A 69,818-nucleotide genomic window follows, 5' to 3' on the forward strand; every position below is an offset into this window, starting at 1 on the left:
AAAAGTACACAAAGTACACACTCAAATCTCTGCAGCTTCATTTTGCTATCAGATGCAGAAGAAAAACTGCAGCTTAATCGCATATATAATAGTAGTATAGCATAAATTACTTCATGCTGTGAATTTTTCTATATATATCTAATTTATCAATCTAAGTTTTACGTTGCCATGGTAACAATCCAAGGCATATAAAACAAGTTTTTCCAGCTCTGCCTCGTTGATGTACCCATCGCCGTTTTCGTCAGCCATATGAAACGCACGTTGAGTTCTATAAGCCGGAAAACGAGATTGAAGCCTTCGGAAACCTGCCTTCACCTCTTCCCAGCTAAGCTTTCCATCGTTGTTGACGTCACAACGCTTGAATAGGCTCATTATCTCCTCATATTCAGCTTTCAAAGAGTCTGCAGCTGGCACTTTTTTTTCATTTGATACTATTCTTTTACGGAAGAAAAAGACCATTTCTCTTGCAGCAGATAAATGGGAAAGATCAGAGATGTGAAAAAGTTACTCTCTGGATTTATGTTTAAATTGGCTCTCTGGATTTATGTTTAAATGGGCTAATACATTTGTTTATATAGAAAACCCACTCTGCAATCTTTATCAGATCTTTTATTTGTTTATTAATTCATGAGCTAGCATAGGAATTTTTCGTGGGTCCATCAATCTAGAAGTTCATTATGCTGTGTGTGAGTTAATCTTCATGAAGGAATCAGCTCCTACCTCTTTAATTTTGGTGGGATGACACATCATCTTTTTAACGTAAGAGAATAATTTTTTTTGCTGTCAGCAAATTACCTCAAGCTTTTAGCTCCTCATAGGCTGTGATAAATTGGGCATGGAGTACAATTTATCACTTGAAAGTGATAGCTAGCTGCCAAATTGATGAAAAGAAGGGATAATATTGTTCTGAATGACTAGAAATTTCTTTACTTTTGAATAAAACAATCTCTTCATAAATACAATTTCATCCCATATAAAATATTTCCTGGCTCTACCTTTGTTTGAGTAACTTTACTACATGAATGAACAAATTACAATAAAGATTAGTGAAAACTAAAAAGTGCAAAGAATAAAACAAATTCCACTTCCTTACTTTAAAAGAAAAACCGATGTTATTCAATTTCCTGTTCTGGATAATCTTTGCAAAAAGGAAGTCGCTCTAAGTCCAGAGTGTTGAATTTGTAAAGAGCATGTGGAGACAATAGATCAGAGCATCTGTTTCCATTGTGCCCTGAGACCGAACCTGTTTCATTTCGGGGGTTGTTTTCGGATAACCAGAGAGAGCTTCAAGATTTTCTGAATGGTGGTTGGAGAATTCTGAGGGAAAAAGAAAAACAAGGCTACAGGAGAATAATCGGATAGTTATTCTTCATCTCATAAATTCCACACACTCTCAGAAAAGATGTTCAAAGCTGAAATTAAGTTCCATACATAAACATTACTACAAAATTTTCCTAATAAGAAGAAGGAATCATTTTAGAAAAGTTGTTTCCCATTTCTGGTTTCTAAAGAGAAACATGGAAGGATATTTAACTTTACAGCACAGAGACTTTTTCTACTAAAAACAAGTCCTAAACTCCTGATATACTTTGTATATATTATACACCATGAAATACTCAAAGTACAAGCTCAAAGCTCCGCAGCTGCCTTTCGCAAATGCAAACTGCAGCTATTATACATATATAATGCTGCATGATTACCGAAATTACTTCACAGAAGATAGTAAAGAAAGTTGGATTTTTCTATAAATATATATATATATATAATTTGAGCATCTAGTAAGAAATTCAAGATATTTCTCTTAAGTTTTTTTTTATAATTTATAGGTGGATTGAATTAATCCTAAACAACTCTCTTTCCCATTGTCTTTCTATATTGAATATAATTCAAAGTTGCAATCTTGTGTGAATTATGGACTCGAGAGAATCCACCCACAATACTCCAATTTGAACTGCTACTACTACTTGAGAAAAAAACAAGTACTAATATACTTTCTACTATACCCTATGTAGTACACAAACTACATACTTAAATCTCTGCAGCTTCTTTTCGCTATCAGATGCAAAGGGAAAACTGCAGCTTAATTGCATATATAATAGTAGTATAGTATAAATTACTTCATGCAGTGGATTTATCTATATATATCTAATTTATCAGTCTAAGTTTTACGTTGCCCTGGTAACAATCCAAGACATATAAAACAAGCTTTTCCAGCTCTGCCTCGTTGATGTAACCATCGCCGTTTTCGTCAGCCATCTGAAACGCACGTTGAGTTCTATAAGTCGGAAAACGAGATTGAAGCCTTCGGAAACCTGCCTTCACCTCTTCCCAGCTAAGCTTTCCATCGTTGTTAACGTCGCAACGTTTGAATAAGCTCATTATCTCATCATAGTCATCCTTCAAAGAGTCTGGCATCTTTTTTTCATTTTTACGGAAGAAAAAGACCATTTCACTTGCAACAGATAAATGGGAATATCAGAGATGTGAAAAAGTTACTCCCTGGATTTATGTTTAAATTGGCTAATACATCTGTTTATATAGAAAACCCATTCTGCAACCTTTATCAGATCTTTTATTTGTTTATTATTTTATGAGCTAGTATAGGAATTTTTCATGGGTCCATCAATCTAGATGTTCATTATGCTGTGTGTGAGTTAATCTGCACTGAAGGAATCAGCTCCTACTTTCTTAATTTTGGTGGGGTAACACACCATGCTTTTAACGTAAGAGAATAATTTTGTTTGGCTGTCAGCAAATTAAAGATTATGATAGGATAGAATAAAATAATATTATGAATAAATTAGATTAAATAATATCATTTTATTTTGTGTTTGATGTATATAAAAATTATGATAAGATAAAATAAGATAATATTATGAATAAAATTAAATTAAATAATATCATCTTATTTTGTGTTCAATGTATACAAAAATTATGATAGAATAATTTATTTATTTGTTAAAATTATCATTTTTTAAAATTTATATAATTTAAATTATTGATGTAATTTTTAAGAATATAAATTCAAAATAACCTTTTTCACTTGGTGGGAATTGAACAATCCTACACCAAGAGTATATTAATCCTCTTTACAATTGCTATTTTTCTTTTTAGATACAAATTAAATATGATATAAAATAATTAATATTATATCTTATTAATAATTTTATACATCAAACATGAGCTTAGGTCCTTATAACCTCAAATTTTGTGATAAATTGGGCACAAAGTACAATTTATCATTTGAAAGTGATAGCTAACTGCCAAATTGATAAAAGAGAAGGGATAATATTGTTCTGAATGATTAAAAATTTCGTTACTTTTGATTACAACAATCTCTTCATATATACAATTTCATCCCATATAAAATATTTCCTGGCTCTTTGAGTAACTCTACTTCATGAATGAACAAATTACAATAAAGATTAGTGAAAACTGAAAAGTGCAAAGAATAAAACAAATTCCACTTCCTTATTTTAAAAGAAAAACCAATGTTATTTAATTTCCTCTTCCGGATAATCTTTGCAAAAGGGAAGTTGCTCTAAGTCCAGAGTGTTGAATTTGTAAAGAGCATGTGGAGACAATAGATAGGAGCATCTGTTTCCATAGTGCCCTGAGACCGAACCTGTTTCGTTTCGGGGGTCGTTTTCGGATGCTTATATGGACAAAACCAGAGAGAGTTTCAAGATTTTCTGAATGGTGATTGGAGAATTCTGATGGAAAAAGAAAAACGAGGCTACAGGAGAATACATAGATAGTTATTCTTCATCTTATAAATTCCTCACACTCTCAGAAGTGATGTTCAAAGCTGAAATTAGGTTCCATACATAAACATTACTACAAAATTTTCCTAATAAGAAGAAGAAATCATTTTAGTAAAGTTTTTCCCATTTCTGGTTTGTTTACAGGCAGGGAAACTTTTTCTAAAGAGAAACATGAGGAGATATTTAACTATAACACAGAAACTTTTTCTACTAAAAACAAGTCCTAAACTCCTAATATGCTTTGTATTATATTATACACCATGAAATACTCAAAAGTACTAGCTCAAAACGCTGCAGCTGCCTTTTGCTATCGGATGCAGAGGCAAACTGCACCTATTATACATATATAATGCTGCATGACTACCTAAAGTACTTCACAAATAACAGTACAGCACGTTGGATATTTCTATATCTATATCTATATATATATCTAACTTATCAATCTAAGCTTAACGGTGCCTTCGTAACACTCCAAGGCATAATTTACAAGCTCATCCAGCTCTGCCTTATCGATGTACCCATCGCCGTTTTCGTCAGCCATCTGGAACGCACGTTGAGTTCTATAAGCCGGAAAACGAGATTGAAGCTTTCGGAAACCAGCCTTCACCTCTTCCCAGCTAAGTTTTCCATCGTTGTTGACGTCGCAACGGTTGAATAGGTTCATTATATCAGCACGTTGAGCTAGCAAAGATGTTGGTACATTTTTATTATCTTTACTACGGAAGAAAAAAACCATTTCTCTTGCCGCAATCAAAAGGAAGAAATGTAAAACGCTATTTTTTCTTGGTGTAAGTTTAAAATGGCTATAGCATCTGTTTATATAGAAAATAATTATGCAACTTTTAGCATATTTAATGTCCTGTGTGAGCTAGTAAGAACTTTTCTTGGGTACATCTCAATCTAGATATATTCATGTCCTGTGTGAATTTATTTTTAATTATTAAAAGTTTAGTCATAAAAAGCATCCTGCAAGACTAGAAAAATTCTCTAATCGTATTCTCGAATTTTCTCTGAACATTTTGTTGAAGGAATCACTAACTATTTTCCATTAAAATGAGGGTAGTCATCATTCTATCGTAAGAGAATAATTTTGTTTTGAAGTCAGCAAATTAACCATCTGGTTTTAGGCATCACAAATCTCAAATTCTGTGATACATTAAAGAGGATAATGTTAGGAAGGTACTTACATAAAAATTTTACCTTCCAAATATAAAAAAAGTGTTCATATAGGGAATTCAGATTGAAGATTTCCCCTGCATCTTTACGCAATTTCAGCTTATTTAGAATCAGTCATAAAACACATCTTCAATGCATTTGAAGCGATCCAATCGGTTTATAAACAGTGCTTGAGACATCGAAATCCACTGTTTTAGATAAGGATCCAAAAGTTAAAAGTGGGTTGAAAGGAACAGGAAAAGAAAATAAAGAACTGGTATTTTTGTAGTGTGCCACATTTTAGATTGAGCATTTTTGGGAACAGGGAATTTATTCTTTACAATCAAATTTCCAACATGTATTTGAACAGTATCCTCAATAGATGCATGACAGTAAACGTAGACTTCGAAAACTCAATGAAGGATGTCTCAAAAATAAGATACACCAAAGACATAACTGAGTTTTGTTTTTTTTTACAGGAAATTATAACTACAGTACTCTTCTAAATTCCAATGATCAAACGCTGATGCCTCCTCAACGAAAGGTGTTGATGTCTAAATTTGTCGCGATTGTTCACAGAAGGATCATAAAAATGAAATCCAATTTTCAATCTTTACGCTTGGTATTCTTGGAACAAATAATATATGGTTTATAGCAGATATTTTGGATGGAAACGAGGCTTAACGGTGAATAAAGGCATCAAAGCGCGGTCAAAAGATGCGGTCCAAAGATTTGGGAATTCACTTTAATTACGGTGTGATTTTCACTAGGATATATATATGGAATAAAGTTTTTTTCTTTTTTTTTCGGATAAGCATATCCCGTCGATGGGATTTGATTAATGAAAAATGAAAAGCATATATCTTAATTTATCTTAACGGATGCGTTTGGAAAGAATAACTTTTTGATTGATTTTCAGTTAAAAAAGCAGAAGCTAGCCTCGCATCCGAATCTTACGTAACACATGTTGGCCGGCCACGTGAAAATGAAAAGAACGTACAAACCTGCTCAACTTGGCCCAAATCAATACGGACTTGGATGATTATTTCATTCTGAATTAAGCTTATCTAAATGATGTGGGTAAGGTGGGACTGGTCGGGGGCTATACTTGTACTAGGGCAACCCCCCAAAAGCCAAGGGAAAGGACGTTTATGCTTATCAGTGGGGCACCAAAGACAAAAGACATAGAGCTTTGCTTTTACCGTTCTAAATTAGTTAGGGGAACCAAAAACTATTGATATGTGGAATAAGGGAAGGTGAAGATATAAACCACCATTGCCTTGACAGAATATCCATCATAATTACAGCTACTTGCTTTTACTACTAACAATGCGAGTGAATTTATTCGATACAATTGGAGTTCCAAGTCAGTCAGTCCAACATTTTATTTTTGTCAAATTCATATGAATAAAAAAAAAAAATGACTCTTGAAAATTTTATGTAACAATCTTTTATTTATATTTTCTTTATAAACATCCTAATGATTAAATTTAAAGGTGTTCAATTAAGTTCAAATTTTAAAATAAGATATTTTAAGATACCCAACCTCAATGAATTTTCACATTCAAAAAAAAAAAACCCAAATTATTGCCTTTCAAGTACCTTTTTCTTTGAAAAATTCAAAGGTTAAGATAAATATTACTCTTACTTATAAAATTAAAGATATGTTTGGCATATAAAATTATAATAGGATAAGAAAATATGATATTATAAATAAGATTAAATTAAATAATATCATTTTATCTTATATTTGATGTATACAATATTTAAAATAAAAAAAATTTATTTATTGATTAAAATTATCTTTCTTCAAAATTTATATAATTTAAATTATTGATATAATAAGACATGTAAGTTTAACCTCATAAATTTAAAATAATTTTTTTTACTTTGAAAAAATTGAATCATTTTTTATCAAAAGAATGATTAATATTCTATTTAATTTTATCTCTTTCTTTAAATACAAACTGAATATAATATAAAATAATTATCATCTTATTATATTTATTATCTTATACACTAAATATAATTTTATAAAATTTAATATTTTCTCAAATCATTTATTTAATTTTTTTTATATTTTAAATTATAAAAAATTTAATTCTAATTATTAAAATTAAAATTACAATGTTTTATTAATAAATCACACGAATATCATATATATATATATATATATGTATATATTATTCATTAGATTTCAACGGGCTTTGGATAACATTTTCATAAAGCATCAAATTGGGCTAAAACTAGGCTAAAGCTCATAATAACTGCCAAAAAAATCCATGAAATTGCAACCAATTGGACCGTTAACAAAAATAATAATAATAACATTTCAAGCTCTTTATTGCATTATTATTAATTTTTTATTTTCTCAGAAAAATGGAATTCCCAAAACCTCCTCCTCTTCCCTCAAACCCTCTCTTATCCCTCTCCGCCTTCATCCACCGTCTCGGCGCTTTGCTCTACCCCCGCCTTCACCACACTAACCGTCTTTCCAGTACCTTCACCTTCGGTTTCTCCCAGCCTTCCTCAATTGTCCGCTCTTCGCGTTGGTTTCTCAGCCGAAAGCTGGGACAGCTGCCCCTTGAGTCGCGAACAAGTTGCCAAAACACTAGCCGGAACCGCTGTGTATACAGTTAGCAACTCCAACAATGAGTTCGTGCTTATCTCTGATCCCAATGGAACCAAGTCTATTGGCTTCCTTTGCTTTCGCCAAGAAGACGCCGAGGCATTTCTCGCTCAGGTTACTTAAATTTTTTAAATTTATATCAAAATCCAAAGCTTTTTGTGTTGATTTGGTTTCATTTTATAATAGGTTTGATTACGGAGAAGGGAGCTGAGAAATAATGCTAAAGTAGTGCCGATTACACTTGATCAGGTGACTTAATGTCAACTGAAATTGGATTGCAGATAACAATGTTCATTTTTATGGTTACTGGTTTATCAATTATGCTGTAGGTATATTCACTGAACGTTGAAGGAATTGCATTTCATTTTCTAGCGGAGCCTATTCAAATAAAGAATGCGTTAGAGGTTAGTGTTTCATAAATGTTGTTTTTGAAAGAGTAGAATGGTCTTCCAAATCTCAGTGGTTGTAGGCATTGGACATTGCATTATCCCAAAAAATAGCTTAAAATTGATACTCAATGCTGCTGACTTATTTAATCTAGATTGTGTTTATTGTCATTTTCTTATAAGTAAAGTTTAAGGCAATGAAGAAAAAGGAGTTTTAATTCATGAATAAGAGAGAGATTATTGGGTGTCATTTTCTATGTGGATGTTGGGTACTTAGACAAGATAACTATGCTTAGAAGGGAGTTGCATCAATGATTCATTCATACTTAAGTGAAGATGTTATCTTTCGTCGTTGGACAGTTTTACACCATTACTTACAGTAGTTTTTCGTGTTTATCATCTGTAAGCTGGTGATGCCAAAAGTGGCTTTGATGGAGTTCCTGTTTTCCAGGTACGCTATTTATTTATTAAACATATAATGCCCTTGAGAGTGGAAATATGACTAGAAAACATTTTCATCTTGGATGATCCTTTCATTTTGCATTGCATACAAAGCATCACATGAATGGCTTCCAAAAGCTTATTTATTCATGTCTATGGTTACTCATTGTGGCCATGTTGTATTTTGTCCCTTGAAGCATTAGCAATTTTTGTTGTATTAGCAATAGCATAAAGGTGTAGAGATTCTCTGATTGTTATTAAATAGGGGAACCACGCCCAACATATATTTTGATTTGTTGAATCATAACATTTGCTTTCTCTACAATTTCTGAAAGATATTGCCACTTTTGATATGCTATTTTTATATCAGGAGTCCATGAAGGAGCTGCACTGTGATAATAATTTCTATGTTACCACAAAACAATGTTTGATCTCAGTTTTTCTATTTAATGTTTGTGTCTACAGTCTGACCTTGTTATGAGGAAGAAAAATAAGCGCTTCTGCCCAATATATTTCAATAAGGTCTGCTTGATCTATCAAGCTGTTATATAGACAAAACCAGAGAGAGGTTCAAGATTTTCTGAATGGTGATTGGAGATTTCTGATGGAAAAAGAAAACCAAGGCTACAGGAGAATAGATAGATAGTTATTCTTCATCTCATAAATTCCACACTCTCTCAGAAGTGATGTTCAAAGCTGAAATTAAGTTCCATACACAAACATTACTACAAAATTTTCCTAATAAGAAGAAGAAATCATTTTAGAAAAGTTTTTCCCATTTCTGGTTTGTTTACAGGCAGGGAAACTCGATAACTTTTTCTAAAGAGAAACAAGGGGAGATATTTAACTATAGCATAGAGACTTTTTCTACTAAAAACAAGTCCTAAACTCCTAATAAGCTTTGTATCATGTTATACACCAAGAAATACTCAAATTACAAGCTCAAAACTCTGCAGCTGCCATTCGCTAACGGATGTAAAAGCAAACTGCACCTATTATAAATATATAATGCTGCATGACAACCTAAAGTACTTCACAGATAACAGTACAACAAGTTGGATTTTTCCATATATATATATATATGTATGTATATATATCTAACTTATCAGTCTAAGCTTTACGGTTCCTTCGTAACACTCCAAGGCATAATTTACAAGCTCGTCCAGCTCTGCCTTATCGATGTACCTATCGCCGTTATCGTCAGCCATCTGGAACGCACGTTCAGTTCTACAAGCCGGAAAACGAGATTGAAGCTTTCGGAAACCTGCCTTCACCTCTTCCCAGCTACGTTTTCCCTCGTTGTTGACGTCGCAACGGTTGAATAGGTTCATTATATCAGCACATTGAGCTAGTAAAGATGTAGCTACATTTTTATTATCTTACTAAGGAAGAAAAAAACCATTTCTCTTGCCGCAATCAAAAGGACGAAATGTAAAACGCTATTTTTTGTTGGTGTAAATTTAAAACCGCTATAGCATCTGTTTATATAGAAAATAATTATGCAACTTTTAGCATATTTAATGTCCTGTGTGAGCTAGTAAGAATTTTTCTTGGGTACGTTTCAATCTAGATATATTCATGTCCTGCGTGAATTTATTTTTAATTATTAAAAGTTGAGTCATGAAAAGCATCCTTCAAAACTACAAAAATTCTCCAATCGGATTCTGGAATTTTCTCTTAACATTTTGTTGAAGGAATCACTAACTAATTTCCATTAAAATGAGGGTTGTCATCATTTTATAGTAAGAGAATAATTTTGTTTTGTAGTCAGCAAATTCAGGCATCACAAATCACAAATCTCAAATCTCAAATTATGTGATACATTAAAAAGAATATGTTAGGAAGTTACTTATTGAAAAATTTTACCTTCCAAATATAAAAAAGTGTTTATATCGGGAATTCAGAATGAAGATTTCCCCTGCATCTTTACGCAATTTCAGCTTATTCCATCTTCAATGCATTGGAAGCGATCCAATCGGCTTATAAACAGAGCTTGGGACATTGAAATCCACTGTCTTAGATAAGGATCCAAAAGGTAAAAGTGGGTTGAAAGGAACAGGAAAAGAAAATAAAGAACTGGTATTTTTGTAGTGTGCCACATTTTAGATTGAGCATTTTGGGGAACAGGGAATTTATTCTTTAAAATCAATATTCCAACATGTATTTGAACAGTATCCTCAATAGATGCATGATCCTAAACGTAGACTTGGAAAACTCAATGAAGTGTGTCTCAAAAATAAGATACACCAAAGACATAACTGATTTTTTTTTTTTTTTACAGGAAATTAAAATTACAGTACTCTTCTAAATTCCAATGATCAAACGCTGACACCTCCTCAATGAAAGGTGTTGATGTCTAAATTTATCCCGATTTTTCACAGGAGGATCATAAAAATGAAATCCAATTTTCAATCTTTATGCTTGGAATTCTTGAAACAAATAGTATATGGCTTATAGCAGATATTTTGGTTGGAAACGAGGAGGCTTTATGGTGAATAAAGAGACCAAAGAGCGGTCAAAAGATGCGGTCAAAAGATTTGGGAATTTACTTTAATTACAGTATGATTTTCACTAGGATATACATATATATATATATACACATATATATACATATAGAATAAAGTTTTTTTTTTTTGGGGGGATAAGCATATCCCATCGATGGGATTTGATTAATGAAAAATGAAAAGCATATATCTTAATTTATCTTAAAGGATGCGTTTGCAAGAATAACTTTTTGATTGATTTTCAATCAAAAAAGCAGAAGCTAACCTCGTATCTGAATCTTACAACACATTGGGCGGCCACTTGAAAATGAAAAGAACATATAAACCTGCTCAACTTGGCCTAAATCAATACGGATTTGGATGATTATTTAATTCTGAATTAAGCTTATCTAAATGAGTGTGTAGGGTGGGACTGGTCGGGGGCTATACTTGTACTAGGGCAACCCCCCAATGTCAGGGGAAAGGATGTTTATGCTAATCAGTGGGGCACTAAAGACAAAAGGCATAGAGCTTTGCTTTTGCCGTTTTAAATTAGATAAGGGAACCAAAAACTATAGATATGTGGAATAAGGGAAGGTGAAGATATAAACCACCATTGCCTTGACAGAATATCCATCATAATTACAGCTACTTGCTTTTACTACTAATAATGCAAGTGAATTTATTCGATACAATTGGAGTTCCAAGTCAGTCCAACATTTTATTTTTGTTAAATTCATATGAATAAAAAAAAAAAAAGATGACTCTTGAAAACTCTATGTAACAATCTTTTATTTATATTTTCTTTATAAACATCCTAATGAGTAAATTTAAAAGTGTTCAATTAATTTCAAATTTTAAAATAAGATAATTTAAGATACCCTACCTCAATGAATTTTCACGTTAAAAAAAATCTAACTTGTTGCCTTTTTCAAGTACATTTTTCCTTGAAAAAACAAAAGTTAAGGTAAACATTACTCCTTCCTAAAGAACTTATGGAATAAAATATTTTAACACATTATTTATTAATTTATTTAATATTTAAGATTATAAAAAAAATTTAATTTTAATTATTAAAATTAAGAGTTTCTACATAAATAGTAAATATACATTATTCATTAGATTTCAATGCATAGGAAATACACATTCATTAGATTTCAATGGGTTTGTGGGCTTTGGATAGCATTTTCAGATCCAGTTAAGGCATGACAGAAAATCAAATTGGGCTAAAACTAGGCAATAGCCCATAAAATTGCAAAGCAATCCGTGAAATTGAAACCCATTGGACCGTTAACCAAAAAAATACATTTCAAGCTCTGTATTGCATTATTATTATTATTTTTTTATTTTCTCACAAAAATGGAATTCCCAAAACCTCCTCCTCTTCCCTCATACCCTCTCTTATCCCTCCCTCTACGCCTTCATCCACCGTCTCGGAGCCGAGCTCGCCACCCGCCTCCACCACACTAACCGTCTATCAGTATCTTTGCCTTCGGTCTCTCCCTGCAGGCAACTATCCTCCATCGTCCTCTCTTTGCATCGGTTTCTCAGCCGAAAGCTGCGGCAGCTGCCACCTTGAGTCTTGAACATGTTGCCAAAACACTAGCCGGAACCGCCGTGTATACAGTTAGCAACTCCAACAATGAGTTCGTGCTTATCTATGATCCCAATGGAACCAAGTCTATTGGCTTCCTTTGCTTTCGCCAAGAAGACGCCGAGGCATTTCTCGCTCAGGTTACTTAAATTTTTTTAATTTATATCAAAATTCGAAGCTCTTTGTGTTAATGTCGTTTCATTTTGTAATAGGTTCGGTTACGGAGAAGAGAGCTGAGAAGTAATGCTAAAGTAGTGCCGATCACACTTGATCAGGTGACTTTGTTTTTAACTTTAATTACTGGTTTATCATATATGATGTAGGAAAAGATGTCAACTGAAATTGGATTGCAGATAACAATGTTCATTTTTATGGTTACTGTTTTATCAATTATGCTATAGGTATATTCGCTGTAAAGGTTGAAAAAATTGGATTTCGTTTTCCACCGAATCCTATTCAAATAAAGAATGCATTAGAGGTTAGTGTTTCATAAATGCTGTTCTTGAAAGAGTAGAATGGTTTTCCAAATCTCTGTGGTTGTAGGCATTGGACATGGCATTATCCCAAAAATAGCTTAAAATTGATACTCAATGCTGCTGTCTTATTTCATCTAGATTGTGTTTATTGTCATTTTCTTATAAAGAAACTTTGAGGCACTGAAAAAAAGGATGTTTAATTTAGGAATAAGAGAGAGATTATTGTGTTTCATTTTCTATGTGGGTGTTGGGTACTTAGACAAGATAACTATGCTTAGAAGGGAGTTGTATCAATGATTCATTCATACTTAAGTGAAGATGTTATCTTTCATCATTGGACAGTTTTACACCATTACTCACAATAGTTTTTTGTGTTTAATGATGTTATCTTTGATGGAGTCCATGAAGGAGCCGAACTGTGATATAATTTCTATGTTACCTCAAAACAATGTTAGATCTCACTTTTTGTATTTAATGTTTGTGTCTACAGTCTGACCTTCTTGTTATGAGGAAGAAAAACAAGCGCTTCTGCCCAATATATTTCAATAAGGTCTGCTTGATCTATCAAGCTGTTGTAGATGCTGTTTTCTTGTTCAGTATGCATTTAAAGATAGTTGTTAAACATAACCTAGTTTCTTTTGTTTGCTTGTTATTGTACTGGAAGATATAGAAAAAGAACTTTCAAAGGTTTCGAGGGCATCAAGAGGAACCAGTGCTTCTCAACATATCATGGTGTCATATGTATAAATCTGTTTTGGGCATTCAACTTGTATATGCACACATTGATAAGTGATTGCATGCAAAGTGCATGGAGATTGCCTCTGCTCTTCTATTCCATTAGTACCTACATCAAACCCTCCCCCCTGCCTCTTTTCTTCTATTCTACTAGTACCTACATCAAACCCTCTCCCCTGTCCTTAACACTTTCAATGGTTCCGTCTTTCACACGTGCTTCATTAATGGAATGGTTTTCCTTTTTGATGTTGCACTTCATTGTATTCATTGGATCTGATCTGTTTGAGCAGGTAGGAAGCTTGGAAGATGTTCTGAAGAAAATGGAGGTATAGGATGTAATTGCTGAGTAGTTTCGTGTAATATGTATTAATATGCAATCTTGTTGTTCCTCTTTATTTTGATTCAGATGAGTGAGAAAAACTGGGGCTGGGATGATGTAATATTCATTCCACCTGGTAAAAGCTATTCTCAACACATCCAAGATGTGATGAAAGTATGAAGCTGTATGCATGTTACTTCCGACTGTCCATTTGATAGCATCAAAAGTGCAATTACTTCAACTCGAAGCCCTTGAATTCGAATTTGGGATGGGAGATATAGGATTTTTACGTCATAGAAGCAGGCTACCCTCCATTTGTGTAGTCCAAGATCCAGTGGGTTCTCCAAATGTTAACTAAAAAGAAAAGAGAAAAGGTAAACAGAAACTCTAGTAGCTGTGGTCATTGATATGCATCTATACTTTTGAACGAGTTAATAGCCAAGAGTGAGGAAACGTGGAAACGATTTTGGTTGATATACCGCAACTACTAGTTAGAATTGATTGTCTCTCGACTTTTAGTTATAAATATTGCATTTCTTCATCATCAAGAAAGAATGTTAAGAAAAAGCAACGGAGAATTTATTTGCATATTGTTTTCATAAAATGACTCTTAATTCCCACATAAATCAACTACAAGTAACCCATATATGATGCAAAGAAAGAAAGACCCCACTGTTTCTAATTCCTTTCATGCCTTTTCCCCTTCTATCCCTTTTGATTTGTTGGTCTAAAGTACTCATGCTTCAGGATCAGGGACGGCTTGGTCTCGAAAAGAAAATAGTACACACGTCTAATATATCAAGAATAGACAACAGCTTATTGGTCTACTTTTTGGATTTCCAATCCGTTAAATATTTGATTCAATACCTGTTCAAAGGATAAAGTCTGAATTTCATTTTTATTTAAATCAAGAAAATATTCGGGCCTCAAACGCCAGTTTGTAATTATCAACAAACTGACATTCGGGGCAAAATCTTGATAGTTTACCTTTCATTTGGCTTTGGTCGTGTACTAAGCTGCCTTTAAAATCATTTCGGATGAGTTGTGATAACACCGATGGCCGACCTACATCCTGATTAAATCATCATAGATCATTTAATTATTGATTTATTGAATAAACAAGATATTGGTGGAACCTGGCATATATTTCAATAACGGCTAAACGAGACATTTCCAATTGCATGTAGGAAGTTGACAGGGCAACCAAATAGTTGTTAGAAGGTCTGCTTAACTACCCATAAAAAGAATTCCTGTTGTCATTATTCACCTAAATTTCTCACGACTTTTTTTTTTCTTTTACCCCTTATCTCGGCTTTATTTCCTCTCATATGCTCAAATTAAACAGTAGCTAAAACAATTGACAAGATAATTATACACTTTTAGAGTAAAGTTGAGCAAACCGGTTGCCACCTTTCATTGGTGTAATTTGAAAGTGAGAATTTTCTTGGATTTCAACTTTCCAAATACCATATTGAAAAAGAATTGGTACAAATTTATTGTACAAGTTTGTACTTAAAAGTGTCTCGAGAAAGGGTCTGTTTGGAAGTTTGGGAAAATTGTCTAGAAAATATGTGAGAACCAACAGCATGGGACTTTATTTGCTCCGACCTTCTTGTCTCAAAGGGAAGGAAACTCAAGACAAAGGAAACGACAGATGGAGCTTTTTAAGTGGTCCGACTTCTTGTGAGTTTTACTCTACATTTCACTCTCTTATTATGCTCTCTAACCACTAACTAAACCCCAAAATTCCTTTAATTTTCTTATCATCATTTATAATTCATTGATGTGCTTTATTTTAAACTATAAAAAAGTAGTCATGGTTATAATTATACCAACCTACATCTATATATGTTGAGCTTGGATTGAGGTAGGACAACTTTGCTTAAGAATGGGTGAAGGACTTGGCCTTCAAAAAATCATCCAAGCAACTCCTTCAAAGTCTTTGGTCATTAGAATCAACCTGGTTTTTCTTGCCTTATTTCTGGTTATCTATGCATCTCTTCTTTTGCGCCAATCTTCTTCAGTCTATTTTGAGAATGCAGCATCGCTTGTTAGATGCACCCTTCGTGAGTGCCATCACAAGGTAAGGTGAGCTGACTCAATTCAATATTGTTTCTTAATTTGAATGCAATGGATGTTTCCATGTATATAAGATTTGTGTTGATTTGTTCTCTGATATTTCATATTTGGTGAATGTGATTTCCATAGATGGAGGCAATATTGGAAAATACTGAAGCCCTTAAGCCAAAGCCTAAGAGAAATTTGACCATGTTAGAGGTGCCAACCTTCATTGATGAGTTTGGAGGAGGATTGAAGATTGGGATGGTGAACTTCGAAGATGAGGATTACAGTGAATGGGAAAAACATGGGGAAACAATTCCAGTCCTTTTCGAGCGAGTCTCGGAGCTATTCGAATGGAAACATCTGTTTCCTGAATGGATTGATGAAGAGGAAGAAATTGATGGGCCAAGTTGCCCTGAGATGCCAATGCCAGACTTCAATAAGTACGACAACATGGATTTGATAGTGGCAAAACTACCATGTAAGTACCCGGTAGACGGATGGGCTAGGGAGGTGTTCAGGCTTCAAGTTCATCTGATAGCAGCAAATCTGGCAGTTAAAAATGGGAAAAGGGATTGGAATTGGAGGACAAAAGTGGTGTTCCTGAGCAAGTGCAGGCCAATGTTAGAGGTGTTTCGATGCAATGATTTGGTGAAACAGGAAGGTGAGTGGTGGTACTATGAGCCGGAAGTAGCAAGATTAGAACAAAAAGTTTCTTTGCCTATTGGTTCCTGCAGGCTGGCTTTGCCATTGTGGGGACGAGGTATGATCCTAATTCCTAGTTCTGTTTCTACTTTTTGCATATAAAAGTACTGAACGCGCCAGGTAGGGGTCGAACCTACGACTTTCTGCTTAGGAAACAGACGCTCTATCCACTGAGCTACAGGCGCTGAACGGTTAATCGTGTTTATTTAACTAATTTCTTTATCCAGCCTAAAGTTTTACTAAGCCCCCTTTTTCTTTCAAAATTTCTTCACAATTTCTGTTAAAACTTTTTAAAATTAGAGCAACCGAGCCTTTTCTGCAAGTAGTTGAAGAAGAAAAGTTGGCAGACGAAAACGAAAGAACAAAAAAAAAATGTAATTAAGTGTAGGAATTATTATAAAGAGTAGCTGGCTTACTGATGTTGATATGATTAGCTACTTCCAATTAAAACTTGACTTTGCTTGCAGACAAAGTCTAAGACTTAGTCGTAGTTAGGCTTTTGTTGTCTTCGGCAAATGGCAAATGCTCGGGCATCTAATGTGAAGCAGCATATGCGCCACTGCTGGTTCCAAAAACAATAAAGAATCACATGTTTCTACTTATTGGTTTCATTAGTTAGGAATCAAATCAATAATCAACTATATATAAGCCGATGGGGGACCTCTCCCAACAGATTTTTATGAGCTTTTTGTAACTTCGATTCCACCTACCACCGAGACCAGCTTCCATTTTCCATCATCATGAATATAATAATTTTCTTAGCATGCATTAACTCTCTTCAGCAATAAATGCCAATAATCATGTGGTTTATTGATGAAATACTGAATTTTTAGTTTCAGATATCAAATTCTAGTTAATAACAAGAAGAAAATGAAAAAAATTTCAGGAAACGATGAAGTGTTTGATGTCTCCAAGATCGAACGGGCAACAAGGAATGCCAAGCGTGAAGCCTATGCAACAATGCTGCATTCCTCTGAATCATACGTCTGCGGTGCCATAGCCCTTGCCCAAAGTCTCCTAAAAACCGGCACCAACCGTGACCTGATCCTTCTCCTTGACGGGTCCATCTCCGAAGCACAGCGCGATGCACTCAAGGCAGCCGGGTGGCAGCTCCGCTTCATCAAAAGAATCCGAAACCCTCGAGCTGAAAAAGGCTCCTACAATGAATACAACTACAGCAAGTTCAGGCTCTGGCAGCTAACGGATTATGACAAGGTCATATTCATTGATGCAGACATCATTGTTCTACGAAACCTTGATCCGCTTTTCCATTTCCCTCAAATGACAGCTACGGGCAACGATATTTGGATTTTTAATTCGGGTATTATGGTGATCGAGCCTTCAAATTGCACGTTTAAACTTTTAATGAACAAACGTAAAGAAATCTTCTCGTACAATGGAGGGGACCAAGGTTTTCTCAATGAAGTGTTCGTTTGGTGGCATCGTTTACCAAGGAGAGTGAATTTCCTCAAGAATTTTTGGTCCAACAGCACCGTTGAAATTGGCTTAAAGAGCCAGCTTTTTGCAGCTGACCCACCAAAACTTTATGCGATTCATTACTTGGGTTTGAAGCCTTGGCGTTGTTACAGGGATTATGATTGTAACTGGAACATTGGGGATCAACGTGTTTACGCCAGCGATGCGGCCCATCAGAGATGGTGGAAGTTTCACGACAACATGGATGAGAAATTGCAGAAATTTTGTGGGTTAACAAAGAAAAGAAAGAATGATTTGGATTGGGATAGAAAAAAGGCTAGAGAGGCAGGGTTCAAAGATGAGCATTGGAGGATCCATATTACAGATCCAAGACGAAAAAATTTAATGAAATAAAATTGGACAAAACTCAGATGAAATTTGTACCTGACATTCCCAACAGGCATAAGGTTACGCTGTACAATATTTGCAGCAGAGTAATGAAAAATGATCGTTATTCAATCTCAAAAATCTCAATCAACTTCAAATTTCAGAACGTGACCCAAATTTCAAAAGGCCTAATAATTGACATGATCTCTTGTCAACAAAATGATGATGAATTTATTCCCATGCACAGTTGATAATATATTATATGGAATAATATAGAATGGACAATTCTGTATGTATGAGGATATATTACGTAAAGACATCAATGAGAACAACATGATTAAATGGCAAAATCCAATAATCTGCTGCAAAAATTAAGTATAATTAGGTCCTTTTCACAAACGAACTGCTCTGCTTTAATTTATTCTCTTTGATTGCTTAGTCTCAACCACCTGAGAAGTTGTCCTAGAAGAAGCAGCATTGTCTCAAGAAATTTTATTATTTGGGTTCAAGGCAAAAATTAGAGATAATGTTGATATATCAAAGTTTGGTGTAGCAGATTTACGTAGGTTACACCTAACGAAGCCATTTATATGGAATTTTAGGACCCATGGAAACCGATGTCAGGGGTTTTCATTTTCAAAATGGGACTTTATCAATAATCAAGTCCACAAATGGATTCCACCCAACTGCTGATGTTGGGCTTGTTGGGGCAAAGTTGCAACTTGAAAAAGCATAAGCAGCCAAAAAAAAATTCTAATCTTTTTTGCGAGATTTTGGCGCGAGGTGCGCTACATACAACGTCAAATTTTATTTATATAACTTCAATTTTTTTTTTGAAAAAATACTCATATATTAAATATCAATTTTAATTTTTAATAAATGATAAAAATACTTTTGAATAGTTTATACGTTCAAAAACCACCTCATATTTTTCGAAAATAAATTTTTGAGTGTTATATTATGCTCTCAAAAATCTATTTTTGAAAAAATAACATAATTTTCGAAAATAAATTACTGAAAAAAATACATCTCTCAAAAATTCATTTCTGAAACTTGTATTGCTTTCTTAGAAATGGATATTTTAGAAAACAATGTATGTCTCAAAAATCTAATTCTAATAATACATTAAAATTTTTTAAATTATATTTAATTATATATTATTGATAAGAAAATTTAAGATTTCTAAGGCTTTGTTTGTTTTGTAAAAAATAATTTCTAGAAAATGTTTACATTTTTTGAATTGAATTGAAAGAGGTTTTTTGTTATTTAGATAAATTAATGAAAAATATTTTTCATTATTTGTTTTTTTTTTTATTTTTTCCAAATAATATTAATATAACTATTAAAATATATTAAAATTATTTATTATTAAAATTAGTAATATTAAAAAATAATTATATTTTAATAATAATATTTAATATTAATATATTATGTTAAAAAATAATTATATTATTTATTAATAATATTTATTAATATATTATATTAATAGCATATTATTTATTAATATATTATTATAATATTTATTAATTACATTAATAATATCTATTATTATATTAGTTATTAATATAATATTATTTATTAATATATTAGAATATTATTTATTAATATATTATATTAATAGTATATTATTTATTTATATAATATTATTTATTAATATATTATAATAATATTTTATTGATTAATATAATATTATTTATTTATTAATATAATATTATTTATAAGCAAATTTATGCTCAAAAGTATTAATAAATAGTTCAATTCATAAACAGCTATTTTCCAAAAAAATATCTTTTTTTTTTCAAATCTGTAAGATAAATTTCAAAAAAAAAACTTTATTTCATTAATCAATAAGTCATTTTTTGTTAATCAATTAATTTTTTACTAAATAAGCATTTGAAAAGTAAGGAAATTATTTTCCAAATTTCATTTTTTTAGAAAACAAAAGGAACCTAATATTAACACCATTGAAAAATATCAACTCCAACATATGAAATGTATAAATTCGACAATAAAAACTCTTAATCTTTCAACCGAACACTATCTGATAAATAATGTTCACAGCATTTATCTAATTTTATAAAATGTGCATTTGAAAAGAAATCGCTAATTGTAAAGAACACTCATGTAAGTAGCTGTTGTACTATATGTGATGAGATAATCACACTTTTATTGCATATGATGCAATGGCCAATTTGCATAAAAGGCTTTTTCATACTTAGCAATTCTTTTTATATACACATTTATCAATTTTGTAAAAATGTTACAAATATAATTGAATAACGGTGTCTAGTGGCCAAAATATTGGAGATCTTTATTGATGAATTTATCTTGTCCAGAAAATCAAGAACTCAAAACTTTTTGAATATAGAGATCTAAAAAATCTCAACTATCTAATATCTATTTTTGAAAAAATTAAAGATTTTTTTAAAATTAATTTTTAAAATTTATCGAATATTTATTTTTAAGAAATTTTAAATATTTTTAAATATTTATTTTTGAAAAACTTAATGTCAAGAAGTGAAAAAAGAAAAAAAAAGGATATAAATGAAAATGATCAAAGTGAAAGATGAAATGTATTTAATTAAAACAAAAAATAAATTTCAAATTTAAGATGTATATAAAAATAAAATATATACAATATTAAATGAGGTGCATTTAAAATTTCCCCGGGAATTCTATGTACCTCCACAGCTCCCTAGCTGCCCTCTCTGCTCTTTACCCAAAGATTCTTTTTTTCTTTCTTTCTTTCTTCTGCCACTGCCAAAAAGTTTCTCTGGGACACCATAGCTTCGGGATTCATGTTTGTCAGATCTCCAGACCAAACAATGGAAGAAGCTTCTTAAAATCCTTAGGAACACAAAACCTTTTCGATTCCATCCAACGTTCCTAATTTGATTTTCTCAACAGGTCGCCTCCTCCGCCTCTGACGTCATATTTCGGCCCCACTTACCTTGAAGGGCTCTTCCGTCATTTTATCTCCCGTCTTTCCTCGTCAATGACTTTGGTCGACGCATGATGGACGGTAACTTTTACTTATCTTTAGAAAGAAGCAAAGCAATTTTTGAAAAGCCAGCTGAGTCGAGCTAAGCCATCAAAGCCTTTTAGCCTTAGCCGTGAGATTGTGGTCGAAACTCAAAATAGGGAGTACAGATGGACCTTCTGTAAGAAGAGGCGAGAGGCGCGAGACAGTCACGTGTTTCTCTCCCTTTTTTTTCTATTTTTCTAATTTTAGCGGTGAATTTTCTCCACCCGTATTTTTATTATTAATAATTATTTTTAATTTAATTTCCCCCCTTAATTTTCATGTCTTAAATTTTCAGAGATCATTAATAATTGCCTCAATTCCACTCTTCTTCTCTTTGTTTCTGGTTAATCCGGGTTAGTTCCTTTCATTTCTCTCCTCTCTCTCTCTCACACTTTTTTTAAAAAAATGAAATTTATGAGTTAGCTTTCCATTAATACGCTTTAATTATGAATTAAGCGGCAAATCGTGTGTTTGTGTTTTTAGAATGAAGCTCTGATAATTTTGAAATTGCCGGCGGTTCAGTTGGATGAATGCATTATAACGTTAGCTTAACTAATCAAGCTTACTTTATTGATTTCTTTTCGTTTTTGCTCTGTTCAATTGCAGAAACAATCGAGAATTTAAATCAATCATGGCTTTTTATTGAATAGATTAGCTTCCTTTGCCTGCTGCGAGCCTTCATTTACCTTTTTTTTAATTTAATTTTCCTTTTTTTATATTTCGCAGAACTTTTTGCAATTAAATTCGGGATTAGAGAATTTTCTAGATAAGAATTTATCTCCTTATCTCGGAATATTGTTATGATTAAAAAAGAATTAAACTTTATATTTGAAACTACTAGAAAAAAAAAAAGTTAATCATGATTAGCATGTTCTGCCAAAATGGCTTATCTGTTAATAAGAAAATAAATAGGATTGAAACTGGAGATGCTTCTATTTATGAATTTGGATGAATTTTAATGCATATTAATTTGTGAAATTTTCGGGATCAAGTTTGAATTTCATTCGAGGTAAAGAAATATATTTTGTAATCAGATATATGAAATTTTTTATTGTGTTCTTAGCAGATGAATGATCTTAGAATTGTTTGGTTGCTGATTAAATCACTAGTTAGTATAATTGGCAAACCCTCTAATTTGCGGGCCTGAACTTAGATTGCATCATTTAATGGGGTTCTGGTTTTGACGTTTGTAGAGTGTTTTTTTCCATTTTATTGAAAATTTTGAATGAAATTAACTAAAAAATGGGCCTTTAGCATGAAATTAAATTTGATGTGCTGTTGAACATCTGCTTCCATTAATGTTTTTTGAAATTTTTGGTTCATTTCTTGATGTGATTAACCATTGTTGAAACCTCTGCTGGTTGGATCTGAAACTAAACATCTGTGGTTGATAAGAAATGGGACATCTAAACTAGTGTTAGCTTAAACACAGAAGGAAAACAAGTTTGAGATGGCAAATTGTACTTGTTTTCCAGATAATTGTGATTTTTAATGCTTGTTTACTCTTGCATTGCTGATTTCTTTGGTCACAACGTGTTTCCCACCTCACATATTTGCCTTAAAATGTGGAACTTAGATGGTGCTCAACTTAAATTGAGGATGTACCATAGAAGAATGCAGTTTTAGACACTAATTTGTTTTTGGTGAAATTTACTCTGTATGTTAAACATATAATTGCTGATTTTCATATTAGCTTTGTCAGGAATCAGATGGATTAGGCAGTGATTTCTTGTGAGTTTTTTTTTTCCATCCCTTACGTGGTTTCTATTTTCTTGGTTTCAGACACCTTGGTAGGGCTCCTTGCCATTTTCTCTCATGGAGAACGTAAAAACAGAAGAGATATCTCATTCAGAATCTTCTTTATCCTTTATAAAAACTGACCATACTTCTGGTGAAGTTCCAACAATTTCAATTATTAATGGAACAAAACAACCTGAAAGTCATTTGTCAGTAATGCAAAGTTCTAAACCAGCCTCTTTACAAAATGCTTCTGATAACCCAACTAGAGGACAAGAAGACCAGATAACAGATAGTGCAGCATCAACTTCATCAGTTGTCATTGATGAAACTGAGAAAGATCATCAGGGTAGACTGAAGGAAGATTCTAGGACTGGGGGAATACATGACAGTTCTGATGATTGGCTATCTCAAAATACTGGCTCTGGTGGCATTTCACATATTCATATTGAGGACGTAATTGTTCCTCCTGCTTCCAATCCGGTTGGAGATTTTGAAAATGACCATGTATTATCACCCTCTGAGCTTTGTTTACCCCTTATAGATGTCACAAGGGTTGCTGTTGAACCTATACATGGAGTTTCTGATGGACAGCAGTCTCAAGAAGCCGATTCTATTGTCAGTTCTTCTGTTGTCAATGGTGACATGATTTTGCCTTCCACTTCCTCCCATGAAGTGAAATCGAGTGAGCTTATATTGCCCCTTTCTGAGCTTGGCACCATTACTGTACGATCCATTCAAGATACTTCTGGTAAACGACAATCTCAAATTTCTCATTCTGCTTCCTTCGATTCAAAAATTAATTACCAAATAACACCACCCAATGATTCTACCCAACCCCGTCTTATGGTCACCACTGTTGCTGTTGGATCCTTACATACTTTGGATGGACAGCAGAGTCAAGGTGCTGGTTCTCTTAGCAGTTTTCATGTTCATATTGATGGCGTTAGTTCCTCCTCTCCCAAGGTCAATGACTCTAAGGCAAGAGATGTTAAAAATAGGAATCATGTAGCCCAAAACAATGGTCTTATTCTGCCTCATCAAAAGATTATCAGTTCTGCTGTTGAATCCCCAAAATTGATTAGTCCTAAACTCATGAAGCAAGTTGATTTGAATAGAAGTCTTATTGATACAGCTGCACCTTTCGAATCTGTTAAAGACGCTGTTTCCAAGTTTGGAGGAATTGTTGATTGGAAAGCTCATAGAATGCAAACCGTGGAGGTATGTTAGATACATTTATAGAGGTGTTAATGTAATATATGCTGCTGCAATATACTTTTGTCATGTCTAGTGAATGCTGTTTATCATGAATTTTGTTTTCTGTCTATCAACTATTAATGACCATTGTAGTTCTCTTTGCTTTTCTTTTTTTTTTTTCTCTCTGCCTACTTTGTTCATGTCCACTAAATGTAACTTCAAATTTCCTTTTGGGCTATAGAGACGCAAGCTTGTAGAAGAAGAACTTGAGAAATTACAGGAGGAGATGCCTGAATACAAGAAACGGTCAGAGGATGCTGAAGAGGCAAAAATACAAGTATTAAAGGAGCTGGACAGCACAAAGAGACTAATAGAAGAGCTAAAGCTAAGCTTGGAGAGAGCACAAACTGAAGAGAATCAGGCAAAACAAGACTGTGAACTTGCCAAGCTCAGGGTAGAGGAGATGGAACAAGGAATTGCTGATGAGGCTAGTGTTGCTGCAAAGGCACAGCTTGAGGTTGCTAAAGCCAGGCACGTAGCTGCAGTTTCAGAGCTGAAATCTGTTAAGGAAGAGTGGGAAGCATTGCAAAAGGAATATGCTTCTTTAATGACTGAGAGAGAAGTAGCTGTTAGGAAAGCTGAAGAGGCTGTTTCTGCTTCGAAAGATGTTGAGAAGACAGTGGAAGAATTGACTATTGAGCTCATTGCCACAAAGGAGTCCTTCGAGTCTGCACATGCTGCCCATTTGGAGGCAGAAGAGAAAAGGATTGGAATAGCCATTGCCCGAGACCAAGACACTCACCATTGGGAGAAGGAACTAAAACAGGCTGAAGAGGAGCTCCAGAGACTCAACCAGCAAATCAATTCAGCGAAGGAGCTGAAATTAAAGCTAGACACTGCTTCAGCCCTGCTACTTGATTTGAAAGCTGAATTAGCTGCTTATATGGAATCTAAACTTAAGGAGGAAACTGACGGACAATCAAATGATGAGTCACAGACATCAGAGAAAAGAACTCACGCTGATATAGAAGCCGCAATTGCTTCCGCAAGGAAGGAACTTGAAGAGGTGAAGCTCAATATAGAAAAAGCAACTGCAGAGGTGAATTGTTTGAAGGTGGTTGCTATTTCATTAAAATCAGAGCTTGAAAAGGAAAAGTCTGCTCTTGCCACCATTAAGCAGAGAGAAGGCATGGCTTCGGTCACTGTTGTTTCTCTGGAAGCTGAGCTGGAGAAGACTCGGTCGGAAATAGCTGTAGTCCAGATGAACGAAAAAGAGGCCAGAGAGAAAATGGTGGAGCTGCCCAGGCAACTGCAGCAGGCAGCACAAGAGGTAGACAAGGCCAAGTCAATTGCTCAAATGGCTAGTGAAGAACTGCGCAAAGCAAAGGAAGAAGCAGAGCAAGCAAAGGCTGCTGCAAGTACTATGAAGAGTAGATTACTTGCAGCTCAAAAGGAGATAGAGGCTGCCAAGGTGTCAGAGAAGTCAGCTTTATCTGCTATCAAAACACTGCAACAAAGTGAATCAGCTCAAAGCACTGATAATGTCGATTCGTCAACTGGAGTAACTCTTTCCTTAGAGGAGTACTATGAGCTCAGTAAACGTGCACATGAGGCAGAAGAACAGGCAAACATGAGGGTGGCAGCTGCCATTTCTCAAATTGATGAAGCTAAGCAATCCGAGTCAAGAAGCTTGGAAAAGCTGGAAGAAGTAAATAGAGAGATGGCTGAAAGAAAGGCAGCACTAAAAATTGCTATGGAGAAGGCTGAGAAGGCCAAGGAAGGGAAGCTAGGTGTAGAGCAGGTGTTGAGAAACTGGAGGGCTGAACAAGAGCTGCAGCGAAAGGCTACTGATTTGAGTCATGGAGGAAGCCCTCGAAGGGCAAGTTTTGAGGGAAAGAAAGAAACAAAGAACTCTGAACCTGTACCTGCTGCTCCTGCCCAAACTCTAGGAAGCCCGAAGGCAAATGTGCATGGGAATAACACAGAAACCGAATCATCCCCGGAACCAAAGGTTGTAAAGAAAAAGAAAAAGTCATTTTTCCCAAAGTTTTTCATGTTTTTGGCCAGAAAAAAGTCACATTCATCCAAGCCCACTTAAGTGTTCAATGAAGCGCTGCGTTATCTTTGCTGTTGTGATTTGACCTCCCTTTTTCTGGGTTGTCACAGCTGCTATAAACGCTGGATAAGAATTTGACAGATTTTTACTCTTGAGTGTAAATTCTGGTGATTATTTGATGTATGATAAAGTTGAGAATATATTTTTGCCTGCTGGATGGAAGGGTTCTATGGCTGGAGGGTCTGGAGGAAGCAATAAAAGATGGTTCTGTATAGGCTTTGAGACGCCTGGACGTCAACTCTTGTAAAAGTGATGTAAGGCGTATGATACGGGAAAAGTTGAATGCTTATTATAAATAGCGGTCGATCAGTTTCATACCTATTTCAGCACCTAAACCCGGGAGTAAAATTAAGACAACTAGTACCTTATAAGATGGCTTTCAGGTTAGTGATACGATAGCATTTTTCCAGAGGGTCAAGGTTTCTTTTCAGTGTTAATTTCTAGATTCCCCAAGATTATTCCTTTCTACTCTTATCTGCACTATGAAATGAAGTAATGAACTGTCCAGATTTCACAGGACTTTCGCTCTTTTTTTTTTACAAAATTTTGGACAATGGAATTCGAAATGGATAGTATTGCCTTGCAGATGCAGTCTGAAATTCTGAATAGAACCTTCAATTAAAAGCATTAGCTTTTTCAGCAGTTGATCCCATACAAGTTACTGCCTTTCTGCAATTATCAAACATGTTACTCTGAAGAAAGCATGAAATTTGGAGTAGCTGCTTAACTTTCAATCGTGGACCAATAGGTTCTGCTTAACGAAATCTTGCCAGTTGACATTCGCTTTTGTGACATAGGAAGCAATAACTGCATTTAGAACTAAAACAACAGTGATAAGTGTTAAACACTAGGAGTCACACAATAAACTCCTATCAAATAACAGTCTTGCCAGAAAAAACTTGCAACACAGCTAATTTGACAAGGAAAATACAATTGAGAAGCTCTAAAAATATTAGTCGTGACATAATATTTGGTAAGTGACCAAATAAGGGAAGAGTGGTACTCGAGCATGTCACCGCCTGCTGGATATGCTGAATGAGCTGACTTTAAGGGGGGTTGCAATAACCAGTGGGGCTTCAGGAGAATCAGTGACTGCAAACTTATCATGCATGAAACGGCTATCAACAATGGAATCATCCTTAAGGACTATCTTGTAACAGTAGCAGCTCTTCAAGCCCTCCTGATTATGGTAACATTCATGAGACCCGTTCTTCACCTGTTGGAAGTTCCATATTACACTAAACTTGCCTACTGTTGCAACCAGATGGCGCTCCTGTTTCCCATTCTCGGTGACCTATGGAATGTAGTGGCTGACATGGTTAAAAATTTTATTCATGGAACTAAGACAATCACAGAGAACAGTTATCTGAGTCCTAAAAAGGGGGGAAAAGTGTGGCAAGCAAAATGGTAACATTGGTCAGTTATCTATTAAGTAACAATGGAGTGTTTCCATACTCTTTTCCGCTCACTTCATGCCTCCATCACCCTTTGTTGGTGGCATTCTACAAAACTTAAACTTAAAAAGAACTTGATTAAAGAGATGAAATGAGGTGCCATCCATGCTGAGATGATATCATGTTGCAGAGGCAATCGGATTTCCAGGGAATAAAGCAGCCTAGCTCCTTTAGTTTTGCTTTAACTAGGTATCACTCACTTTAGTTTTGATATTTAACCAAGTAGGACAAAAGAATGCTACAAATTGGAAAGTATCGTCCCCAAACCAAGTTAATAAATCAGCATCTGGAGAACCCCAAAATCAAGTTAATGATTCAGCATATTAGAGAACCACGTGCAACAAACTTTAATACCATGTTTCTAGCAGGTGAAAATGAAATTAAGGCAAGATGTGCAATTGGAATATCCCGAACCACATCAGTTTTAGACCCTAAACCTGTTCAAATAACTCTGGTTACATACTACCAACAAAGCTCTTCATTCCAAATTAGATTGTCAGTCATATCTAAATCATGTACATGAATATGAAGCTCAGCAGCTAAAAGCACAAGTATCAGGCAGTTAACTATGAATAAGAGAATATGTATTCTTACCCATGAAAATTGAGCATTGCGGAACTTGTTATTAACCCCGGCCAAATGTGAATCCAGGGGAGTCAGCTTTAACAACCTCGGAGCTGCAATTCTGTTCCCCATACGGCCATTAAAACCTGTCTTTGTCTTACCATCCTTGTCAGTGAAAAGGGTGCAGATAAGAATCAAATAGGTATCAGTTGTACCCAATATCCACTTCCCATCAAAGGTAACATCAACATGAGTGATAGGCGATCCAAGGCCAGGAAAAGCTGTTTTTGCCTGTCTCATAGAATTGGTTGAATACAACCGGATCTTCCCATCAAGAGACCCAACAACAATAGAGCCATCCCCAGTGGTTGCAAAGCACTGGAAATTAGTCCCTCGTGAAAACTGATGCCCTTGTGCCCAGTTCAGAACAGGGGTACTAGTAGCAAGATTCTGAACCATCCCGTTTCGGTCTCGCATATCCCACCTGCAAAGCCTATTATCATCTAATCCTAAAAATGTGGCTCCTGATGGGTCCAACTGCGCTCCCTTGCTATCATTAGTAATATCCCTCATTGTAATATCAGTCCCGTCTTTTCCAAACTTCCACTCAGTAACAATCTTCCCCGTCTCAATATCCAGCTGATGAAGCCCTGTTGTATGAGGCTTTCCCTCAGTCATAGGACTCATGAGCAACATATTCGTCTCAGCTCTCATAAGAAGCGCCTTCTTTGGTGTCGAATGTACCAAACTTGAAGCACTCCTCTGATTCCCACGATCAAAATTCACATAAACACCTTTACCATGAATCCCATGAGCAAAATTTTTAACAACTTGAATACCTGAATCACCCACCAAGAAACTATTATCCAATGCCCCCAAGGCCAAGCTTTGTATTCCTCCATTTGCCACCTCTTCAAACTCCTCTCTCAGATCCTGATTTGCCCTCACCGGGGTTGCAGATTGAGGACTTTTCAACAAAGCATCCTCAGCATCTTCCCAAATAGAATCATCAGCTGCTTCAGGCTTGGCCCACCCAATAAAATCTTTACCATAAACCTTAACCTTGTTAGCATCATTCGACTCGATCCCGTAAGTATTCTCAAACAAACAACTATTGAACTTGCTAACAAAGTTCCTATACTCTTCATCACTAAAAAACTTCATTGCCCAAACTCCCTTCGCCACGAAATCAGCCCTACGTTGATCTCCAAAAGTTTTCAACTGCATTTCCACCCCGACTTTCACTTTAATTTTGTTTCCAACCTTCAAAACCCACCAAGCTTCCCCATTTTCCTCCTCGTTTTCACTCTCTTCACCATCTTCCTCTTCATCCTTGCCGTTGATTTTCGACGTTTTGATAAAAGAGTAAGATGTGAGCTTCTCGGAAGTGACCCATTTGGCTTTAGGGGTGTTACCGCCGATGTGAAGATAGAGCTTTACGGCGCTTTTAAGAGATAGGTTTTGGGTGTTGACTGACGGGTATTTGAGTTTCAGGGCTTTGAGCTTAGCCTCTACTTCATCGAAAGAGGACGGCGTTTTGGATCTTCGACCCGAGGAAGATCTTTCCGGAGTCTCATCTTTGGAATCTTGGTAATTTTCTTCTTCTTCGTTCTCTTCTTCATATTCTTCTTCGTCTGAGTCTGAAATCAGATCCTCGCGACTGTGAGCGCCACCCATTGTTACTGAAAGAGAATTGAGACTTTGGTAAATGGGTTTCCTTTCTGAGAATCGAAGGAGAAGGGAAATGGGTTAAGCAAAGAGCGCCAGCTTTCGAAATTTGAAATTGCGAGAGTTGCGGTTTAAGCCTTTTCACTTTCCATGTTTATTAGAGTTCTGAAAAGGAAAGGATATGGACTACTCAACGGGCTATTTTACAGGTTACCGGTTATTATCGCGTAAGTGCATCAACGACCGTATGGTTGACCGTTAACTGTGGACTGGGTGAACTTGGGTTGCAACTAATCCAGGCCCAGACCAATAGCCTTGGGTCTTGTCATAATGAAAGTCATCCAAGTGGCCTGGAACGGCAAGATTAATTTATGCATTGTTTTCCATTTTCCTCAAATGAAGTCAACTCGATTGGGCTAGCTCCGGAACAGCCGTCCCATCCAGTCTCCTTCATCATTTGCCTCACTCTTGCTAGTTGCTACTTCATATTCATACCACGACCCTTTAGACGCAGAAAGATTTGACGTCAACACATAGAGGCCACCATTTTTATGATCCAAGAAAATACAGTTTCTTGGCTAAATATTCCCCAAGCTTTGACCTCTTGGTGGATGCAACAAGCACTGAGCAAAGCTCCCCACACTGCAGAATAACAATGCTTCCTCAAGAAGCCAGCACGACTAAGGAGTGCATCGAAGCTTGCATAGTGTTGGAGACTTGGTGCCATTCCAAATTCTTTTGCCATAACCTGGAAATATCTTCTTCCTTCATCAACAACACTACCACCCCCCCCCCACCCCCCCCAAGAATGTGATTTTAGTAAACCGTCATTCACACGAGAAAAACTATATGCATGCTGCAGTTGCTCTATCTAGAATGCAAACCAATACTATTTAGTAAACGAAAATCTTGAGAAAAAGTTTTCAAAAAAATGTAAACAATGGCTATTTCATGCAATCATTCAAGCTGTTAAGGAAGGAAAAAGAAAATGGTGAAGTTGAAGTTGTAAAGAATAGAGAAAAGTGATGTAGATCATAATTTACTTCAAATTAATAGATAATCATAACAATTGCTTGAGTTTCCGTCCGAGATATTACAGAAATACGAGATAAAATCATACCAATGCAATAGTACATTGGCACAATGTTTTTTATACTTTACAAACTTAACTTTTGCAACCAAAGAACCTAATACGATAGTACATTAGCATCTCTGCTCACATCTTTGCAGGCTTCGCGAAAATGTCAAGACTGAATTTCTGAGCTGCATTCAAGCTCCGCTTAATCTTCATTACACCCCTGCATCACCAATATCACCATAGTAATTGCCAGACACATCTAAGCCCCCCCCCCCCCCCCCCCCCCAACCCAAAAAAAAAAATCTAATAATAAAAGGGTAAAAATAGAAACTTGAGATTTTTACCTCACAAAAGCAATCTGGGGATTCATCTTCCCAGCGGCAACCTTTATAAAATCATCCTTAAAGGAAAACGTAGCATCGGCCTCTCCGCCTTCATATTTACCTAACTTTCGGAGCAATAGGATAATGAACAACTTTATAATGAAAAATTCCAGTCGTTTTTTTAATGAAACTGTAATACCCCAGCTCAAATAATAATTGAGCTAGACTAATATTAAAGCCCATAAATTTATTAAGACATTATTTAGTAAAAAAAAAAAGGACTGAAGTATTAGATGAAAAAAAACCTACCTATCGTGAAACATAAAGGAAATAGAGTTCTTCTTTTTCTTCTTCTTTAGGGTTAGAGAATATGAAAAATCAAGTTGGAGATTCACAATCAGAGGCTACAATCAAGTTAATCCCTTAAAGGTGAGTACATGCCCTCTTTTTATTTGAAAAGAAATATCAAGTTGATTGCTATTATTTGGAATTGAAGTTTTGAGAGAAAAATCATGAAATCCTTCATTAATCTTGATGATCTATATGGGTAAATTATTGGGCTTTGTTTATTTCATGTTCTTAAGAGTTATTGATGATTATTGAATAGAGTTTGAAGGCTGAAAGTAAGGATTTGAGTTTTTAAAGATTGAAAGAGAAATTTTATTTTTAGATGAGATGTTGTGATCTGTAATAATGAATTAAAATAAAATTTTGTATTAATGGATAGATATTGCCGTGATTATTATAATCATTGGAAAGCATGTTGAATCTAGTTTCTAATGAAACAAACAAAAGTCAAATTCGAGTTTTCTATGAAGAGTTGTCTAATTTTAACTTAAGGATATGCAGGCTGTAAAACAGCAGCATCAGGGTTGAATTACGAAATTCTTCTTAATTTGTATACAAGGATTTACAGATTAAGCCATATATGTTTGGAAAGCTTATTGAGTCTACTTTCCAATGAAACAAGCGGAATTGAATTTGGAGTTTCCTGTGAATAAATATATAGTTTTTATTAGAAGGTATACAGGCTGTTTGGCAGCAGTATATGACGTGGATTTCAAAAATTGTTATAATTAATCTACAAGGAATTACGAGGTGTGCCATACATGGTTACAAAGCTTATTATGTCTAATTTCTAAGGCATTAAAGATATCATAATTCCGATTTGGATATGTTGAGATATGACTGTTTTAATGAAAAGAGGTCAAGCTGCCAGTATTAATTATTTAAGTTAATTCTTTGTGTAACTTAGTTGATTTTTTGTATAAATGATCTCAAAAAGGGTTGATTAAATTCTGATCTATTGAAATGATCTTGGATAGGCCATTAATTATTTTGGGGGGGAAAAACTAAGTGGTGGAATCGAATGAAGGTAAGTAGAATCTCACACACTTTGCTTGTTTTCGAATCTATGTATATATATGTGTTTCTAAATGAAAGAATGTTTTATTTCTTTATTTTCAATGTATGAAAATAGGATCAAGCATATGATTATTTTGTGTTTCTCTATATAAATGATGGATCATGCTTATGAATGAAATGAGAAAATGATTTATGTTTAAAGAATAATTTTATGATGGCTACGTTTTTATATCCCTGGGAAGTGGGATCATCGACACCAGAACTTAGTTCTACGACCCTGGCTAACGGGTAATAATAGTTAGCGTAAGCCCTGGCTAACGGGTTATAATAGTTAGCAATGATCATGAGAATGAAATTGTCGATACGGCCAATGTCACGGGTTATAGCAGTGACCGTAGCTAACAATTTGAATGATAATGATGATTTACGATGATTTTTAATGATTGATCCATAATTTGGTTTGATTATGATATTTGAATGATAGCGTATTTTACAATGATTTATGAAGTGACATATTTTGACATTGATTTATGAATTTATGAAATATTTGACAAAACGATGATCTTGAAATGTTTTGATATTATGATTTGATAAATATTTTGAATGATCTATATGATGTGTAAGAAAACGATGCTTGATCTGATAAGGTGTGTGAGCCTATACTTACTGAGATGTGGTTTGCTCATTCTTCTTTTACTTTTTCTTTACAGATGATTAGGTGATAAGTTTGGTTAGTCTTGTGTGAAGCTAGAAGATGAAATGGGTAAGATTACTTAATCGTCGGAGAATATATTGGCCAATGAGATTTTAAGAGGCAGTTTTGTATTTTATATGATTTGTATTTGGATATATAAAGATATATCATCAATTGGATTAAAGATATGAATTTTACTTGGTATATTGTTTTATTGAAGAATTTTAGAATGTTTAAGAAAGAAGGTTTCGTATTACTTTGAAATTCTCTTTAAGATAATATAACCATGTTATGTCTCGTTTCGGGGCAGAAACAAGGAAGACCCAATTCATGTAATCATACTTGAATAGCCAAGAGCATGTCACCGAGATAAACACTAACCACATACAAATAGAACAGTCATAATTTATCAATTTCATATGGACAAAAAAAATTGCTGAAACAGACAGAAAATTTTATCTTTAACATAAGAGCACCGTATGTTAAAGAGAGTTAGGACACCCCCTCACCTGCTATTTGGGTGAAAAATTAATGGCTTTGCCATTGAACAGCTAGTAATAGAAAGCAGCGCAAACTGACAAAGAATTAATAGGACTTGTACCATAAAAAAATGGTGAAGCATTATTGAAATAATGAAATGGGGTATGCTCTGCTGCCATTGTCATAGAGAGAGTTGAATAACCAAATAATGAATGATGGAAAAGACATATCCAAAGAGTCCCAACTGGATACAAAATTTATATCCTAAGTTCCTAGCTCCCAGCAAGGGAGCAATGGACTAGTTGGCAGATACTGGCAAGCAACCATTTCAATATTCGATAAATGATAAGCCTTTGTATTGTAGCTAAAACTTCTGCAGAATGAACAACGTAAAAAAAAATACAAACTTCAAACTCTTATTCCATAATTGCTATGGAATTTATTCAGAGCCAGAGCAACATAAACAAACCCAACCAAGACACACACACACACATACAAAATAAAAAAAGAACAACAACAACAATATTGAATAAGCAAAAATGGGATATGTCTCGAATAAGAAAAGAAGCATGAAAATGGGCTAACCTTTGGTAACTTCTCCTTTCTTGAGATCAACAACGTAAGAAACCTCGTCAAACCCAATTTTCTATAATCCATAAACAAAGCCTAGAATTAATAACAAGCTTTCGAATCAAATTGAAGTTAGAAGCACAAAGCATAAAGTGTGGACCTTGGGGGCAATATTAATTTGGTAAACGAGGCCGATCTTCTTGGTGAGCTCTTTACCAGCATCACTAGCCAAGTATATCTTCATCATCTCAAACAAATTATCAGATTTCAACTCAGTGTTCGCCATTATTAAACCAAAATTAGAGAAACCGAGCAAGAAGAAGTATCTACGGGAATTGGCTTTGGCTTACGACTGAACTTGTTTTTTCGTTGCCGATACGAGACTGTTTTTGTTATGTAGGCAGGGACGGGCAAGGTCGCCAACGTGACTCGCATTCCTATAAAAAGTATTTTTATTTTGTAAAAAAAATAGAGAAAAATATTTTCGATCAAAAATTAAAATAGAGGAAAATCTTTGTCTGATCGTCCGATGCTGTTGTTTCCTGTTTGTTGACTGACTTTAGTATTCCGACATGTGTCAGATTGATGACTTAAGTTGCAAGTTACTTTACTGCAAGAATGTTAACGGGGAATCTTAATAAATTTGTGGACCAGCATGACGTGGCTTGTACACGTGGGATTTCTTTGGGCAAGATATTTTCTAGTGGGCAAGTTATATTAGTTCCTTTTATATTGAAGGTAGATTTTGGGCCTTTTGGATTTTCTGTTCAATGGGCTAAGCCCAACATAATTTTCTTAATGGACCTCATTTTCTCTTGTAATTAGATTTTTTATAAGATACACTATTAATTCATAAATAACTAATCGTAAGTGTTAATTAATCAAGTCCTGTAAATGGCCCCAAAAAAAAAAAATAACTCCAAAGTTTTTAAATACAGATGGCTAATGTCATAAAAAAATAACAAACTTATAAAGTTAAATAAGTTTAACCAAGCGTCAAATTTAAAGAATTTCTTAAATATTTATGGATAAGAGTAGTTAATGATTTAAAATTATTATAAATTGTGATTCTTTCAAATTTTACTTGCTTATTAATAAATATTTATATACTAAATAACCAGCTAATTAGCTTAGTTAGTTATTAAGTTGAAATCCTTAATATCTAATTTCAATATCTTTATTTAAAAAAATAAGATAAGGGACAATTACTTTACTTCATTTCAAGGTTAGAATATATTACTGGCTTCAACAAAAATTTATATTGAATTTACAAATTATTTATTAAAAAAATTACTGAAAATCAAATGTAAATTTTGCAAGTAAAATATTCTATTTTAATCCGTCCCCATTGAATATTTTCTTTATCATTAGTAGATACTAATAAAAATGTGATTTCAATGATTTTTTTTTTTTTTTCAGTGAAACTTCACTCAAGAGCTCTTTTAATTTAGAAAAACAATATCAAAATCAGACTAATTAATTAAGAACGAGGAAAATACGATTTTAATTTAATTGGAGCAGCTGATTGGCATGTGCATTAGATTATGTGTTCGTACTACATGTGCCTTAGATTACGTTTAGTACAATAAATTAATAGTGGTTGTTGGCGCAAAAATGGAAAAGGCCGTTCCCTTTAGACAAATAAAGAAAAAATGAAACCCTATTCAGCAAATAATGATTTGTGGGCAAGAAAATAATAGTAATAATGGTTTGAAGAGATATTTGGATAGAGTATGGGACGTGAAAAGCAGATTTGATGGTGGCGTGGCCGTTTCTCATTTGAAGCTTCTTGAGTTATCGCCATAGCATGTCACTTCTCTTAAAGTCATAACTGCCGGGGGTAAGCTACTGATCTTTTCTTCAAATTCTTCCATACAATATGAAAAACAGTCTCCTAGTTAGTCTTTGCGGTAACTTGTAGCTTTGTTTGATACCAAGTTTATTAGCTTCAGCCGTTGTTCTTGTCGAAACCCTGTATCCCCGTCGATTGAGGTTTCTCAAAATCTCTGACGACTGACGAGTATTTAATGAATTGCAAACTGTTTAATGTTTTACTTTGTAACGTTGGATGGACAAGTTTTATGATGCTTATGCTTAACAGATAAAAACAGAACTGCTGTAATAAGTTTGGGTTTCACCGAGAAAGTGGTCAAGTGGGAACAATGTAAAAGAAAAGGAAGAAATGAAACTTGGTGTTTGATGGTTTTGATCTTTGAATTGCTAGATGTTTACTTCTTTTATGGAACATAATCTTTTTGCCTTTGAAAAATGGCTCACCTATATTTTGCCTAGTTTCTTGCATTGGCTGAAAGGGCAATAGCCCTTCTTTTGGATTTTAGTGTTTTTGGAGGGGATAAGATAACAGTCAAAGCATAGTCACTAATACAATTCAAATGATTCACAGTTATTTTCTACTTCTGATATAACTTGGGAATATGAGTATTGAGTTTAGAAAAAACAAATCCTATCATACCTTCTACTTTTTGTTTGTCATCTTTCTTTTATTGATTCAGTTTTAGGCTTATTGAATAAATAGATAACTAGATAACCATGAATCTGTGGGTTATGTATTTAAAGAAAGAGCTCAACTTTTCAACTTGGACAATCTTCTGATGTTTTATATGTTCTGTGTCATATATATATATATATAGTGATGGGATGGCTGCCTGATTGATTACCTCTCACCTGATGGAACCAGATAAGGAACAAGGGACGCTTGAAAGATAACTGCTCCATCCTGCAATATATTAACCCATGTATCTCAATTCTCATGTTTATCCTCTAAATCCATAAATTTTAGGTTTTTTTTTTTTTATATATATATTTCTGTTGTGGAGGGTTTTCCATATGCTGTCATGCAAAAGCAAACAATTCTCTACAGTAAGGCCTCTTTCATTTTCAGAAAAAATCTTGTTAGACGGCTCAATTATAGAACTCACTGTACTCTCCCTCGAAGACATGTTAATTCATGTCTTATGGGGGCCAAAATACCATCTATGACTGTAAGTGCGGGCTTGGACACTTTGCAAATTAGCCACACATTACAACCTAGATGTATCAAAAGTGTGGCTGATGAAAATCAAGGTGAATTGTCTGACGAAGACGACGATCTCTGCCCTGTGGACTGTGTTAGAGAATTTAAGACTGATGAAGATTTCTTGAAAATTCTTGAAAATGCCCAAGAAACTAACTCTTTAGTTGTGGTAGATTTTTATCGAACTTCGTGTGGAAGCTGTAAGTACATAGAGCAGGGTTTCTCAAAATTATGCAAGGGTTCTGGTGATGAAGAAGCTGCAGTAATCTTCTTAAAACATAATGTGAGTATCTTACACAAGCTAAACTGTGTTGATTGTAAAGTATCCCAAATACAAAGAAAGTTAAGTACGTTGAATATTACCTATAATACATGCATCTTCTATCCTATATTCAAGTTCAGAGGTGCTGTCCAGCAACGAAGAAATTAAGATGGAATGTCAGCTTAACATATCTAAATTAATTACACTTACATTCCAAGAGATCGAAAAAGGTCTTTCCAGAGTGATAATCTGATATTTATCAGAAATGTGGGTATTGGCTTTGACCATTTTAAAGATGTTATTCATGTTAGAAGGCTTAGATCCAAGAGAGTTGACTTATGGTTGATAGGAGGGGATTTTGACCCCCCAAAAACAAAAAGATTGTAGGGTCTTAGTTTGCATCGGCCACTTGGTCAATGGTCGTTAGTCTGAGGACAAATATTCCTACAAACCATCAGCAAGACTTGGGTTTCATAATTAAAGTTTTGGAGTGATAAAAGGAGTTCTCATTATATGTTTTCTTTACAGGTACTCGATGAGTATGATGAACAATCTGAAGTTGCTGAAAGACTTAGAATCAGGGTAATCTCTATTCAAGATATTGTTCCATTCCTTTAGATACAGTATTTTGCAAAATTCAGACGTACCAGTTATTTAGAGTGAAGACCAAGGATCCGTAGATGCTTAGTTTTATGGTTTACTCATTTATTTTTTTAGGTTGAATCATGCTGCATTAAAAATAAGATGAATCTGAATGTTGCAGGCAGTGCCTCTCTTCCACTTTTATAAAAATGGAGTTCTCTTGGAAGCATTTCCAACCAGAGACAAGGAGAAAATTCTTGAAGCAATTACGAAATATGCATCTACTACTAAAGATGCTTAAGCAAAGGTGGTTATGTTTTCAAACTTTGCTTTTGCAGTAAAATAATTAATGAGATACTTGGACTAGATGAAACAAGATTAACTGGTATAGAACATATTACTACCGTGATCATTGTTAAATTATTGGTGTACTTAAAAAGTGAATGTTTTTTACATTGTTTTGCTATATGATTGATGACATTGTTTGCTTGTTCATTTTCAGCTGTCTGTTGAGTTAATGCTCTGAGTTTTCACTTAACATCTATCTGCTAAAGGTGAAGCCTTTAGATATGGCTTATGTACAAAATCAGTGAATCTCTCCAGTCAACTAAAGCTATGCCTTGTAAAGAAACTGAATGATCAGGAATATGAAATGATTCAAATGAGGGAAAAACCATGTATAAATAATATATTCCGTGGCCATTCACTAGTCCACTGCATATGGTTTAATTAATGTCATGTCTTAAAGAAATATTTTCCAATGACAAATATTGAAAAGAGTGGTTAAGTAGGATTTAATCAATATATAAAGTGCTTTGGAGATAACTTTTCTTGACCTTCTTAATTCTTATGACAGATTCGAAGGATGAGAAGAAAAGAAAACGAGCAAGCTGGGTTATGAACTCGATTAACTACGCAGGGTAAGCTCAATGCGTTTGCTGGAAGTTCCTCCATTCTACATCAGTACAGGATCCTTCAAAATATCATGGCCAAAGTTGCCGGTAAAGACTGAAATGGCTTCAAGGCCATCAAGCGCTGATAGCCACATCTAATTAGTAGGGTCCACAACTTAGCACAAACTGTGGTCAACCGGCATGGTGTCCTTCAGAGGTGCTCGCCTGCCGGAGACATCTTCCATTCCAACTTAGCCAATTGTAGTTCGAGATATGTCACCCTTGCAACCTCTGACGGAGAGCGGCAAGGGTGTGGCATAAGTGGTTATGATTTATGGAAAACGGCAAGCAATGAAAACTAAAACATTGATGTTAACTCCTTTCTGAAATTGATTTGCAGATAAATGTGAAACTTGGAATAGCGTTTGTTTGCTAGTAGAAACCTTTCAATTATATATCATAGATATCAAATTTGGAGTTATAAATTGCTAGCCGCTAGAGGAAAAAAATATATATAAGGGGCTTTGAATGACAATGAGACTGTACTAAAACTGAAATGGATGGGAACCAACTTATTATCCCCAGTAGAGTTTGGAAGGGGATGTCTTATAAAATTGGATGGTAAAAATGGAAAATGTTGACTGTAGCGACTGGAGTGAATGGTGAGGGATTTGCATTACTTTATTATTATAGTCCACATCCATGTTGCTTTTCTAGATTGTAGATTCTTTCCAAAATCTGGCGGGGAGCCCTCGCAGAGGGACCGGAAATGGGCCATACTGAATACCACTTTGGGATCCTACCACTTCCCACCTGCAAAACGCAACAAAATGTTGTTGTCAACGGTTATACACAGAAACAAGTCCTCTTCCTTCACCAAAGATCTGTAATTCGATTTCTATTCTCCCCCCCCCCCTCTATTATATTTCCTTCTTGTTGCCCCTTTCCATCATTTTTATGAATTTAGTCGCCTTATTTCATATGGCCACTCACATGAACAAGAATCTCATTGAAGGGTTGTCTAAAACATCTTGATAGTAGAACATTCCCTTCAACATTGATTAAGATTGTTTACGGAAATCTCGGTGAAGGGGACCAGTAGGTGTTCGTATGACAGGAGCATTACTTATTATTGGCACTGTAGTTTTCAAAACAATACCTGAACTTGGAAACCAAGTGGTGGGTCACTATAATCATCTCCAGCTTTGCAAGCTCATTTCCAGGACAGGCATGCACTCCACTGCCAAATGGCATGAAAGTGTTGGTTTTTGGTGCAGCCTACAAAGACATTGAGAATAACTCATCATATGTCTACAACCACAGAAATGCCCTTAATCATATGCCATAAAAGTTTATAACAATATCATAAATGAAACAGGAAAAAAAATCCAAACGCATTGGACATATAGCAAATCATACCTCAAACCTTGAAATATCAAATTTCTGGGGATCAGTAAAAAATTCAGGATTGTGATGAATGTTTCTGAACAGAGGCATTACCTTCCAACCTTTCGGAATGAGGTAACCTGTTGCCAAATTTCGAGTCAGCAATTGCCTTACATGTCATTTTATATGAGAATGCTCAGTCAGAATGGAATGCTCTGGTTAATTTGTTAACAGGCATTCTGGTAGCGAAATCTGGAAGGATTACATTTTATGTTTCTGGTTTTACAGGGTTGTTAATTCCGTATCTACTCAAAGGGCTCTTTTATTTGGTGACAAACTGACAATGTAATCCTTAATCAATCACACTACAGTTCTTACCTTTGTATTCCACATCAGCAACTGCTTCTCTAAAAGTGAAGGATATGATGCTTGCCATTCTTAATGTCTCTAATATAACCTGACCCAGTTAAATGCTATCCACTGTTAGCCAGGATTGGAGAGTAGCCAAATCAATTTGGCAATTCAAGAAAAAAAGCATATTTGACTGTGACTAGATGCCTTTATAAGGTAAGTCAATTGTTACTGACAGTTCTCACCTTGTAAGTAATTGGCATATTTCTTGTCTGTGACCAACTCAGCGGCTGGTTGCCATCTTCATTCAATCTTCTAATTGTTTTCTGTTCAGCCTACGAAGACAAACCTTACTATTAGTTAATAATGCTGTGCTGATCTGGCCTGGAGGCCCTGGACATAAAACTTCAATGACAAAGACAATCGACAAATAAATGGGGGTGGGGGTCATCAGACTGTTCTAGACCCCGAAAAAGTGATTTGTCTCGTTCCATGCCCTACCTTAACTGCCTCTAGAAGTTTCGGATTGTCATGGAGGTACTTGACAATCCATGTCATGACACTGGCCGTGGTGTCCTGAGCAGCGAAGAGAGTTCCAATGATGTTATCCGCGATTTGATCATCAGTTAGGGCTTCTCCTTTTTCATCCTTGGAATTCAATAGACAACCCAAGAGATCCTTTTCAAGCACCCTCTTCTCCTTCCTTTCAATTACGATGTCACTCAAAATCTTGCTTAACTTCTTTCTTGCCTGCACGGAATTCGTTTAAAGCAAGTAAGAAAGAACACAGTTAACTTGACAACTCAACTTTTAACAAGTTCTCTTCCAAAAAGACCCCCCTCCCAGAAAAAATAAATGTCACAATTAAATCAAATCATCATATAATATATATTCTGCTTACCAGTATTGCCTTTTTGTATGCAGTTCCAGGGATGTTTGTACGGAAGGAATTGTAGCCTCTGTCAACTATGAAGTAGTTTTTCTTAAGCTCCTCTCTATATCGAGCCTCCAAACGGCCAAAAATCAACTGTATGCCAACTTCGAAAGAAAACTGCAATCATTTCCGAGATGATCTTAAGTCAGGAGATCCAAAGACAATATGAACAAAAACTTTTCAAGACTATATATTTATTAATACCTAAATACAAAAAAACTGTTTGTCCTACTTGTTGTGGAAAAGAATAATAAAAATATTCACCCAATCATTTGCTTTGACGACATTGAACCGAACTAACCTTTTTCATTTCATGAAAGGTGTTAACAACATGCCCCCCATGCCAAGAATCTAAGGAAAAGGCTGCTAGGGCATCAATATCTGGCACCAAGTTCCGAATAGCCTTAATAGACAATGAGGCTTGAACCAGCTTTCTGAGACGAGTATGGTAGTCTCCTTGGTGGAAAAACAGCGCAGCTGGACCAACGAGACGCTCCTTGCTGTTGGGGTACGTGGGCTTGAACAAGTGAGCTTGAGTCACCAACACAAATCGAGCAGCCTCAGGGCTAGCCAGCATAACAGAAGGGCAGCCTAGAATATGTGTTTTGAAAATCTCTCCATACCTGAATCACCATGTTTTCAAATTTGCCACAATGAGGTTCAGCGAAAAAGCACAGAAAGAAAGAAAAAAAAAAAAAAACTAAAAAGCATCAAAACAAAGAGGGTTTCAAAACCTTTTCTGTTTGGCAGAAAAAAACACATTTGGATCTTGAGAATAGAGTTGGAGAGTTTCCCCTATATAAGGCCATCCCATTGATCCTGGAGGAAGCTCGGTCTCAGCTCCTCCATGGGATTCTTTCTTTTGCCTTCTTAACAATCTATATGAGACTACAGTTATAAGAAAGATAATAGCATATACAAGAATTCCAGCCATTTCTCCTTGGAAGCAGCTAATTAAGTTAACCTGACTCGTTCTAGAATGCAAGATTTGGTTTGGTGATTGGAGTCATTGGTCGAAGGAGAAATGAATTGACTTATATAGAGAAATTGAAACAAGGATAGAGACAATCATTCAAGGTTTTGTCACATTATATTAAAAGAAAAAGATATTCATCGACATTCTACTGAACCATTGGACGTTATTTTACAGGCAATTTTCACCAGGTATAAGCTAGAATTGTTCCAATTCAAACCTACCATATCTTTGTTACCATAATTAGCTACTTCTTACTTAGATTTCTCCAACTGCGTAGTCTAAAACATATTTATGACCATGAATCCAGTTCTGGTTTTTTTTTTTATTTATTTATTTATACATCATCCCCCCAAATGTAAAATTAATGACTGTGGTCCAGAAAAAAAGAAGGAAAAAAAAAAATCAGATTCAGCTGTCCTGTTAATGCTGCCTAAAGCCAACTTGAGGGAATGTGGGGACTGGACAAACGGGGGCCAAGCACATTCCCATAAAAGGATAAATTCTGTAATTTAATTAATAAGAAAATGTGAGACTTCATTCACAATTGTCCGGGGCCCATTGGCTAATTCTTCAAGACACATCTGGTCTAAACTAAAGGAACATTGTAATTAGGCAATAATTTTTTAATAACCCTCTTTGGTTAATCCAAAATTTTCAAGAGCTAAATTCAACAGTTATAGAAACATAGTGCCTGTTTAATATTGTTATTATAATATATAGATTCGTAAATTTATAATTGAATTTAATAAAAAGAGTTGTTACTAATTTTTTATTAAGATGTGATTAACCACCTAATGCTTTTATCATTTTATGAATTTTTTAAGCTTGACTAAAGATCCTTAAAAAAATATATTATAGTTTATTAATTAGAACAAGATTCGAAAATTCGATTATATATGAGAAATGTTATAGCAACCTCACATACTCATCTAAAAGATGGTACCATTTTATTTTCAATTATATTAAGGTCTTAATTCTAATGGTTTTTAATTTTATATTAGAAATAATTTTTAAAATTTTTCATTAATCTGGTAAAATTCTTAAAAATACTTCCTCACCTCAAAAGTATTCAAAAATTTCATTTGTTTTCTTGAAGAGGCTCCGTCGTCGAAAAAAGATTTAATCATTTTTTTATTTTTTTTATTGAAAATATATCGAATTATTCCATCATTTGGACCAAATTAAAAATATCTTCTCATCTAAAAATTTCTTAGATAATTATCCATTTGTGATTACTAAGAATTTCATTACCGGAATTTGTTTTTTTTTTTTTTATTTCTAAATTTTTCACTATTTTGGTCTATTTAGAAAATTTTCACAAATTTTATTTCTAAATTTTCTACAATTTAGGTGTATTTAGAAAAATATTCTTGTTAGTTTCCTCATTTTTGGAAAGAAAATAATATGGCAATTATTTTAAAGTTTCATTTAAATTTTTTCACTATTTGGGATAAATTTAAAAAAATTTCACACCTAAAGATTTCTTAGAAAATTTATCATTTGAAAATTTTAAGTATAAATTGTCAAATATTTTCAACCAACTTTTTTAAGTTATATTTTTTTAATTTGGAAAAGAATATAATTACTTTTATTAAAATTTTATCTAAATTATTCCACCATTTGGGACAAGTTTAGAAAAATTCATCACCTAAAAATTTCTTAGGAAATTTATCATTTGAAATTTCTAAAAATCTCATCATTGGGTAATTAGTATTTAATTCCAAAATTTTTATTAAATTTTTTTAAAAAAATTAAAAATAAATATTAATTATTATTATTGAAACTTTATCTAAATTATTTCACCATTTGGGATAAATTTAAAAAATTTTCTCATCTAGGAATTTTTATAAAAATTAACCTTTTACAATTTCTAAAAATTTCATAATTAGATCATTATTATTTATTCTAAAAAAAATTTATTAATGTTTTATTTTATCTTTTTTTTATTTTGTTTTTAATTTTTTCTAAAATTTAATCATGCAAAAATACTAAATAAATAATAAATAAACCAAAACAAGAACGGCTTGACTTCAATGGTTGGCGAACTCGGTTGCAAGCAAGGGAAGTTGCTGAAATAGCGCAGCTCGTGGCTTGGCTCTGTTCGGGCCAACGATTAGAACGCGGGTCAAAAGTGGGTCAAGCGCTCAGGTCGGACCTCCCGCTTGCAAAACATGTGGATCCTAGTTGAATTGAATGCCAAAAATGACGTCATTTAAGTGGGGTTATAAAAGCCTAAATTCTTTTTTTTTCTTTAGATTTCCCCTCTCTTTCTTTCTTTCCACTTCTTTGTTCTCTCTTTCTCTCTATAGATCGAGAAGAACTTTGATTGAATCTTTATCGGATTTTGCAAAACTTCACTTGAAAGTTGTCAGAATCTGGATTTTTCATCGGAATACCACTAGAAAATTTAATCTTCGCTTGAATCTTCACCAAAAACTAGAAAAGTCTGTCAAAATCTGAAAATTTAAGATTTTTCCAAAAAAAAAACTCTTTAAAACTCATTAGATTTTTTCGTATCACTTTTTTGCTGATCTCCCTGTGTATATTTGTTGCTTGACTTGGGTTTGTATTTATAGGGTTCTGATTATAAGAACCCTAAATAAAAAAGGGTTTTAATTTCACTTTAATTTCAACTTCAACTTGTATTTTAACCCAATTCCATATCCTAAAAATAGAATCCTAGATAAACTCAATTGTTTCAAACTCTCATAATTTTTCTTTTTTATTTTTTTTTTATTTTTCAACAATTAACAAATTAAGCAGTTATAATTTCAGACAAATTAGAGTATCTACAGTTACTCTTCTTTGCATATTTTTTGTGAAACAAGAATCGTGCAAAGACATAAACAGCCTTTATGCTTAGATAATCAACTCGATACACTCATTCCCTTTTTCTATTCTCTTTTTTTCTTTTTTTTTTAAAAACTTTTTAACAGACACTCAAACTTTTTGAATAACTTAAAAAAACCTATAAGTAGAGGCTTGTAACTTTTTGAAAAATATATAAGACTCTTCTAAACATAGGCTCTACAACTTTTAAAAAATAAATATGGCTCATCTAAGTAAAGGCTCAATAATTTTTAAAAATAAATAAAATTTCTCTAAACAGAAGCTCAACTTCTTTTGAAATAAATAAGGCTCATTTAAGTATAGGCTTAACAACTTTTTAAAAAATATAAAATATTCTTTTAAACAGAAGCTTAACAACTTTTGAAATAAATAAGGCTCATCTAAGTAGAGGCTCAACAACTTTGAAAAATAAATAAGACTTTTTTAAGCAAAGGCTTAACAATTTTAAAAAAATAAATAAGATTTCTCTAAGTAGAGGCTCAACAACTTTGAAAAATAAATAAGGCTCTTTTAAGCAGAGGCTCATTGAAAAAATAAATAAGGCTACTCTAAGTAGAGACTTAATAACTTTGAAAAATAAATAAAGTTTATCGACAATCATGTCCAAAGATTTTATAGATTATCAGAAGAAATTATAAGAGATTATGTCCGGAGGTTTTACAAATCTTTTTAATATTGAGAAATATCATTTTTTAAGGATTAGAATCTTACCTTAGAGGTCTTTTTTTTTTTCAAGTGAGAATTTAAAATTTTTTCGTTGAAAAGTTTTCATATTTATCTTCTCCATGTAGAATCTTGAAATACCCATGCTTTCTAGATTCATGCACTAGATATTCCTAAATACAATGAATGCAATGCAAATATTAATTCATTATCAATTGATTAATTTTTTTTTCAATTGTGATACATAGATTCTCAAGTCTCTTTCTTTTAGATATTGAACTCTTCAATCTTTAAGCATTAAGACCAAATCGATTTAATTTTCAATCATCTTTCTTATTTAATTCTCATATTCTCCTTTTAAAGAAATCTTTTTTCTCCAAATTCAATGTCTTTACTAGGAACTGAACACTTCATATTTGCCTTTATCACTCCCAACTTTTCTAAGACAATGTAAAAATCTTTCATGCTGTTATTCATTTATCAATCATTATTTTAATTTCAAAAAGCAAAAATGTAATCACACATTTCTTTCATTGCAAGGTATAAAAAGGAAAAGTCAAGGGATGGATTGGAATAAATGAAAAATAGTTATCGAAAGAGAGACATAAGGAATGAAATGAAATGGTAGAACAACTTTGGCCATTAACAAAAAAGAATGGTTACAAAAAAGGTATGGGGTAACAATGCCTAAAATAAAAAATCAAATAATTATGATAACATATCTTGAAGTCTTTTCCAAAAACTCAACTACTCAATGCATCTAACAACTTAGAGCTCATTAGAACATGCTAGCCTCTATGTTAATGAATCTTAAATTTGATGCAATACCCTCATCATCTAAGCCATTTTTTTAGGTTTTTAACTTAGATGAACCCATTTTGACTCAAATCGCCCTTTTGAGATTTTTAATTTAAGTCCTCTTTTTTCATTTTTTATTTATTTTTTTAAACGTATTATTTCTTCACAACATCAAAATTTATGGGATTGGATAAATCATCTCCATCCATATCTGCTAATATTAATACTCCACATAAAAAAACTCTTTTCACTACATATGGTCTTTCCTAATTTAGAGTCCACTTTCCTCTATTATCATGCTAGCTGGAAAGAATTCTTTTTAAAACCAAATCTTCTTCTCGAAAACAATGAAGTCAAACTTTTTTACCATGAGCTTTCATCATTATTCTCTGATATAGTTGACTGTGACTCAGCGTTATAAATATCTTCTTTTCAATAAAATTCAACTACTCATAGCGCTCTTAAATCCATTCAAATTCTTTATAGCATCAAAATTTATAGGATTGAGTAAATCATCTCCATCCATCTCTGTTAATATTAATGTTCCACACAAAAAAACTCTTTTCACTACATATGATCTTTCCTAATTCGGAGTCCACTTTTCTCTATTATTATACTAGCTGGGAAGAATTCTTTTTAAAACCAAATTTTTTTCTCGAAAATAATGAGGTCAAACCTTTTTACCATGAGCTTTCATCATTCTTCTCTGATATAGTTGACTGTGACTCAGCGCTATCAATCTTTTCTTTTCAATAAAATTCAATTGCTCGTAGCGCTCTTGAATCCATCCAGCTTCTTTCAGTTCAACTTTTCTTAAGATTCTTAAGGATAAAATTTTTACTTTAATTGGTAACACAATTTTCATCCCATAAATAAAAAAAAAAATAGGGTTGCTTCAGTAGAGATATGCATTGATGCTCGATAAGCATAAAAGGTAAATGGTAACTTCTTATACTAATCTTTATAAGTCTCAATCATCTTTTCAAAAATTATTTTTATATTTTTGTTTACCTTTTCAATTGCCTCATTCATCTTTGGGTGATATGACATCGAATTATGATGCTTAATCTTATATTAAGCACATATTTCTTGTATTATTTTACTATTCAAATTCTTGACATTATCTTGAATGATTCTTTTTTGAAAGTTCATATCTATAAATAATTTCTCTTTTTATGAACTTATAAATCATAGATCGTGTCATATTTCTAAATGAAGCTACTTTCATCCATTTTGTGAAATAATCTATCATCATAAAAATGAACCCATGCCCATTAGAAGCCTTTGGAGTAATAGAACCAATGATATCTATGCCTCATATGGAGAATGGCTAAAGTGGTGCCAAAACATATTAAGCAGTCGATAAAGTATGAATCTTATCAGCATAGATCTAGCACTTGTGATATTTTCTAGTATAGTCAATGCAATCGCTCTCTATTGTTAACCAATAGCACCTAGCTCTCATGATTTGTCTGACCATCATATGTCCAGTTACATTTACCCCACATATTTCATTATGCATTTTCTTAATAATCTTTTTCACTTCAATCGTATTTATACATTTCAATAATACTTGATCTCAGTTCATTTTATATAAGACATCACCATCTAAGTAAAAACTCATAGTTAGTCTCCAGATAACTCTTTTATCATTATCAGTTGCTTGATCTAGGTATTGTTGATTCTTAATGCACCAGATAACTCTTTTATTATTATCAGTTGCTTGATCTAGGTATTGTTGATTCTTAATGCAATGTAAGATATCATAATACCACAGTTTCCTATCTTTTTCTTTTTTTACATTAGAATAATGAGTCAGTATATCCTTAACATCTAACTTGATAGGCTGAAGTCAGTATTATCATTAATTTGGATTGTTGTTGCCAAAGTAGCAAAAACATTAATAATCAGATATTTCTTTTGAGGTAAATGATCAAACTGAATATCTTTAAATTGTTTGATCAATTTTATGATATATTTATGATATAGAATAAGTTTCAAATCTCTTATCTCTTATTCTTATTTCATCTAATATATAATTAGAGCTGAGTCTTCAAACACTTTTCATACTCCAATCTTTCTATTTATAGCAGTTTGTAAACCCATGACACGGGCCTTATACTCAACGATGTTATTTATGTAATTAAAATTTAACCTCACTGTTACAGAATAATAATGTTCTTCTGGAGAAATCAAAATTATCCCAATTCTATGTCTAAAGCATTTCTAATAATGACACAATTATGGTACTCAAGGTTTAATAATAGTTTCACTAAGCAAGAACCCAACACAATCAACTCACCAATATAATACAAGAGCTCAAGCCAGATAAATGGAATAAAAAAATTTCAATCATCTTGAGAAGACAGAGAGAGCTCAAGAAAAGCTTGAAAAGAAGTTGAGTAAGATTTTGAAGGCTTTGAATAAGTTGAACAAAGGGAAGAATATAAAAGAAAATACTAGCCAACAAGACCATCCATCACAATAGGTGACTGACCTTGTATATCTTTCTAGTTATGGGCAGCATCAAACCCAATCCACACAAGATGCACCACCATAGCAGTTCACATATCTTGTAAGGTATACATACCCAAGAATGCCATCAGCTTCAAATCTAAGGTATTACCAAAGCTATATAAATTTTGTCTTTATTGAAAATGTAGTGGAACCAATCCAGATCCCTAATTTGGATGATCCAAAAGAAAAAAAAATTAAAACCAAAAGGGGAGGAGTCGCTAAGGGACTCAATAGCTGACAGAAAAATACATATGCTCGAGAGGTTATGAGCAGTAGAAGGAATGGTTTTTATGGTTACGTGGATACTGCTAAGCTCTATTTAGTCTTAGATATTATTATTCCTATGAAGTTCAAAGTATTAAAGTTTGATAAATATAATGGTACAAAACGTCCAAAAACTCACATTACCATGTACTATCGGAATATGTCAACCCATGCTAATAATGAAAAGCTATTAATATATATATATTTCAAGATAACCTTACTAGCTCTGCTACTAGGCGGTATGTCTAGCTGAACAAGACCTGTATTTAGTTCTAGAGTGAAATGACTCATAACTTTATTAATCAATATCAATATATCATAAATTTAACTCCTAATTATTTGTCTTTGCAAAATATAAAAAAAAAAGTAACTTAATCATTTAAAAAATATGCCCAAAATGAAAGGACATAGTTTAATTAAAAATTAAATTAAAAAAATTTTATCGATTAATTTTTAAATTAATTGACATATCATTAAAGTTGATATCTAAATATTAAAAATTTAAAAAAATTTAAATGTGTAATATCTTTTTTAATTATATATGTAATAAAATAAAAAAATTTAAAAGTAAATTTAAAATTTCAAAAAAAAAAAAGATTTTGAACATGGTCTTGAAGATGGACCGATCATCATGTCCTCTTTGTATGTACGAAACATGTCTATCAGATTTGATTGATGTGAAATAAGAGCTTAACGTGATAATGCCTATCATGGAGGTAAGATCTTGAGCTGAAATTGAAATTCAAGCAAGTATATAGTATTTCCCTCAGAACTCCATTTGATCAAAAAGAAAAAGTAAAATTAGGATTATAATATAGAAAAAAATGCGCCAACGAGCTTAGATTTTACCCAAAAAAGAAAGTCTGAAAGTATTGGACAATCCATAAAAAAGAAAAAAAATTAAGAGTTTATTTTGTTTTGTTTGAAGGGAAAATGATAGTATGAGAAAAGAAGCAAGAGTGGCATCCAGCTCAACAGATGGAAGTGACAGGGGGATGTCATGTGAATTCTTAGGATGTGCGATTCCGACTTCAAAAAATCTCAGTCTGGCGTTGGAGGGTTTGGTCCCTACTCTCTTACAGATTCTACCGAGCCCACTTCTCGTCGGTGTGACCGGCCGAAAAAACTCACCCCAAAAAAATATTGTTTGTTACTGTTTGTTTGCCTAGCATTGGACCGCAAGCTTTTCGGGTACGCCCAGTCTCTCACTTACACTATTGCTCTAAAGCAAAAGCCGAGCCCCCAAGCCCCCCCCCAAAAGGCCGAAGGAGTATGGTATGTTCATGTCCTGATGTCCCCAGGTGATTGATGCCCGTCACCATCAAAGCTAGCTGGACCTCTGACATAGGTCTCAATCTGGGTGGTCCATTTCCGGAGTCTTCCTCCCGGCCCCTGATCTCTTGTTTCCTCCCAGCCCCAGCCCCAGCCGCACTCATTTCATTTCGCCATCCAGTATTTTCTTCCTGTAAATTTTCTTATTAAACATGTTCAAATTCATAAGTGGTTCCTATTAAAACATTAAGACTTTGATTGATGAGATTAATTTTGATGAAATTAAAAATAATAATAAAATTAATATGATTATGATGAAAATTTTATAGTAAATAAATTTTACTGAAAATTTTATTTTAATTAAATGAATCGTACCGCATAAAAATATGGTTGAATCCAGACTTAGTTTAAGAACGAGAAAATCTCATTAGTGCCGGAAAGTCCAACAAAATGTTTTTTCTTTTCACCAGCTCTCTGCCAAAACCCTAACCATGTCTAAATGTTCGATCTCACTTTATCATCCGATAAAAATTTCAAGCAAAATGGCGCATGTAGACACATATTGATGTCATTCAATATCTCTTCAAACTTCAAATGCTAGACAACTGGAAGAATATTTTTACCGTAAATGCAAATTCATTGGCTAAACCTTTATTCATCTGTTTGCACCATTTTGGATATCTAGCTATCCTTTCAACGTTAACAATTATGCATGAGAGAAAATGCACAATGTATCTGTTTGCACCATTTTGGATATCGAGCTATCCTTTCAACGTTAACAATCATGCATGAGAGAAAATGCGTAATGTGCTAAGGTACGGGAAATTACCATGCGTCAAATATTGAATTGCTCTATTTCTCTTGTTTCGAAACGTAGCCAACATTGATTTGATTTACATAATCTCTCAAATGACAAGGAAATCTCTCCTGGATCCTTGGGTTGTCAATCATATAGGGCCGGTGTCTGCTGCTTACATGTTTCGAGGTACGATGAATCAGCTTCTGTTAAGCACTTGTCTCAAATATTTCATTCTATGTTTTGAAGTTCAAAGAAAGCTTTGATAGATATCTGATCAATATTAATGGAGAGATTTGATAAAAGTCTTGAAAGGTAAAATGAGATTGTGATTTCTGGCTCCATAGTGGGACAAGAAGTACGAGACATGTGAAGAATGTGGGCTATCAAATTACAGAATTAGTTGATAATATATAAATGCTGGATATTTCTATTACTTCTAATAATGGAGAGAATCATTTTTCATTTTTTTTCTGAAAAAATAATTTTTCTACCATTATTTTCTTTTTTTAACTCAATGATACTGTGAAGACCCACATTTAACTTGTGTGATATTATCCGCATTAATCCGAAGATCTCACAATTCTATTTCATAAAAAATAATTTATTGATTTTAAATTTAGATCTTTACATATATATCATATCGTATTCACATAATTTTTCGATGATTAAAAGTGTCACAGATATACTCATATATAATATGGAAAATTGAATATGAAATCCTCTAAAACTTTGATATGAGCTTTATATTTCAGGCGAAGATCTAGTCAATGCTCAAATTTGATTTACCTTTTTAGCACCTATAGTCAATATTAAAGAATGTCATTTTCACTTTTATTAGTGCTAATAATCAAAGTTCTTTTATAAAACAAAAAGGTATCGTAGATAATATTCTTAGCATTCACATCTTTTGATACATATAATGCAACCAAAAAAAAAAAAAATGCTTTTGATATATTTCGAAATGCGAAATGGGAAATGGGAAATGTAATAAAGTTTGATCTTAAATTCAAGGTCTCTTACTCTATTCATCCTCTTCACGTATAAAAGTGATGTTTTTGTCCTTTTTTCAGTGGATTGTTTTGTTTTGCTAGGGTGACATATAGTTAACTCTAACTTTTTTTTTATGATATAGATGGGGATAAATTTGAATACGAAATCCTCCTAAACTTTAAAATGGACATTCTATAACAAATATCATTTTAATGATTCGCAATCATATGTCAAGTTTGAGGATTTTCAGAAATGAAACACCTCTAAAATTTTAGTAAGACCTTTTGTGATATTGGACCATTTTAGAAAAGACTTACATAAAGTTTCGTAGATAAAATTAATAAAATTTCTTATTAAAAATGAGTAAATAAAAATTAAAATTAAAAAGGTCTTATCATATAGATTAAATGTGCAAATTTAAAAAAAAAATATTAATAAGTTTTGATATATTTATTAAATGGACATTTTTAGTTAAAATATTGACAAAACTTTTACTATTCAATAAGTATCTATCAAATTTGACTTATAAACAATCTTTTTAATAATTTTTTTACATATTTTTAATTTTCATATTGAACTTATTAATTAAACAATTTAGATTTTTTATTAAAATTTTTATTTACTTATTTCTAATAAAAAATTTTATGAATTTCACCTATATAACTTCATATAAGTTTTGTCTGCTCCAAAATTGGAGGTAGATACTAATCACTTATTAGTGGAATAATGGGTTTGCTAAGGAATATTGCTTCAAGATTATGCATGGCTTCTTATAAGGAAAAAAATCTTTCCTGTATTTTATCCCCTGTCCAAAGAATTTAGACGTACATTAGTTTCCTCTTGTCAAGTGTAACATAATTTTTTTTTAACAAAAGATGACAGGCTTAATTTGCTGCATTGTTCAAGAAACTACTTGAACATAATTATTGGACTTAAGATACATACATACATATATATATATATATATATGGTGTGTCTGTTAGAAATAATGTGTGATAAATACACTTAATGGGTTAATGTTACTATAATGACTTTTGAATTATAGTAAAATATTTAATGTAAAATTTAAATTTTAAAAATCTTTAATGTAATACATAAACAAGTCTGTTAGAAAATAATGCATGATAAATACAGTTCATCAAGATAAATATACTAAGAGTTAATGACACAAATTACTTTTGAACTATAGTAAAATGTTCAATATAAAATTTAAATTTTAAAATGTAATATATGAATTATAAATCTAATAATTAATGTGACACATGAATGATCATTTGCCTGTCACGATCATCATTTAAAGCTATCTATATTAAGAGTAATTACCATATTAGTTAATAGATTCATAATTCAAGTATCATATTATAAATTTTTAAAATTCAGATATTACATTAAATATTTTTCTATAATTAAAGGGATATTCATAATATTAACTCATATTAATTATATAATTATTATTTAAGTGATAAATACAATTATTTCAATGCAAAAAGAAAGAAAAAAAGAAATAATTTCGAATACACAAGAAATAAACCTATGAAATATAAAAAAAGAAAAAAGAATTATAGCAATATAGGGATGTCTGAATTAAGTTCATGTATGGAATCATTGTCGATCATGTGCAATGCATCATACACAAAAGTTGGAGGCTATAGATTTGTCAAGTTTCTGGCCATATATAGAGAGGAAGCAGGGTCGATCATCAGGATCTTCAGCAACTTTAAAATTTGTTCATGAGCCATGACTCTTTTTTTAGCTGCAACGAAAACGCCAAGTTGTGTATTAGGAATAAGTCCGTTGTTGAATTCTTTCTTTCTTTCTTTTTCTTTTTCCCTATTCGAGGTGATGATCAAAGTTAATAATTTTAGTTTTATTTTGCAACTGCATTTATACTACTTCAACAATATTCTTTTATTGTGTGCTTTAGTGGATACATATTAGAGACGACAACAAGTTAAGTTAAGAAGAGTTTTTACTTACTTCGAACATGATCTAGCCTTATACCCTTAATATTTGAATTTGACTCGACTCATTTTTTATATTATTTTTATACTCAAATTTGATTTGACTCTAACATTATATAAAATCGTAATTGATCCAACATAATTAGAAATTAATAAAATATTATTTTTAATATAAATTTATTTTTTAAATATAAATATAAAATTAAATATAAAAAAAAAATATATAAATATAAAAGTAAATAAATAATAAACAAATTATTTTATATATATATATATATATTAAGTAGGGACAAATGTGTCAAAAACTCTATCTCGATTTTTTTATCTAAAATCTGTTCCAATCTGATTTAAAATTAATATAAAAAAAAATCAATCCTATAAATTTTAGTTAAAATCTGATGGATATTAGTTAGATTATTATCCCTAATAAAATCAAACACTATAACAAAATAAAGGGATAATTGAACAAGATGCTATATGGTGGGTTGGAGAGAGACTTGCAAAACATATTGAGTCAGTAATTGATACATAATCTTTCGACACAAAAGAGCATGATTCAAATTTTCTATTTCTCAACTAAAAAAAAAAAAGAAGGGAAAATTTTCTTGTCTAAGGAGTCAACCTCAATCTGAAAAGGCACCCATTGCCCGACATTGATTATTAGCGGGATCCACTACCGCATTATGTGGGGAGGGCAATGGATGGCTATTTTGTGACGTACAGTACTAACCAAGCAAAATCCAGATATTTTCATCTCAGTCTGAGATGGCTGCTAGGTGTGAAATTTCACGCCTCGCCGCATGATCCGCAAGATTAACGAGGCTTTGATAAAGCAAAAAAAATGGGCCTCTTTTCCTCTTCAAAGCACAAAGTTTAGTTCTTTCTTCTGTCTGCGAAGCATATATGAACCTGAGAGCGGGCCATGGCCGATGCCCTACCACAATTTCTAATTTCCAATATGCATAGCATTTTGACTTGCAGAGTGATTCGTATATATTGCATTGCCCTTTTTATGTTCGGCCAATTCGCTTTCCTCAGCTCGATTGGTCGGCAACCTTATCTTCAATATATTTATGTCCTTCTGTACCATCTTGCAAATTGCATGGAATTTGAAATGTTCAAATTTCTATATACATTTGACATAGAAACATGAGTGAAAAAGAAAGGGATGAAAAGGGGAAAAAAGGATAACAAAAAGAATGATAAGCCATTGGTTGCTTTAATCTTAGGAACAAATGGTAGATAAAGCAAAGTGGCCATTGGATTGATTGTGGAAAAGAGAGATATTCTATAGCTGTTCATCATTTTTTTCTAGTCGAAAGAATTTCTGGTTGACGGTGAAAAATGGTTGATATCCGTATCTATTACGATTCTATATAACATCGGTGTTCATCCATGCATGGGGGGATGGAAATGGATCTTGGAAGGACCCATATTTGGAATTTTGAAGTAGCCCCATCAACACTTGTTCCAGCTGGAGAGTATCTCCGAAAGTGAATGAATTATTGGCCATTGGGGTTATTTGTTTGAGGTAAATGGCTATAGGGAATCTTACAATAGATATATGGCAAAGCCGATCGAGGGTCGGTCTTGACAACTCTTACATCCCCCACTTTGCTTTTCCATCATTTATTTAGTGCGTGAATAGTCAAAATGTGGGCGCTCCCATCATCATCCTCTCTCTTCTTTTTTTTTTTTTTTTGTTCTTCTGATCCATGCTTAAAGCTCTTTAATCGCCATGGCATAGACGACTTTGCATAAAGAAATCTTCTACAGCTTTATTAATTTCTCACAAATTTAACATCATAATATTCTGATTGTTCAGAGTTATTATTATGTCAAAGGCCCTTGGAAATTCAATCACCACTACTGCTATTACCAGTAGTACTGTTTCATTATTTGGCTGCTGATACGATGCCCTTTATTTTCCATTCTCATTGGTCGTTTTCGTGAGTTTTGGCCTGTCATCCATTACCATTACCGCAATTTCTCTTCTTTCGGCTGCTACTAATCTCTTGTCTTCTTCACTTCATCCTTTATTAATGCTATTACAAGGGAAAGAAAGAAAAAAAAAAAAAAAGGAACAATGAATGAATGACTAGCATTAATTAAGCATGCTATCTAAAACAAGTTATCAAAACATCTGCCGGTTCATAAGTACATGCAAAAGCGAAAATCTTGCGGAAAAAAAATGTAAAACCTCTTTTAATATCGATTTCCAAAACATAGATATTTTCAACAGTTTTTACCAAAATGCTACAAAAAAATAATTCCAATGATCTTAATTTTTTTTGAGAGAATCTTAAAATTAATAATACATAGATAGATTAACAAATATATTGAGAATAAGATACTCCAATGATCTTAAGTTTTTTCTTTGTTGTTTTTTGAATAATACAAAAGAAACATCTATAAACTAGATGGCAACTCCGCTGAATCATACACAACTGAAGGAAGATTGTCACTTACTGCATGATGAATCAGATGAAAAGTGTCCCTCAATGGTTTCTTGTTTTTGTTTCATTAAACTCAGGGTGTAATATAAAAGTTGTTATCCAACTTCGTTCAACTATATCTTGTGGGATATATATATATATATATATATATATATATATATATATATATATATATATATATATATATATAAGAGTTGTTCTCCAACGTAACGGTTATCAGTTCACTGCTGCGTTGTGTAAGGGGCATGCTGAGGAATCCCCAAATGCTTGATTTGGATGTGAATACATAAAATTTGTACAACACACCCAAGATCTGCCATTGTCGGATTCATTTCCTTAAAACGTTAATTTCTTTTCTAGTCCAAGGCGAAGGCTATAACATGATTATAACGTAGGGAACAAGAGATTCATTGAAGGTTTTCATAAACTCGACGCCAAGACTTTCATTGTTGGTGGACTAGAATAAACGTAGAAGACTTGCAAGGAGATAGCACTACAGGGGTTTTAGTTTTTAACGGCCTTTTTTTACTATTTAGCGGCGTTTATTAACGTCACTATAAGATTGTGACGTTTATAAAAAAACGTCACGCAGAATGTCACCTATTCACGTGTTGCGATAAATAATGATGTTTTTAAAAAAACGTTATTATTTTAGAGGTATTTTTAAGCACAAACGTCACTAAATTTAGTGATGTTTTTTAATACAAATACCACTAAATTTAGCGGTATTTTTTGATACAAACGTCACTAAATTTAACAGTATTTTTTTATACAAACGTCACTAAATTCAGCATTTAATGATATTTTTAAATACAAACGCCGTTAAATAAAAAATTTTATTTTTTTTAAAATTTTCTTTTAATATTTATTATTATAATTAAATAAAAATTGTTAAAAGAAATAAAAATAAATTTAAATTCATAAACTGAATATTATAAATATTTAAATATCTAAATACATAATTTGTTCTAATATGTATGTAACACAAAGTTTAATATATGTAATAACATTTCACTTTGCATTTGTTTTCTTCTTGCCCATCAACGGACTCCATAGAAAGAGTCGCACTTGCTTTGAGTAGAGCTTACAACGCCTATTCCTCCTTTTGGTTTCCATTGCTAAAGAGAATATTTCTCCAAGAACATGAAAATGTGTTGTTAGAATTGCATCACAGTACATTTCATTTATCTTCTCCACAACTTCATGTTCCATCCTAATTGAAAAATGTCATTGGGTAAGCTATAAAATGTAGCATAAAATTTATAATGCAAGATAAAATCAAGGAAGATATACAAGATCTCATTGATCTACACCTAATTGATGCTAAAACAAGTGATCATAAATTGGAATTGAAAAGATCAATTAAGGAACCAAAAGGAAAATTGATTTGAAGAACAAAAAGTGCAAGAAAATACAATAATTAACTATAAACAATTAAAATATAAAGTGAAATTCAATCAAAACTCACTGAGTTGATGGAAAAAAAAATTAAGTCTAGAAGCTTATAATGAAAATGAACTTGAAATAAGCTAAGAAACAATTCATCAATCAAGTTTGCTACAAAATTCAACAAGAAAATGACAGCAAAATAGAGAAAAATCAGCTTGATGAGCTAACAACTCAAGTTATACTGAAAACAGAGAAAAACAGAGCATTAACAATTAAATCTATCCAAACACCAAATGAATTCATGAAAATAAATGCAATAAATTAAAAAATAACAAGTAAACATGTAAAACTAAGAATTTAAAATATGAGAGAATCAAATCTAACACCTAGAATGAGAAAGGATCATCATTCATCAGGTTTTCATGCATGGATTGTTTCTACCTTCTGAATTCACCCTTAACTTTGAAGAATTAACTATACTTGTACAAATGAAATTTGAGGCTGAATTTTTACTGGATTATAGCTTTATGAACTATGAATCTAGAAAAAAAACTTTGAAGTAAATCAAGCTAGAATTCAGTGAGTTTTGGTCAAAAGATTGAAGATAGGTCAGGTGCGTAGTTTTGAAACTAGATTTGAGTTCAATGTGAATTTTACAGAATTTGAAAAGGAAATCCATGAGAATTTGTAAATTTCATTATGAAAACCTTAAAGAACATTCAAAAAGAGTGTAGGAAACCTAAAATTGTAATAAAATTCAATTAAGAAAATTGAAAATGATAGCAAATCAAATTTTAACAAAAAAAATGAAAGGTAAAATATCAATGTTGTGCTCTAAGTTGCACCAACAAAGATATATGGAAAGCATAAACTTCTTATAAGATAGTTGATTAATCATAAAATATGACTTAAACAAGGATCAGAAAAGTATGAACAAGCATCAACAAATATCATACAGACATTCATGTGAAACCATAGCCTCTCACCTTAAAACCTTTCAGCTTTTAACAAATTATTAAAAGAAGTTATTTTTGTAATAGAATACAAGATTCAAGTATATTATCATGAATTTATACTTTTATACAGTTCTCTTGATTCAAAAGATCTTCTTTCAAAACAATTATATTTCTCGCTTCCTCTCATTCTCACCCAAGCACATTTAACACATTAAATCAAATAGCAAGCAAAGATTTCTTTATTAAACCACCAGAGATAAAGCAAGAATCAAGGCAAAGCATTCACGTATAGATATGAGATAAGTGAGAGCAACCTTGTGTTGAGTACTCGAAAAGCTTTCCAGGGCTGAAAAAACTAAAAAAGCTATCTTAACATCGCAAAGAATAGAAAACTCATAAGCTTTCTTGAAAAGTCCTTATCCTTTTTTAGAAGGTCACTTGCCTCGTTGCTACATTGTCATTCTTCTTGATTTGAATTTTCTTTCTCACCATTCTCTTTCAAGAAAAAAGTTGGGGAAAGAAAGGAAATTATAGTAGAGAAAAAGGGGGTTTCAATTTTGAAAAAAAATTTTAGTCGCTCTATTTCATCATGATAGCGGCGTTTACTTAAAAAAATATCATTATTTGCAAAGATGATTATTGAAGGTATTTTTTGAAAACAAAACGCCTTCAATAATTCCTCTCAATTTTTTTTAGAGGACTATTAAATGCGTGTTTTAACCAAAAATACTTTCAATAATCTCCTTCATTTTATATGAAAAGATTGTTGAATGCATTTTTTTATCAAAAAATGCCTTCAATAATCCTCTCTAATTTTTTGAAGGGGATTATTGAAGGTGTTTTCAATAAAAAAAATATCTTTAATAATTCATTTTTATTTTTTATAAGGAATTATTGAAGATATTTCAGACAAAAAACGCTTTGAATAATCTGCTCATAAAAAATAAAAACGATTATTGAAGGCGTTTTTTGTCAAAAACGTCTTCAATAATTTCGTTAAAAAATTGTAAATGATTATTGAAGGCGTTTTTAAACAAAAACACCTTCAATAAATTTTTTTATCAATAAATCTATCACAAATAGAGTAGGGTTATCGATTAAAGCATATTATTGTTAATCATAAGATTGTAGGTTCAATTCTTTATTTCAGCATCTTTTAGGTTTTTTGAGGGATTATTGATCAGAAACGCCTTCAATAATCCCTTGAAAAATTTAAAAAATATTGAAAAGAAAGATCGAACCTATGATTTTATAATTAACACTCGTATGCTTTAACCGTTAATGCTACTCCATTTTTCATAGATTTATTGATAAGAATATTTATTGAAGGTCTTTTTGACAAAATACGTTTTCAATAATCTCCTAATTTTTTAAAAGAGATTATTGATGAGGTTTTTTGACCAAAAGCGCCTTCAATAATCTCCTTCAGCATTTTTTTAATTTTTCAATGGATTATTAAAAGCGTTTCTGGCTAGAAATACCTTCAATAATTCTCTAAAAAAATTAAAGTCGAATATTGAATACGTTTCTGGCTAGAAATACCTTTAATAACCCATTAAAAAATTCAAAAAATGCTAAAGAAAAAGATCGAACCTATGACCTTATAATTAATAATCATATACTCTAATCATCAATGTTACTCCATTTTTCATAAATTAATTGACAAAGAGATTTATTAAAGACGTATTTGATAAAAAATACCTTCAATAATCTTCTATAATTTTTTTAAAAAAATTATTAAAGGTATTTTTGACAAAAAACGACTTCAATAATCACTTTTATTTTTGAAATGTAGATTATTCAAGACATTTTATGCTTGAAACATCTTTAATAATCACTCCAATTTTAGTCGATAAGATTATTCAAAACGTTTTAATTGATAAACGCCATTAATTTTTATCTTTAATGACATTTATATATATAAACACCGTTATTTAAATATTTAATGACATTTGGATAATAAACACCTGAAATTTTATAAAAACACGAAAACTAACGACGTTTGTAAGTGAAGATTAGTACAAAACTGCCACTAATACATCATTTTGCTGTAGTGTAGTAGCATGACCATAGGCTTAGCCCAGCTAACAAAGGGGACGAGACGATTAGTCTATTGGAAACCCAACCCCAGGCGCATCCCTTACGAAAAAATCACTTGCAAAACACACTTTTACTGCAAAATAAATAGAACTGGTGACCGTTGTGCCAACCAATTCTGGACAATGCATCAATTCATGCATTGCTTTAGTCATTGTAGCTTCAGTACAAAACCCTTATTACACTACAACAATATATCACAATCGAAATTCAAAATTGCATGCTGGTAAGAATTATATGTACAGATAAAAAGAACATGATCAGTAGACCAACAGGGAATGTTCTTGGCCCGAAACTCATCATTCTAGCACTAAATACTAATGCCACACTTGCTATATTAGAAGAAACGACCCTACATGAACTACTCGGATCACTCTGTCTCTGTCGGTGTCACATACATATGCACATGCAGGTAACACAAACATTGATCAGTAATTGAAATTTAGGTTACAGAACCAACATTAATCTCTATGGAGTTTCCTTCCTTTTGCAGTTTGCTCGATGTATCAGGATGTAATTGCACAACCATTTGCTTTTTCAGCTACTTCTGCTAAAGAAGGCTTCACCTTATGGAACAACCTAAAAACAAAATGAGAAATATGCCAGAAACTGAGGACTAAAAAAAAGTGATATATATTATTGTCTTAGTTATAATGATAGGATTGATGATAAAAAATTTTACCTGATCATTGCATGAAGCATCAGTTACCAGAGTTTTCAGCTTCTTGGAGCTGCATTCACTGCTAGCACCTTGTTCCTCATCTACAAAGTTCTGATCTGACATCTCTGCAACAACCAACCAACCAACCCCTTAAGAGCGTGATTATTTTGATAGTTAGATGATATCACTTTATGCAGTTCTTATTTTGCAACACTGAAATTCATAAAGATATGAAGTACAAAGAAATTCACTTACAAACATAAAAATCCAGCCAAAGATTCATCAAATATAACAGCATGCCAATTATTATGAGACACCAAAAGAGTATGAAAAGACTAATTGCACTAATCTCAATCTCAAATAGTAAGCTTTAGCATTTTGAACTGTACAGAGAGGAATACTACACAATATACATCTAATAATCTTGAAAAATATTTATTTTGCTACATAACTATAACATATAGATAGAACTCATGATTATAGTAGAGGTGAAAACAGAACTGAGAGCACTTTAAGTGAAACTTTGACAAATCAAGCATACAAGTCTAAATCATTAATGTCGAGCAAGTCTAACATTGTATGAATTAACTCGGGTACCACTGCAGGCACCAAAAACACATATTTTAAATGAAATCATCATGAGACCAAAATATCAATGCAGGCATCAGTTTTTCTGCCAAATGCCAATAATTTCATTTTCACAATACTGAGAATGACCTGCATGAAAGTGTTTAAGAAGCTGATACACAGAAAATTGCTTTCTTCACATTTAAATTGTTTGTTTTACCTTTGGATAAAGCGTTATCTTGAAGACTACAGGAGGCTAAAACACGAGACTTAGATACAGATCTGAAGTGCTGGATCCAAGGACTTTTCACAAAACAACGAGAGTCATCTGTTTTACTTAGTTGAAAACCAGGGTTTTCAAAATTGATATTCTTCCAGCAGCCTCCTCGAAGGACCTTAAACTGCAATAAAGATTGGAACAAACAGTAAATAAGATTTTGCATATGGGATGTAGAGGCAACCCCATCATTATCAAGAAGCAGAGATCAGTCTTGAACCTGGCCAGAAGAGGTACAATGTGCTTTCCTTGATGATTTTGGTCTTGGCAACTTCTCTTTTTGTGAGTTCCAGCCAACAAAATTCATAGAATCATATAACTGGTTAACAAATGATGCTTCCATGGATTTAAGGTATAAACTGTGCTTCTCATCTGTCCATTCTGTAGAGGCAGATTCAGCCACCAGAGAATCCTGTTGTGTTATCATTAACACCATGATCAGAAAGTTTTCGAAAAAGAGAAGAAAACACATAATTTTTTACAGTCAGATTACAAAAGGCAATAAACAATCCAAATTAAACAAAAATACATACAAGGAAACCAAAATTACAGCCAACTACATCTATAGCTTGCACCAACACTGTGAAATATGTGCTGAGAGAAAAATGTTAGGAACGCTTCTTAAAAGAAATGAAGGGGAGAATCAATTTTCTATGCTTCCAAGGTACATATACTCAATTAATAGTTTCCAACTATCAAAGCTACTCAAATATTAGAAACATATATGTATTCATAAATACTTACCTTTTTATTAGTTGACTACGAGATTAAAGTAAAGTTTGGAATCTAGGTGCCTTACAAGCTAAACCCATGTCAAAGTTACTTCCTTTAAACCAGAAAGAAAAAAAAAACCCCATGACTCAAATTCCTTGATGAATAATAAATAACCAAAAAAAGCTAGAAGAAGAAGAAGAAGAGGGAATACCAAGCTTGGAGGACTTTGTTCTTGATGAGCAAACCCAGGTAACCTCTCACAAGTCAACTCAGGGGCAGACGCCTCTGAACTCGTTCGAGACGCAATTTTCCTGAAACCCTCCATGGAGAAAAAAACCATAAAAAAAAAAAAGATCCCCTGAATTCAGAAGATTAGAAGATGATAAAATTTATTTAAAAAAAGAGAGAAAACAAATATTTGAGAGAGAAGGGGAGAGGAGATGGCGGGCAGGTGAAATGTAATGAGGAGGTCATGTTGAGGAGGAACAAAAGGACGTTAAAGTTGTCATTACCTTTACAAGTGTCATGGGACCTCCGCATGCCACGTCACTACTTAGGCTTAGCGAAAGCGCCAGATATTTGTTGGAGCGTTCAAAATATCTATCCGTATTCTTTTTTTTTTTTAACTTGAGAGATAAGATTACGTGGCCCTACTTTTTATTCTTTTTCGTTGTAATTTGTTACTATTTTGATAACTACTAATCCAGTTTGTTACCCAAAAGACTTTAGATTTGAAGTTATTGAACCCTAATAATTGATTGACGAAAAAAACCTCTAATAATCTTATGCAAACTTTTTGTATTTATTGAATGAAATTGAATAAATTTTTATGATTATTTTAATATTAAATAAATCAATTATATTCCACATTAAAGATTTAATTATATTTTAATACTTTCATCTTAATTTTATTCATAGGAATAACATATCATCAATTAATTAAGCACATGTTTTTAAATATTTAATGCCGATAAATACGAGAAAACTCCATGTTAATAATTAAAGAGATAATATATTCAATTTATGAATTTAAATTTTTATTGAATTGTTTTTATTAAAAAATTTCATCTATTTTATTTAAAATAATTATCAAAAAAAATATAAACTAAAACATATCACTTTTATTTTATTTTTCATATTTTCGCGTTATGAATACTTAACGATAACGTTAAGGATGTATAAAGCTAATTGAACAATATTCGGATTTGACATTTGTGCTTTCTTTCAGGTCATGAGTCGAGACAACTGAAACAAGAGATTCATCCCAGGAGGCACGTGACCCTCGTGGTTTTTGCTTTTTAACAAAAATTTCGTAGACCAGAGCTGTATTCGAGGTTCTGAAACAAATAGAACCTACTTTTTAACAGACAAAGATTTGTTGTTACTGTTGCATATACCTAAGAAACTTATTTTTATTTTTTCAGTTAAAATGAAATTTTTTGGTAACTTGTCGTGTAAGAATTAATGAAGGGGAAAATTAACTTGTGGGTAAAATTACAGCCAAAATGGAGTGAACATAATTTTGGCTTTACAGTAGCTCTTATACATCACAATTTTGGAGAAAGAAAAGGGACATTGGTCAAGATGACTAACAATTTTTGAGCTGACCTTATTCATGTCTCCAAGCAGCTAGCTGTTCTTGACAAATTCAATCTCATATGATACCCTTTGGGGGTTTGCAAAGTGTTACCTGAGATGAAACTAAGATCACCTCCTATCAACAGATGCCGACAGTCAATAGAGAGAACTCAGATTCAAGTTTCCTCCTTCTGCTCGCCCTCGGGTATTACGGTTTCTTGAAGATCAATCCGACCTGCATCAGTTGAAACAAACCGATAATCAATCGAAGCCCATATTTTCCAGTTTTTGCAAAGATAAAAGTGTAGATGTATCTGTCAATATAGAAAGGACTTCCATAAACATATAACAATCTATGGCAATGAAGTCCTTTGTTTTCCTTTTAAAAGAATATGTTTTAGTAAAGAAATGAGGCTAGATATTTAAATGATTCAGTTCCATTCAATTCATAAACTGAAATTAGCTATGAAAAGAATGAGATAACAAGAGGAAAGTGGGGGAGGAAGTGGCCACTCCAGTTTGTCATATGCTAAACAACTATTCTAGATATTATAGAAAAATAGTTTTAGGACAAATGAAATATGATATTTTGCTTCATTGAGAGAAGAGGGAAAGCAAACAAAACAAAATCGAGCAACTAGCTGGCTCTCATGTGCATACCAAATAGGTGTTTTTAATGCTAGATGGGACTTGTATAGTAATTATTGCGGTGAAGATACATTCTTTGGATCAATCAGCAATCAGCCACACCCAAAAATGATAAACCCAGGAATTCCTATATCTTTATTCAAATGACCATATTTGATCGGTGTCTTAATGTTCTCCAATGAAAAACAAAAAAAGTAGCATAACAAGCTTTCTTCCCCATGAAGCTGGGGATCTTTTAGAAAAGAAAATTATCATACCTAGCAAGGAAATAAGAGATGGGGCTTTTGAAGGTCCGTTGGGTCTCGTGTCAGTACCTGCAATGCATATATAAATTATGAGTCCAGATCCAGAATCGTAAAATGTTTGGCAACTCATGGTGCCATCATAAAATTTCCATATGCGCAGTCACCATCACTGTTGCTTGAGAACCTGTCACAAGACAGTATGAGCACAAAGCAAATCCTCAAGTAATGAATAGTACATCTATAGAATGAGAATAAAATGCCCAAAAATTGGCAAAAGACAGACTTTATCAATTGAAAGGCTTTCTCATTTATTCTGAACTTGTGACAAGAAGAAGAAGACAAAAAAAAAAAAAGAATTGCACTCTCCACCATAATGTAGAAACCAAACCGGAAGCAGCTTTAGCCTTTAATGAAAATACAGCACTAGAGCTTATAAAGAAGTATACCTGAACTTTCAAGTGACTTAACAATATCAGATTTCTTAAACGTAAATCCTATGAAATTGGTATCTTTTGACGTCAACATCTGCACCATCAAATAAACAAAAACCTATCAAAAGGTTCCAGAATCTATCTAGTATAATATAGGACCACGAAGCATGCCAGAAAGAAAACAAAAGTAGGAGCAAACAAGGCCTGTACCTTCCTCCAAGGCCCCACTTGTGGCATTATGGAGGGCGGGGCATCAATCTACCAAAAAGCAAAGAAATAGTTAAATTAGTTTCACTGAAAAAGTCTAAAAGAAGCAAAAGCTTTAAAGAAAAAAGACAAAAAGAATTTCAAACTTTCATAAAACACTTTAAACATTCATTCTGCTTAATGTTTCTAAAGTATCTGAAAAACAAAAATAGAAGGAGCAACAAGTAAAACAAACCAGAACTGGTAGACCACGTTTCAACAAAAATACAATGGAGACAGCTATCAATTTTATGGAAAACTCTCAATATCCCATTGGAAAAGCAACGAAGAGACGTTATTTAGTTAAAAGTGCTTCAAAGCAGGAAGGATATCACGGGTCTTGAGTGTTGTAAACACTTTATTACCCCATTAAAAAGGGTATAAATCTGACGCATTAGCATTCAAAGTACTCACTTCAGGAAACTTCTCAAAATTTTGAGTGTCCAAGTCTCCGGTGACTGTTGGCTTATAAGCAGCTTCAATTTCATACTGCTTTTCCCATTGAACACCTTTGAACCATGGATGTGCCTGATAAATATCCAAGACTTCAAAATTGAAAAATAAAAATACTAACAAGCTAAAAATGAGAAAGTAAACAATTATTCTAATACTAAAATATTTCACAAACAGAGGGTGCAACTAGTTTGTCAACCTACAAAATTAAGATCTAGCATGCAGTCTTCTGTTAGGATAATATATGTTTACTTGTCATGAAAGCTTGATGCAAAAGTTTCATGCAACTAAACCAGGTATAAAAACATAAATGGAACTCTTTCAATTTTAATATATGACACTTCTGATAAGAAACATTTATATATCATTGAAAGGGCTCTACCTTCAGTTCTTCTACTCCTCTGGTGCCCAGACGGGTTTCAACATCACAAAGCAGGTGACATATTAAATCCTTAGCCTCATCAGATATTTTTGGTTCCTCAGGGAATTTCAAGCAGCTTCTCCAGTTGATTATCTGTCCAAAAGGGAAAGATTACCATCTAGTGAAAACAAGAGGCCAAGAAAATAATTGAGAACCAAAAACTATGTGCTACCTTGCGGCATGTTATCCGAGGATCATCAGAACAAAATGGAGGATAGCCTATGAGCATCTCATACATGATTGCACCTAGAGACCACCAATCACACTCCATCCCATAACCCTTCTTTAATAGAACTTCAGGAGCCATGTAATCAAGAGTTCCAACTGTTGAATATGCCTGCAAAAGCAATATTATACTGAAAATAAATGACATGCCTGCTTAAGAAATGTAACAAATATAAAATCTGAAAAGTAAAAATGTTATTCACATGAAGGATTGTAAGCAGGTAGCTGCAAATAGAATAAAGATATACCAATGCACGGCGATTACGTTTCCATTGTTGTAGTTGTTCTTTTGGCATTAACCAAGGGGGCCTTTCAGATCCCGGCTGGACCTCTTCTTCACGGGTAGATTTCTGGGAAGTTAAATCGTCATCTTCCAACAAAATTGTTGAATATTTGTCATCTAGGGGTTTACACAAGCCAAAATCTGAAAGCTTCAAATGCCCATTCCTATCTAGTATCAGGTTATCAGGTTTAATGTCCCTACAAGCAAAACACCATCAAGAGTAAATATCTGCAAAGAGACTACTCTAGTTTCAAGTATTTAAGTCATCTAATTATCCTCGAGTAGTTTCCTCCAGGCCAAGGACAATGTATTACAACCTTGTGGCTAGCAAGACTATTCTCTCATTGATTAAAGTGCACAGATATTCATGAAAATCCAGATCCTGACACTGATCCACAATGAGACATACACCTAGTAATTTTAGAAACATGTTAACAGAATGCAATACCTATGAATATAGTTGTGTTGGTGAATCGAATGAATTGCCAAAATGCTCTCTGCTACGTAGAAACGTGCTACATCTTCAGAAAGAATATCTTCTCTCATCAGTAGTGTCATGATGTCACCACCAGGTAAATACTCCATAATAAGGTACAAGAAATCAGAATCTTGAAAAGAATAGAACAGCTGTACAATGCACCGGCTATCAACCTCGGCAAGCAAGTTTCTCTCAGAACGAACATGCTCAACCTTGAAGCAAAGTAAAGTGAAAAATAAGGATAATAATTTGAACTTAATGTGTGGATTGTCATAATCCACCAAGAAAATGCATGAGTTGGTATCATATATAGCCTAACCAGTCCAAATCACATGGATT

The 69,818-nt window shown here is 33.1% G+C and overlaps 8 protein-coding genes, 1 non-coding gene and 2 pseudogenes across 14 annotated transcripts in view; 5 read left to right on the top strand and 6 right to left on the bottom strand.

Moving 5' to 3' along the window:
- Positions 1–7,188: 7,188 nt before the first annotated feature.
- Positions 7,189–9,918, top strand: LOC111316609 (protein TIC 22, chloroplastic-like; annotated as a pseudogene). Its single transcript, XR_016340802.1, has 5 exons — positions 7,189–7,662; positions 7,735–7,797; positions 7,878–7,952; positions 8,342–8,385; positions 8,746–9,918. The product of XR_016340802.1 is annotated as a protein TIC 22, chloroplastic-like (transcript).
- A 2,299-nt stretch (positions 9,919–12,217) lies between these two features.
- LOC111299562 (protein TIC 22, chloroplastic-like) lies at positions 12,218–14,522 on the top strand (annotated as a pseudogene). The gene is made up of 5 exons (XR_016340801.1): positions 12,218–12,592; positions 12,665–12,727; positions 13,419–13,478; positions 13,954–13,989; positions 14,070–14,522. The product of XR_016340801.1 is annotated as a protein TIC 22, chloroplastic-like (transcript).
- A 1,222-nt stretch (positions 14,523–15,744) lies between these two features.
- LOC111301086 (UDP-glucuronate:xylan alpha-glucuronosyltransferase 2-like) lies at positions 15,745–18,805 on the top strand. 2 transcript variants are annotated; one of them, XM_022896586.2, is made up of 3 exons: positions 15,745–16,065; positions 16,191–16,806; positions 17,635–18,805. In XM_022896586.2, the coding sequence occupies exons 1-3, from the start codon at positions 15,871–15,873 to the stop codon at positions 18,576–18,578; spliced, it is 1,755 nt and encodes a 584-aa protein (XP_022752321.1). In that variant the 5' UTR covers positions 15,745–15,870; the 3' UTR covers positions 18,579–18,805. The 2 variants fall into 2 exon arrangements, with proteins under 2 accessions (XP_022752321.1, XP_089614287.1); XM_089758161.1 differs by having other exon boundaries at positions 15,935–16,070; positions 17,635–18,804.
- Positions 16,861–16,933, bottom strand: TRNAR-CCU (transfer RNA arginine (anticodon CCU)). Its single transcript has one exon. It is a non-coding gene; the product is annotated as a tRNA-Arg (tRNA).
- A 2,984-nt stretch (positions 18,806–21,789) lies between the features above and the next one.
- On the top strand, positions 21,790–27,268 carry LOC111316683 (protein WEAK CHLOROPLAST MOVEMENT UNDER BLUE LIGHT 1-like). Its single transcript, XM_022918782.2, has 3 exons — positions 21,790–21,929; positions 23,359–24,534; positions 24,752–27,268. The coding sequence occupies exons 2-3, from the start codon at positions 23,392–23,394 to the stop codon at positions 26,606–26,608; spliced, it is 3,000 nt and encodes a 999-aa protein (XP_022774517.2). The 5' UTR covers positions 21,790–21,929; positions 23,359–23,391; the 3' UTR covers positions 26,609–27,268.
- Positions 27,258–30,504, bottom strand: LOC111316798 (protein CYPRO4-like). Its single transcript, XM_022918984.2, has 2 exons — positions 28,675–30,504; positions 27,258–27,920 (listed from the first exon to the last, which is right to left on the bottom strand). Exons 1-2 carry the CDS (start codon positions 30,319–30,321, stop codon positions 27,639–27,641), a joined length of 1,929 nt encoding a protein of 642 aa, XP_022774719.1. The 5' UTR covers positions 30,322–30,504; the 3' UTR covers positions 27,258–27,638.
- Positions 30,505–31,338: 834 nt separating this feature from the next.
- LOC111301097 (sterol carrier protein 2-like) lies at positions 31,339–35,382 on the bottom strand. Its single transcript, XM_022896592.2, has 4 exons — positions 34,983–35,382; positions 34,838–34,898; positions 31,735–31,834; positions 31,339–31,610 (listed from the first exon to the last, which is right to left on the bottom strand). Exons 1-4 carry the CDS (start codon positions 35,106–35,108, stop codon positions 31,529–31,531), a joined length of 369 nt encoding a protein of 122 aa, XP_022752327.1. The 5' UTR covers positions 35,109–35,382; the 3' UTR covers positions 31,339–31,528.
- Positions 35,383–36,539: 1,157 nt separating this feature from the next.
- LOC111299569 (Thioredoxin superfamily protein) lies at positions 36,540–40,068 on the top strand. 2 transcript variants are annotated; one of them, XM_089758164.1, is made up of 5 exons: positions 36,540–36,662; positions 37,474–38,139; positions 38,647–38,700; positions 38,882–39,007; positions 39,557–40,068. In XM_089758164.1, exons 2-4 carry the CDS (start codon positions 37,678–37,680, stop codon positions 38,999–39,001), a joined length of 636 nt encoding a protein of 211 aa, XP_089614290.1. In that variant the 5' UTR covers positions 36,540–36,662; positions 37,474–37,677; the 3' UTR covers positions 39,002–39,007; positions 39,557–40,068. The 2 variants fall into 2 exon arrangements, with proteins under 2 accessions (XP_089614290.1, XP_089614289.1); XM_089758163.1 differs by lacking the exon at positions 36,540–36,662 and adding an exon at positions 36,701–36,814 and having other exon boundaries at positions 39,557–40,056.
- A 21-nt stretch (positions 40,069–40,089) lies between these two features.
- Positions 40,090–43,452, bottom strand: LOC149519557 (abscisic acid 8'-hydroxylase CYP707A1-like). Its single transcript, XM_089758162.1, has 9 exons — positions 42,999–43,452; positions 42,566–42,887; positions 42,232–42,381; positions 41,832–42,080; positions 41,576–41,665; positions 41,358–41,436; positions 41,013–41,119; positions 40,753–40,871; positions 40,090–40,406 (listed from the first exon to the last, which is right to left on the bottom strand). Exons 1-9 carry the CDS (start codon positions 43,196–43,198, stop codon positions 40,307–40,309), a joined length of 1,416 nt encoding a protein of 471 aa, XP_089614288.1. The 5' UTR covers positions 43,199–43,452; the 3' UTR covers positions 40,090–40,306.
- Positions 43,453–62,449: 18,997 nt separating this feature from the next.
- On the bottom strand, positions 62,450–64,938 carry LOC149519558 (cold-regulated protein 27-like). Of its 2 annotated transcripts, none has more exons than XM_089758167.1 (5): positions 64,683–64,931; positions 63,978–64,169; positions 63,701–63,881; positions 62,935–63,038; positions 62,450–62,831 (listed from the first exon to the last, which is right to left on the bottom strand). In XM_089758167.1, the coding sequence occupies exons 1-5, from the start codon at positions 64,809–64,811 to the stop codon at positions 62,820–62,822; spliced, it is 618 nt and encodes a 205-aa protein (XP_089614293.1). In that variant the 5' UTR covers positions 64,812–64,931; the 3' UTR covers positions 62,450–62,819. The 2 variants fall into 2 exon arrangements, with proteins under 2 accessions (XP_089614293.1, XP_089614292.1); XM_089758166.1 differs by having other exon boundaries at positions 62,677–62,831; positions 62,935–63,062; positions 64,683–64,938.
- Positions 64,939–65,926: 988 nt separating this feature from the next.
- LOC149519559 (uncharacterized) overlaps positions 65,927–69,818 on the bottom strand; it is a 5,648-nt gene continuing 1,756 nt past the window's right edge. Inside the window, exons 4-12 of the mRNA XM_089758165.1 lie at positions 69,450–69,691; positions 68,967–69,198; positions 68,666–68,830; positions 68,455–68,586; positions 68,034–68,147; positions 67,584–67,631; positions 67,389–67,467; positions 66,955–67,011; positions 65,927–66,284 (exon numbers count right to left, since the gene is read on the bottom strand). Coding sequence (XP_089614291.1) covers positions 66,226–66,284; positions 66,955–67,011; positions 67,389–67,467; positions 67,584–67,631; positions 68,034–68,147; positions 68,455–68,586; positions 68,666–68,830; positions 68,967–69,198; positions 69,450–69,691 — 1,128 coding nt within the window. The 3' untranslated portion in view covers positions 65,927–66,225. The remainder of the gene's footprint in view (positions 66,285–66,954; positions 67,012–67,388; positions 67,468–67,583; positions 67,632–68,033; positions 68,148–68,454; positions 68,587–68,665; positions 68,831–68,966; positions 69,199–69,449; positions 69,692–69,818) is intronic.

This window comes from Durio zibethinus, chromosome 3 (genome assembly GCF_047325235.1).
Source record: "Durio zibethinus cultivar Kanyao isolate XHJ-2024 chromosome 3, ASM4732523v1, whole genome shotgun sequence".
NCBI lineage: Eukaryota > Viridiplantae > Streptophyta > Magnoliopsida > Malvales > Malvaceae > Durio > Durio zibethinus.

Coding starts and splice junctions, on each gene's coding strand:
- LOC111301086 (XM_022896586.2), top strand. CDS start 15,871: ATGGGTGAAGGACTTGGCCTTCAAAAAATCATCCAAGCAACTCCTTCA. Junction 16,066..16,190: donor TTCGTGAGTGCCATCACAAG/GTAAGGTGAGCT, acceptor TGATTTCCATAG/ATGGAGGCAATATTGGAAAA. Junction 16,807..17,634: donor TTTGCCATTGTGGGGACGAG/GTATGATCCTAA, acceptor AAAAAATTTCAG/GAAACGATGAAGTGTTTGAT.
- LOC111316683 (XM_022918782.2), top strand. CDS start 23,392: ATGGAGAACGTAAAAACAGAAGAGATATCTCATTCAGAATCTTCTTTA. Junction 24,535..24,751: donor ATAGAATGCAAACCGTGGAG/GTATGTTAGATA, acceptor TTTGGGCTATAG/AGACGCAAGCTTGTAGAAGA.
- LOC111316798 (XM_022918984.2), bottom strand. CDS start 30,321: ATGGGTGGCGCTCACAGTCGCGAGGATCTGATTTCAGACTCAGACGAA. Junction 27,921..28,674: donor GCAATGCTCAATTTTCATGG/GTAAGAATACAT, acceptor TACATTCCATAG/GTCACCGAGAATGGGAAACA.
- LOC111301097 (XM_022896592.2), bottom strand. CDS start 35,108: ATGGCGAACACTGAGTTGAAATCTGATAATTTGTTTGAGATGATGAAG. Junction 31,835..34,837: donor GAAAGGAGAAGTTACCAAAG/GTTAGCCCATTT, acceptor TCCGAAAGTTAG/GTAAATATGAAGGCGGAGAG. Junction 31,611..31,734: donor CCCCAGATTGCTTTTGTGAG/GTAAAAATCTCA, acceptor TTGGTGATGCAG/GGGTGTAATGAAGATTAAGC.
- LOC111299569 (XM_089758164.1), top strand. CDS start 37,678: ATGCAAAAGCAAACAATTCTCTACAGTAAGGCCTCTTTCATTTTCAGA. Junction 38,140..38,646: donor TAATCTTCTTAAAACATAAT/GTGAGTATCTTA, acceptor TTTTCTTTACAG/GTACTCGATGAGTATGATGA. Junction 38,701..38,881: donor CTGAAAGACTTAGAATCAGG/GTAATCTCTATT, acceptor TGAATGTTGCAG/GCAGTGCCTCTCTTCCACTT.
- LOC149519557 (XM_089758162.1), bottom strand. CDS start 43,198: ATGGCTGGAATTCTTGTATATGCTATTATCTTTCTTATAACTGTAGTC. Junction 41,666..41,831: donor AACTTCTAGAGGCAGTTAAG/GTAGGGCATGGA, acceptor TTGTCTTCGTAG/GCTGAACAGAAAACAATTAG. Junction 40,407..40,752: donor CACTTGGTTTCCAAGTTCAG/GTATTGTTTTGA, acceptor TGCGTTTTGCAG/GTGGGAAGTGGTAGGATCCC.
- LOC149519558 (XM_089758166.1), bottom strand. CDS start 64,811: ATGGTTTTTTTCTCCATGGAGGGTTTCAGGAAAATTGCGTCTCGAACG. Junction 64,170..64,682: donor AACAAAGTCCTCCAAGCTTG/GTATTCCCTCTT, acceptor ATAACACAACAG/GATTCTCTGGTGGCTGAATC. Junction 63,882..63,977: donor ATTGTACCTCTTCTGGCCAG/GTTCAAGACTGA, acceptor TCTTTATTGCAG/TTTAAGGTCCTTCGAGGAGG.